The sequence below is a fragment of the Mesoplodon bidens genome (assembly GCF_964165515.1).
Source record: "Mesoplodon bidens genome assembly, chromosome: 7".
Taxonomy (NCBI): Eukaryota; Metazoa; Chordata; class Mammalia; order Artiodactyla; family Ziphiidae; genus Mesoplodon; species Mesoplodon bidens.
In genome coordinates, this window is record NC_138164.1 from 13288151 (window position 1) to 13339816 (window position 51666).

General features: G+C 47.7%; 2 protein-coding genes and 1 pseudogene across 3 annotated transcripts; 2 read left to right on the plus strand and 1 right to left on the minus strand.

Annotated features, from left to right (window-relative positions):
• Positions 1-15854: 15854 nt before the first annotated feature.
• On the minus strand, positions 15855-29401 carry LOC308619831 (protein RRP5 homolog). Its single transcript, XM_081239037.1, has 2 exons — positions 29142-29401; positions 15855-16394 (listed from the first exon to the last, which is right to left on the minus strand). The coding sequence occupies exons 1-2, from the start codon at positions 29185-29187 to the stop codon at positions 16105-16107; spliced, it is 336 nt and encodes a 111-aa protein (XP_081095163.1). The 5' UTR covers positions 29188-29401; the 3' UTR covers positions 15855-16104.
• Positions 20080-20633, plus strand: LOC308619832 (large ribosomal subunit protein uL24-like; annotated as a pseudogene). The gene has a single exon. The product of its transcript is annotated as a large ribosomal subunit protein uL24-like (transcript).
• On the plus strand, positions 23787-28911 carry THY1 (Thy-1 cell surface antigen). The gene is made up of 4 exons (XM_081239036.1): positions 23787-23894; positions 26186-26246; positions 26743-27078; positions 27614-28911. Exons 2-4 carry the CDS (start codon positions 26210-26212, stop codon positions 27724-27726), a joined length of 486 nt encoding a protein of 161 aa, XP_081095162.1. The 5' UTR covers positions 23787-23894; positions 26186-26209; the 3' UTR covers positions 27727-28911.
• Positions 29402-51666: the final 22265 nt, after the last annotated feature.

Here is a 51666-nt window from a genome sequence, read left to right on the forward strand (position 1 = left end):
GAAAGACATGGGCTTCTCCCCTGCATCTCTCGATGTGTGTTAGAGACAGTACAGTTTAACCCAGAAGCAGGGATGACCAGGGTGAGGTCTAATTCCTCTTTTCCCTGAGGCAATGCCTGCCTTCCTTCCTCTCGTTCTTCCTTCACAAAATATGTATTGTGCACCTATTATTTGCCAGGCACTGTGCTAGGTGCTGAGAATACATAGATAAGTGAGACTGTGGAACAACTCCCCAGAGGGGACAGACACCCCCTCAGCTAATCAAAGGCTTAATGGTTAAACCCAATGGGTTAATGAAAGAAACCCAGGGAATGTGAGAGGCCAAGCCTCCTCCCCATCCTGATGCTCATTCCATGTGAAAGTGGTTCCACAACACTACCCTCCTGGCCCCTCTCTACCCTCCACACACTTCACCCCAAGGGAGGTGGAGGAATCTGTCTGGTGATTTTGGAAGGAAAACCTGGCATGTGTGACCCTGACATTTTCTTTTCCTTTTCTTCTCAAATCAAACTGCCTTGGCAGTGGACATCTCTTACCCTGTCCTCCAGGCTGAAAGTTTTACAGAGGACCTGCCCCAGAACTGCCTGGGACGAGGTGGGTAAATGGATCACATTCTAGAGTTTAGTGTCATGAAGCCCACATAAAAAGTCACAGCCTCTTGGTGGGTGAAAGATCGATGTTGTTTAAGGGTACAGACTTGCAACAAGTAGCAATAAGCCATAGCGATCTAATGCACGGTATAATTTAAATAAACAATATTGTACTATAATTATGTAATGTGATAAATATCGCTACAACAGCAATCATATTACAATATATAATATATCAAAGTAACAGTTGTACACCTTACGTTTATACAATGCTGTATGTCAAATTTATTCAATTTTTTTAAAAGTCACAATCACCAACAACAGCTCTTTCATAGCACAATAGCTCATCTCCAACTGCCTGATACCCTGTCACCCTGTCTTCATATTCATTGTTCCAGGATTTAGGCAAGAAAGAGGGCTGCTATTTAGAGGGCCTCCTTACACACCCAGCATCTCCCACAAGTGAATCTTAGCCCTTCCCAATGCACATCCCCATCCTGGCTTCTTCCTGTCTCTTTCTACCCCTCTCACCAGTGTTTTGCTTCTCAAAAACCCAGGAACCAAGTTGGCAAAGACAGCCATCTCCACAACGGGCAGATGCGGGAGAAGATCCTCCAACAAGGACACACGTGTCTTTAGTGAGCAGAGGGGGAAAGAGGCTGTAACACTCACATCCACAGGGTGATCCACAGATCCAACCCTCATCTCGTTCTTAAAGCCCAGATCCAATCACCTTACCCCACTTATAACCTTCCGATGTCTCGGTAACAAAACCTCTTCCCTCCACCGGGAGAGCTAGCCCTCTTCTCCTGTAAGGCAATCCCGAGTCCCCTCCTCTGTAATACTTCCTCTGACTCACATTGCCGCCAAAATATTGGCTCCCTGTACACCCATGCCTAAATGAGATACGGAGACAGAGTTTTGGAGGAGAAAGAAAGGGTGGCTTTATTCTTTGCCAGGCAAAGAGGGGAACACAGCAGGCTAGCACCTCAAGAACTGTGCCCCCCTCCCTGGGGAATAGGGAGAGGTCTTGTAGTCAGGGCTGGTGTTCATGGGTATGTCATAAGGATCAAGGCAGTAACAGTCCTTCATTCTTCTTTCTTCTGCAGAGTTTCAAAAGGGCGGGGTTGCTGACAAGATGAGGGTGTGTGCAGGGTCTCTGGTGGTCTCCTAATCTTGAGGAGCTTCTCTGGTCCCTTTAATCTGGCCTCAGGTGGTTTCCTGGCTGCTCCTCCCTTGATTTGCAACTGTTTGAATCTGCCCTTTGGAACTCAGGGAAGGTCATGGAGGCTGGAGTCTTGCCTACAAGAAATGGAGGAAAAAAGGCCTCCATGTCTGGGAGCCCCATAGGGCCCTGCTCGGTTTCACCCTGGGCAGAGGGATGTGAGCTCGGGAAGCATATTTAACTAGTTTCTGTCACAATGGTTTAATGCAAGTATTGGCTAATGTGCTTTGATTTTTAAGATTCAATGAAATTGGCTAGAATCCCATTCCCACCTCCATCCCCGTCCCTCTGGAATTCTAAAGGGGATATACAGCTAATGGAGTCTCTAGTCACCACTGCTTCAGCCGTATTTTGCCTAATTTGTTCAATAAACAGGTGCATCGTCCTCTCCTAATGCTGCCCCCATTCTGCATTAAAATGATCCAGATGTGAAATTCACACACACACAGAGGCCTTTATATATTTAGTAGATTTGACTAAAGGCTTGTAGGAGTTACATTACAGAACCCAAATGATTTAAAGTGAAATACGAGGCATCCTGTTCTAAGAATTCTAACAAGACACTTTCCACCTCTCCACCTATTACTTGGTCCTCTCTTTTGTCCTCTGGGATGTCCAATTCCTATAGATTTCTTACACAGATTCGTTTGGGTATCACTCTTCTTTCTCAGAATCCAGCCAATCCTCACTCCCAGCTCCTCCCCTTCCACTTCCACATGGCTCATTGGAAAACTTTTCTAAATGGATGTAGTTTCCCCCAAAGAGCAATCGCAGTGCAGGTTGTAATTGTAATAATTTTCACTCCACTGTATATAGTCATGTTTGTTATAACTGTGTACCAGGGAAGAGCCAAATCTGACTACATGTTGGATCTGTTTCTTTTACTTTACCTTTGCTCTCCGCTGCTTTTGTTCACTGTCTATACATAATGGCCTGCCTCCGGCAACCCTGCCCCTCTGCCTGAATGTTAAACCAAAGTGCCTTTTTTCAGGGAAACATCCAGACCCTGTCCACCTGTGGCTGGCTGCAAGAAAGAAGAAATTAACACATCCCCTCCCCCAGGCTGGCCATTCCAGGGGATATTTGCAAAACTTATGGCCTTTTTACTTTATTTCCTCATCTCCTCCCCATCTCTGTTCTCTAAAAGAAACTGGCATCCAAACCCCAATAAGATGTTTTTTTGGAGACATTAGTCTGCCGTCTTCTCGGTCCGCCAACTTTCCAAATAAACTCGTCTTCCTTGCCTCGATACCTCGTATCCGATTTATTGGCCTGTCATGCGGCCAGCAGAGCAAGCTTGGACTCTCGGTAACAACTGCATGTTTTTTTAATATTGTTCTCTAGAAACAGAGAGCATCTGGGAGCAGCTGGAGGGCAGGATCTGCACTGGTCTTCCCGTTCTTTGTGTGGCGGATAATCTTGAAGATATTTATGATTTCCTCCTTGCCATTTCCCTTTTCCCTTTCCTCTATCCAATCAACAATTCCTGTTCTTCCTTGCTTCTGGGAGGGCAAAGACTGCCGGTTGTTATTCTTGTTCTTGTAGTATCTGAAGCCCCACATTTTAGCTGTGCTCATAGACATCCAGAATAAAGACATTTACCGACCTCCCTCATAATTAGATGTGGCCACGTGACCAAATTCAGTCCATCACGCATGAGCAGAAGTGATGTGCACTTAAAGGGAAGGGGCACTTCCTTGCCCCTCCCTTCTTCCTCTTTCTGCTGGCCAGATGTGGGCCCAGGGACATGATGGGGAGCTCTCGGGGACCGTGAAGATAAGAGCAACATCCCAGGGTGTGACAGAGCAGAAGGTCAGAAGTGTGAACCCCCAGCCCCATGTCAGCCCGGATGCCCACGTTCACACTGGTTCATGAGATAAAAATTAAATCCCATCATGTTTAAGCCACTGTATTTTGGGTTCTTTTGTTACAGCAACCAAACACGAATCCTAACTATATTAGTTTCTTAGGGCTGCCATAACAAAATGCCACAGATGGAGCGGCTTAGACAACAGAAATTTACTTTCTCACAGTTCTGGAGGCTGGAAGTCTGAGGTCAAGGTTTCAGCAGGGCTGATTTCCTCTAAGGCCTCTCTCCTTGGCTTGTAGATGGCCGCCTTCTTCTGGTGTTTTCACACGGTCTCCCTGCTGTGCTTGTCTGTGTCCAAACCTTTTCTCATGAGGACACCAGTCATTTTGGGTTAAGGCTCAACCCAAAGACTTCATTTTTAACATAATTACCTCTTTGAAGCCCTTATCTCCAAATGCTGTTACATTCTGAGACACCAGGAGTTAGGACTTCAACATAGGAATTTTGCGGGGACACAATTCAGCCCATAACACTAATGAATACGCTTCTCTTCCTGGCTTCTGACGCTTCTCTTCCTGGCTTCTGTTTTCCTGAGTACATAGGCTAGATGTCCGTGAGGGAGAAGAGAAATGCTTGGAAGCATAGAAAGAGAGAGTCTCCTGGACTAAAAAGAGATTCCCCTGAGCCAGAGAGGCAAAGACGAAGTACTGCCAGCAGTGGGGACCACATCCTGCTCCCCGGTAGCTCCCTAGGGCATGACCAGGCACAGGATTCCTGTACCTCAAGCCTGAGCCCCAGGAGGAAGGGGGGCAGTAGAGCAGGCCTGAGGGAGCCTCAGCAGCATGGAAGGCAAACACAGCTGCCAACAGGCCAGCTTCCTGGTGCCTGGGCTCCACGTGTGACCTGGAATCTTTGCACTGCCTTGGGTCCCAAGGCACCAAGATGACAAAGTTGCATTTCCCACCAACCCAGCAGAAATGGGGCTTGGAGTCTAACTGAAGTTGTTTTACAGAAAATAAAGACATGCATTCTCTCTTGCGTATCTGATTAATTAACTAAAATCAGTGTGTTGTACCTGCCGGGACCTAACCAAGAATACGATAAAGAATAGTATGCATTCGATCCCTGGTCAGGGAACTCGATCCCACATGCATGCTACAACTAAGAGTTTGCATGCAACAACAAAGGAGCCTGCCTGCCACAACTAAGACCCGGCCGTAACTAAGGAGCCCGCCTGCCACAACTAAGACCTGGTGCAACCAAATAAATAAAAAAATTTTTAAACATAAAAAAAATCCTGGGGGCTTCCCTGGTGGCGCAGTGGTTGAGAGTCCGCCTGCCGATGCAGGGGACATGGGTTCGTGCCCCGGTCCAGGAAGATCCCACATGCTGCGGAGCAGCTGGGCCCATGAGCCATGGTCACTGAGCCTGCGCGTCCGGAGCCTGTGCTCCGCAGCGGGAGAAGCCACAACAGTGAGAGGCCCGCGTACTGAAAAAAAAAAAAAAAAAAAAATCCTGGGACTTCCCTGGTGGCACAGTGGTTAAGAATCTGCCTGCCAATGCAGCGGACACGGGTTCAAGCCCTGGTCCGGGAACATCCCACAAGCCACGGAGCAACTAAGCCTGTGAGCCACAACTACTGAGGCTGCACTCTAGAGCCCATGCTCTGCAACAAGAGAAGCCACCGCAATGAGAAGCCCACACACCATAATAAGGAGTAGCCCTCGCTTGCCGCAACTAGAGAAAGCCTGCACACAGCAACGAAGACCCAATGCAGCCAAAAATAAATAAATAAATAAATTTATTTATTTAAAAAAAAAAAATCCCTATACCATCCTGCACCCCAGGCAGGGATTCAGCTCATGTTTTTCTTTTTTTTTCTTTTTGTTTTTGCTTTTCCTCTTTTTTTCTTCTTTTTTATTTTTGATATTTTTCTAATTGAATGAAATGGGCACCGGGTCAAGACACAAAAACAAGAGGAAACATGGAGTCAGTCGGGGTGGAATCACCTGGGGGAAGTTTCCTGAAGGCAGACACTGGGCTGGCTCCACAGAGAGGAGGAGGATGTGGTTTGGAACAGTGTGGCAGGAGGGACGGGGAAGGCCCGGGAGCCGGGCAGTGCCGCCAGCCCTCTCAGGAGCCTGACACAGGGCTGTCCTCCTCCTGGTCACAATTTATTCAACTGCAGCTGTGGCTGAAAATATCCTAGGCAGCTGATTTACTCTCTGAGGACCCAGCATGTGGGAGAACCCTGAGTGTAGCCCTTGGATATAGACCTGAGCTACACAGGATGCTCGGATGGTCAATTACAGGGCACTGGGCAGGGGAAATAGAATTAGAGGATCAACCTCCTTGTGGCTGACAATTGGACATCGACAGGAGGTAATTTCGTTTGGGAGAATGAGACCCCTAACCAGTCCATTCTGGCCTGACAATAACTGCTTATCTAATCCAGTCAGGCCAGGCTGCTTATATGAAAGAAGCCTCTTTCCTATAATCCACAAAATACGTGATGAGAGGGGTTACACCTGGAGCTTCAGAAGGCGCTAATTCCTCTTATCTGAGTGTATATGATATATACAGTGTATTTGAATGTACACAGTATATTTGAGTGTATACAGTGCAGAGTCAGGCTGCCTGGGTTCAAACGAGGGTCAGCCATCGTCCATTTCACAGGGGACCACACTGAGGCCAGCGAGATGACAGACCTTGCCCAGGGTAACCAACGACCAAGAGTTGCTGGAGGAGAAAATAGAGAGACAAGACTGCCCAAGAGGAAAGATGGCATTTGTCCTCAGTCTGAGTGAGACATATGTGTTGCTATGGTTTAAGCCCCCACCTCCACCCCCTGAGGGCATGCCAAGTGCTGGGTAAGGAAATCCAGGCCTGGCTAGAAGGCAGCAGCTGGATGGAATAGAAGAAAGTCCTGGAAGAGCCAAACCTCTGAGGCTCTGTCCTCACCTCTGGCACACTCCAGAGCCAGGAAGCAAAGCTTGACCGTCTGTGCCTCCATGCCCCCATCTCTTAAAGCAGGGCAATAATAGCTCAGCTGTGTTTTTGCTACACAGTCAACATGGTCCGGGGGTTAGAAGAAGTCAGAAGACCTAGGTTCGAATCCCTGCCTCACCCCACGTGACTTAGACAAGGCTGTGGAACTCTTGGAGGCTCAGTTTCCTCATCTGTAAAATGCAGACACCTTATCGACTTAAAGAGCTGCTGAAAGGACCAAACGTGATGCTGCCTAGGAAATGGAGATGGACACAGATGTGAGCAGCCTGGGCTTTTGGAGTTTTGGGAACTTCATTTTTGCCTTGCGCCATGCCACATAGGCCTTCCCATCCTAATCCATGGCTCCCACCCCATTTTGGTCAGCTCAGGCTGCTGTAACAAACTATTACAGATTGGGGCGGGGGTGCTTCAACAATAGGCACTATTTCTTACAGTTCTGGAGGCTGGAAGTCCAAGATCAAGGCACCAGTAGGTCCCATGTCTGGTGAGAGCCCTCTCCCTGGTTCACAGACAGCTGTCTTCTCATTGTATCATCACATGGCCGAGAGAGCAAAGAGAGGAAGAAAGCTCTCACGTCTCTTCTTAAAAAGCACTATGAAAAGAAGTCTCCACCACACACCTATCGTCAATTAATCTTCAACAAAGGAGGCAAGAATATACAACGGAAAAAAGACAGTCTCTTCAGCAAGTGGTGTTGGGAAAGCTGGACAGTCACATGTAAATCAATGAAGTTAGAACCTCCCTCACACCATATACAAAAATAAACTCAAAATGGCTTAAAGACTTAAATACAAGACATGACACCATATAACTCCTAGAAGAGAACATAGGCAAAACATTCTCTGACATAAATCATACCAATGTTTTCTTAGGTCAGTCTCCCAAGGCAATAGAAACAAAAGCAAAAAATAAACAAATGGGACCTAATCAAACTTACAAGCTTTTGTACCGCAAAGGAAACATAAACAAAACAAAAAGAAAACCTACAGACTGGGAGAAAATGCAAATGATGCAACCAACAAGGGCTTAATTTCCAAAATATACAAACAGCTCATACAACTCAAAAACAAACAAACAGACAACTCAATCCAAAAATGGGCAGAAGACCTAAATAGACATTTCCCCAAAGTAGACATACAGATGGCCAATAGGCACCTGAAAAATGCTCAACATCGCTAATTATTAGAGAAATGCAAATCAAAACTACAATGAGGTACCACCTCACACCGGTCAGAATAGCGATCATTAAAAAGTCTACAAATAACAAATGCTGGAGAGGGTGTGGAGCAAAGGGAACCCTCCTACATTGTTGGTGGGAATGTAAATTGGTGCAGCCACTGTGGAAAACAGTATAGATGTTCCTCAAAAAACTATGACCCAACAATCCCACTCCTGGGCACATAACCAGACAAAACTATAATTCAAAAAGATACATGCACCCCTATGTTCATAGCAGCACTATTCACATTAGCCAAGACATGGAAACAACCTAAATGTCCATTGACAGATGAATGGATAAAGATGTGGTACATATGTACAGTGGAATAATACTCAGCCATAAAAAAAGAATGAAATAATGCCACTTGCAGCAACATGGATGGACCTAGAGATTATCATACTAAATGACGTAAGTCAGAAGGAGAGAGACAGGGACTTCCCTGGTGGCACAGTGGTTAAGAATCTGCCTGGCAATACAGGGGACACAGGTTTGATCCCTGGTCCGGGAAGATCCCACATGCTGGGGAGCGACTAAGCCTGTGTGCCACAACTACTGAGCCTGTACTCTAGAGCCCACGAGCCACAACTACTGAGCCTGTGCACCACAACCACAGAGCCTGCACACCACAACTACTGAGCCCACGTGCCACAACTACTGAAGACCATGTGCCTAGGGCCCATGCTCCACAACAAGAGAAGCCACCACACCACGCACCGCAACGAAGAGTAGCTCCCGCTCACCACAACTAGAGAAAGCCCGCACGCAGCAACGAAGACCCAAAGCAGCCAAAATAAATAAATAAGTTTATTTAAATATATATATATATATATATATATATATATATATATATACAAAGAGGACTAGGAGAATCACTACAAGACAAAAAAAAAGAAAGAGACAAATATATGATATCACTTATATGTGGAACCTAAAATATGACACAAATGAACTTATCTACGAAACAGAAACAGACTCACAGACATAGAGAACAGACTTGTGGCTGCCAAGGGGGTGTGGTGGAATGGATTGGGAGTTTGGGATTATCAGATGCAAACTATTATATATAGAATGGATAAACAACAAGGTTCTACTGTATAGTACAGGGAACTATATTCAGTATCCTATGGTAAACCATAATGGAAAAGAATATGAAAAAGAATATAAATGTATGTATAACTGAATCACTTTGCTGTACAGCAGAAATTAACACAACATTGTAAATCAACTATACTTCAGTAAAATAAATAAAACGTAAAAAAGAAAAATTTTAAAAAGAAAAATTGATAATTTTGCAGTGGAGACATGCAGCAGACTCTTCCCTAACCAAGTGATCAAAATTCACTTCACCAGTAATGGCACAACCTGACATGAAGTGCTTTCTGAAATGAGGGGCTGAGGGGGACACAACATCAATTCTGTAGTATTACTGCCTGAAGTGCATAAACCAAATCTAATTATGAAGAAACACCAGAAAACCCCAAGTTGAATGACAGTCTACAAACTAATAGCCCTGTACTCTTAAAAAAAATGAATTGAATAATAGCAGTAGGGATGAAGAGAAAGTAAGCTAATTCATGAAATAATTAGAAAATAAATCTAGTGAAGTGTTCTCCTGTATGTAGCATTTGCTACAAACTCTGTGCGGGGGAGAAAGGTACACGATCAGAGACCTGTTTATGCCTAAAATTTCTCTCCACAGATGCTCGAGAAACTGGTAACATTGGTCATCTCTGGAGAAGGGAGGTGGAGAATTGGATTTGGAGACAGCACTGCTTTTCACTATAACCTTTTCATCCTACTTGAATTTTTAAAATCATTTAAGTATATTATTTGTTTAAAGTCTTATATTTTTAAGTTAATCTTAAGAGATAGCTCCCAAACATAATATTAAATGAAGAAAACAAACACAAAAGAGTACATATTATATGATTCCATCTATACAGATTATAAAACTAGGCAAAATTAATCCATGTAATAAAAGTCAGGCTAGGAGACTCACATTTCCCAATTTCAAATTGTACACAAAGCAACAGTAATCAAAACAGAGTGGTACTGGCATAAGGACAGACATATAGACCAAGAGAATAGAATTGAAAGTCCAGAAATAAACCCATATATCTATGGCTAATTGGGGTTTTTTTTAATTTTTATTGGAGTATAGTTCATTTACAATGTTGTGTTAGTTTCAGGTGTACAGCAAAGTGAATCAGTTATATATATTTACATGTATCCACTCTTTTTTAGATTCTTTTCCCATGGAGACCATTACAGAGTATTGAGTAGAGTTGCCTGTGCTTGGCCAGTTGGTTTTTTTTTCTTTTTTTTTTTTTTTGCGGTACACGGGCCTCTCACTCTTGTGGCCTCTCCCGTTGTGGAGCACAGGCTCCGGACGCGCAGGCTCAGCGGCCATGGCATGTGGCATCTTCCCGGACCAGGGCACGAACCCGTGTCCCTTGCATCGGCAGGCGGACTCTCAACCACTGCGCCACCAGGGAAGCCCCGGCCAGTTGTTTTTTAACAAGGGTGCCCAAACTATTCAAGAGGGAAAAAATATTCTCTTCAATATATGGTGGGACAACTAGATATACATGCAGAAGAATGAAGTTGAACCCACATGTCACGCTATATTCAAAAATTAACTCAAAATGAATCAACAACATAAATGTAAGGGCTAAAACTATAAAACTTTTAGAAGAAAAGGTAAATCTTCACGAACCTTGGATTTGGCAATGGATTCTTAGGTATGATACCAAAAGCACATGCAACCAAAGGAAAATTAGGTAAATTGGAATTCATCAAAATTTAAAACTTTTGTGTATCAGATGACATCATCCAGAAAGCAAAAAGACAACCTAAAGAATGGGAGAAAACATTTGCAAATCACATATCTTTAAAATGTCTAGTATCCAGAATATATAGAGAACTCTTAGAATTCAACAACAGAAAGACAACCCAATTTTAAAATGAGCAAAGGATTTGAATAGACAGTTCTCAAAAGAAAATATACAATCAGTAAACACATAAAAGATATTCAACATCATTAGTTGAATATCTGATAACATACCACTTCACACCCACTATGATGGCTGTAATTATTTTTAAAGGTAAGTGGTAGCGAAGACGTGGAGAAACTGGACCTCTTGTGCACCATGGGTAGGAATGTAAAATAATACAGCCTCTGTGGAACACAGTGTGATGTTCCCTCAAAAAGTGAAACATATAATCATCATATGACCCAGCAATTCTACTTCTAGGTATATATCCAAAAGAATTGAAAACAAGTATTCAAACAAATAGTGTGCACAGAAATGTTCACACTATTCGAAGCACTATTCACAGTAGCCAAAAGGTGGGAACAACTCAGATGTCTATCAATGGATGAGTGGATAAGTGAAATGTGATCTATCCATACAATGGAATATTATTCACCCACAAAGTGAAATGAAGAAGAGATACCTGCTAAACAGGGATAAACCTTGAAAACATTACATTAAGTGAAAGAAGCCAGAAACAAAAGGTCATATATTCTATGAGTCCTTTTATACAAAATATCCAGAATAGGTAAATCCCTAAAGATAGAAAGCAAATTGGTGGTTGCTGGGGACAGCGGGGAGGGGGAATCAGAAATGACTGCCTAATGAAGACAGAGCTTTCCTTTGGGGAGATGAAAATGTTTTAGAACTTGATAGAGGTGGTGGTCTCACAGCATTGTAAGTATATAAAATGCCACTGAATTATACACTTTAAAATGGTTAATTGTATGTTGTGTGAATTTCAACTCAAATTTCTTTTGAGGGGGCAAAAAGGTCAGGCTAGGGGTTAACCTCATCCTGAGCTAGTGCCTGGAAGGGGCACAAGGGTGGCTTCTGGGGGGCTGGTCGGTTTGCTTTCTTGGGCTGGGTTCTGGCTGCACTTGTGTGTGAATTTGTGAAAATTTTCAGCAAGCTCTATACAGGTGATGTGTGCTGTGTCTTCTATGTATTTTATACTCCAATAAAAGGAAGTTTGTTTTGTACTTTTTTATTGTTTTTTGTTTGTTTGTTTGGCCACACATTGTGGCTTGCGGGATCTTAGTTCCCTGACCAGGGATTGAACCTGGGTCCCGGCAGTGAAAGCACAGAGCCCTAACCTGGAACTCTGGAACACTGGAACACCAGAGAATTCTCTGTTTTGTACTTTTTTAAAAAGGAAATTCTTCTTGCTACATTTAAGATGCTGACAACAGTCCTTCTCCTGTGACGGGGCCAGGATAAGGGTAATGCAAGCAATGTGAATCGTGCAAGTGTTGACTCAGATCCAGTCTTTGTTTCAAAGGCTGGTATGTTGTTCATCATGGCTTTTTTTGCATTTGTTTTGGGTTTTGAAATATTGCCAATAAAATATTGTTTATCTCTGTCACTGAGGCTTTGGGCATCCTCTGAAATGTTGCACCCCAGTGTCTTACCTCACCCTAGTCCCCTCCCTAAATTTCAACCCAGCACCATTGGGAACTGAAGGAAATGCAATCTGAATAGTAGGGGGGAGCTCGCCCCAATCTGCCTCTTCCTGTGAGAATAAGGGGCTTCCTGAAGTGCATCCCTCAGCCTCAGGTGGCACAAACAAGACCCCCGCCCTTCTTCCTGACACTCCCCCAAGCCTCCTGACCCCCACAGGTTCCAGGACCCAGAGTGAGGCCACATTGCTCAGGAGGCAGGGACGTGAGGCCCCACACTACCCTGTAAGGAGCTGGATAAAAGGTAGCTGCCAGAGTTTGTACTGGGGAAACCTCAGGGGGACCCTAATAAATGGGCATGTCCCATTCCCGTAATCCTTAACAACATTCATTTCTGGAAGTGTTGCTTTCCCTTCTGTTTTCTGAGTGGGCAAAAGTAAGTGCAGGCATCTTGAGCGTGCATTTAAGGAGATGAGTTGGAGGGCGTGGCCTGGCTTATCCAGTTCTCTCTCTTTCTTACACTTCTGGGGGATTTGCTTATGAAATCGGATCCTGCCATCATGAAGAAAAAGTTTAACTATGTCACTTTCCCTTGAATGAAATGGGAATTTTTTAAGTAGATGTCTACGAAGCAGTATGTATTTTTTAAATGCAGCAAAGTAGAGATTTCTCAAAAAAATGTGGTGATCTTTAAATATTCAACAATTTAGAATATCCTCCCTAGTTAATAATGGTGTATTCTATAAAGAGAAAGATATTTTAAATACATATTATAAAAGACAACCTGTACCACTTATAGATCTACATCTATATGAACATATATGTGATATATATACTTTATTTTTTTTAATTTAATTTTATTTTTTTGGTACGCGGGCCTCTCACTGTTGTGGCCTCTCCCGTTGTGGAGCACAGGCTCCGGATGTGCAGCCTCAGCGGCCATGGCTCACGGGCCCAGCCACTTTGCGGCATGTGGGATCTTCCGGGACCAGGGCACGAACCCGTGTCCCCTGCATCGGCAGGCGGACTCTCAACCACTGCGCCACCAGGGAAGCCCTATACTTTATTTTTAAAGGGGATCAAATTCTAGAACAATGCAGTCCAACAGACATTTCTGCAATGATGGCAATGTTTTATATCTGCACTGTCCAACATGGTAGCCACTAGCCACAGTTGCTACTGAGCACTTGAAATGGAGCTAGTGTGACTGAGGATCAGAATTTCTAATTTTATTTTATTTTAGATAGTTTAAATGTAAATGTATTTAAATAGCCACATGTGCTACTGTACTGTATTAAGCAGCACAGAGCTGTATAGCATTTTGCAAATATTTAATTCACTTAACATTGATTGGCAAGGTCTTTCCAATTCAATAAATATGCTTCTCAAACATCAATGCCTATGTACATGATAACACTAATAGGTTAAAAAGTGTAATGTAAAACTAGGTTAAAAAGTGTAATGTAAAAAAGTGTAATAAAAAAAAGAGATAATTTTTTTTAAGACCATACATGACCCAAATAAAGAAACCTAGAAAATCTCATTAAGGTATTTTTTAAAAGGAAAAGGAAGAAGATTAGTAACAGTGGAAGATGAGGTGGGACAGGACTGAAATATCCAGGGACCAAAAGACAGACTGTCAAGGGTGATGTTGGTGAGGAAGATGATGCTAGGTAAGGCAAAGAGAAATGCAGAGCCTACACATGCAGTCCCGTATAGGAATTTGAGTTTTGTTCTAAAAGAAAAGAGAAAATATTGTCATTGAAGAGTTTTATTTATTTATTTATTTATTTATTTATTTTTAGCAAATGTGGGTTTTTTCTAATATTTATTTTTTTAAACATCTTTATTGGAGAATAATTGCTTTACAATGGCGTGTTAGTTTCTGCTTTATAACAAAGTGAATCAGCTATACATATACATATATCCCCATATCTCTTCCCTTTAATATTTATTTATTTATTTGTTTGTTTGTTTGCTTGGTTGGTTGGTTGCATCAGGTCTTAGTTATGGCAGGCAAGCTCCTTAGTTTTGGCTCGCGGGCTCCTTAGTTGTGGCATGTGAATGCTTAGTTGCGGCATGCATGTGGGATCTAGTTCCCTGACCAGGGGTTGAACCCAGGCCCCCTGCTCCCTCTGGGAGCACAGAGTCCTATCCACTGCGCCACCAGGGAAGTCCCCACTGAAGAGTTTTAAAGAGGAGCAGGACATGATCTGCTCCATGTCTAAAAAGAGCATTGATTTGGAAAATGGCCTGTAAGGGGCACAAGGTGGATTATTTAGGAAATTTAAGGAACAGTTGAGAATAATTTTCAAGAGCTCAGCCTCTTACCTGTTGATGAACTTCTCTGTGCCTCAGTTCCTCATTTGTAAAACGGGGTTAAAAATGGTACACCTACCTTGAGGGTTATTTTGAGATGAAAAGGAACTAGTGTTTGTAATACACTTAGACAGTGCCCAGCACATAGCAAATGCTTTATAAGCCATTTACTCTTATTATGACTGCATTAGTCCAGAGGAAAGATGATGTAAGCTTTGAGTGGTAGCGGTGAAATTATTTTGGTGGAAGACTGCAGCTGTAGGAGGCTGTGGAGTTAAAAGGTTTACTGAAGATGCCAAAGTTTGGAGAGAAGTGGGGAAAAGAGCGCTAAATGGGAGGTAGATGGGAGACGTGAGTGGGCGGTATGGGAAATGAAGTAATCATAGATGACTTCAGAGTTTTTGGCTTAAGCAGTTGTGCTAGTGGGGGTCCCATTTATGCAATGGAAAAGACTGGAGGTCAGTTTAGGACATATCAGATTTGAGATCTCCACGTGGCTATACTAAGTAATAGTTGATCAATAGGCCAGAGCTCAGGGAAGAGTTTGGACTGAAATTATAAACATATTCTTCATTTTTGCAAGAGGGAAAATATTTAGTAATATAATTTGAATTGGACATTTAGTAATAATATTCAAAGGCACTCAAATCCTAAGAAATTTGATAGATCAAACACATGCAAAATTATATTTGTATAAATCATTCATTGAAGCATTGTTTGTAATAGTACAGTTTGTAAATCACCTAAATAGCCACTGATAGGGGACTGGTTAAATAGCCTGTAATATGATCATAAATGGAATATTACACCACTGATAAGAGAATTAGTCAAATCCATATGCCCTGATATATCAATAAAATGATGCTCAAGAGACATTGTTCAGTGAAAAAATAAGATGCACAGCAAAATGTATAAAAGACTACATTTGTGTGTGCTCCATACCTCTCCTCTAAGAAACAGATGTGCAGTGTTATATTCATGGATTATTTCAGGAAGGATACACAATTGCTAACAACTGTAGCAATGGCTAGAGGACAGGAGTTGATCAAGATTTACTTTTTACTCCATGTTCTTTGGTATCATTGAATTTAGAACCACATACATGCATTACAAACATTTTAAGTATGTAAAAAAAATTTTAAACATGGTTTCGGGGGAAAAAATCACTCTGGTAGCACTGTGGAGCAATGTGCAACAAACTGGCATCAGGAGACCAATTAGCAGGCTACTGCAATACTCCAAGCGAGAGAAGATGAGTACTAGGGCTAGGGCTGTGTCAATGAGGGTGGAAGGAAGAGCTGGTTCCAAGAAGCATTTTTTTTTTTAATGAGAAATCTTAAATCCTTTTTTTTTTATCTTGACAGGATTACCCCAGGATGCTGCAGAAAAAGCAACACTTTAAACAGCGTCCTCAGGCAACACAGTTTCTCAACTGCCCAGGCGCCTGAGGGTCGGCCTGGCTGGCCCACTCCCACCAGTGCCCTCGGAGCCAGCTGGCCACTAGTCCTCCCACATGGAGCTCTTAGCCTCCACGTATTCCAGGGCCTTCACCTTTACTGCCTGCACGTCCTTCTCGGTGCCGTGTTGCTTCTCGTAGTCCAGGTAGCACTTGAAGAAGAACTTCATTCGCTTGGGGGCCAGGCTCAGGTGAATGACCCGCTCGAAGATGTCCCGGACTTCCTTCTGGCTGCCACGCTTGATGATCATGTCGATGTAGACCGACCAGACATCCATGCGCTTTGGGTAGGTGCTCAGCGTGTTACAGGTAGAATTCAAACTCAGATGAAAGGCTGGTTATGGGGGTGAAAGCAAGAGGGGATGACTCCCAGGATTTGGGCTAAGAAAGATTTTCTACTTGGAGTCACTCCCCCCCAGGTCTACCCATTCCTCCAATAGCTCCTGGAAGGCTGGATGGACAGAGATCTTTCTGGGAAAGCTGAAGAGAGGGGCTGGGGGGAGTGTCTCAGTGAACAGAGAGCTCCAGCCACCACCACTGCCCGCCACCCCCCCAACACACACAGCATCACACGGACTCCTGGACTGCACCTCATGCTCTCACCAGAGAAGCTGAAACACATGCTTTCCTACTCAGTGCATTCGGAAAAAAGAATACCCATCGACATTCTCCTCCTTTCCTTCCTGCCAGTGAGCAGCAGAAATGCCTCCAACATAAAGAAAAGATTTCTAATTTTTTTTATTTTCCCCATCTAAGAGTTGAATTTCCCCTCTTAGAGGAAATTCCTCCTACTTTGGATTAGCCTGACCTAGAGTAGCTGCAGGATGCTACATTTGCATGCCGCAATTCTATTGGCTGAACCCAGCTGGCAAGGGGTGTTGAGTAATTGTCAGCCTCTTCAGAAGGAGTTAACATATTATGAGCTTGCAAGTCAGGAGGTAACATCTTGCTTACAAGGCAGCTTTGCCCAAGATGTGTCCTGGCTCTGGAAAGTTAAGGTGGAGGTGGCTTCAGACAGCTGTGGGACCTCTGCCCGTATTTTTTTGTTTTCCCCAAAAGCCAGTAAAAAAAAAAAAAAAAAAATGCTAACTCTGCTCACATTCCACAAGGATGAGTCTTGTTTATCCCTAGGCACAGCGGTACCCGCCAAAAAACTGCTAATCCGTTTTCCCTTTACTGGAGAGACTGAGTCAGGACTCAGGGGGGCTATTCTCACCTCTCAGACAGCCCTTTCTGGCCCTCCTCTGACTTTGTGCAGACTGAGAAGAGCTGAGCTCAGCCAAGCCAAAACCCTGAGGTTGAGCCTGAAAAAGCCCAGGCAGCCCCACAGCCCATGCTCTTGAGCATCTTTGCCAGGCGCTGCTGCCCAGGAGATGGGCACGAGCAAGATCTCACCAGCGGGCAGGTCCTGACCTTCATGGGAGACCCCAGTCCTTTGCTTTGGAAACCAGCAAACCGCCCCCCTCACCACCAGCAGGAAACCACCAGCAGCCCCTCACATACAAGGTTCACATCCTCAGTCTTTTCCGACTCACTGCCCAACCCATGACTATATTAACCAGGTAGTTTATTTTCTGTATTCTGATGCTTTGACATCTGGGGTGACCGCCCCTCCCAGGGGCAGCCAATTCCTGGAAGTAGTAAGCCACTCATCCACCAGTGCACCTTTCAAATGCAAACCAACCAGTTCAATCAACCAAACTAATTAACCAATCTAATTCAATTAACCAATCGGATTTGAGGGTGCCCACCCCTCAACCATCTCCTTTATCAGGCTCTCACATTCCAGATCACTAGCCACCTGCCCTAATCATCCCATGGCCAGGTACCAGCCAAATGGAGACACCCTTGTGCCCCAGAGACCACTGAGATTATTCAAACTAGCCAATCCTAAACCTGTTTAACCTGCCTCATCTGTCCGTTCCCACAGAAAGCACAATAATGGCTCTTGCCCACTATTTCCCCTTTGCCTCCACCTCCAACACTAGTGCTTCCCAGTGCAGCCCCACCCCACCCCCCGCAGAGTGGCGTGCGTCCCTCTTGAGATCTATGAATATAACCAACTACCTTTTCAGTGGTAGTCATCTCCTCATCTGCTGGCCCCGCCATACCTAAATAATAATAAAACCTACATTTTTAAACAATGACCTCAGACCTCAGCTCCCACCAGCTTCTGAAACTGTCCTCACCCGGTGACCACCTTGTTGCTAAATCTCATGAATGCATTTTAGTCTTTACTTGACACCACTGACCACTTGCCCATTTCTGGGGTGTGGCTCTCTCCTGGCTCTCCTACCCCTCTGGCACTCTTTCTCACGCTCCTTTGTGGCTTAAACACCAGTGCTCCTTCAGGTCCTGTCCTGGGTTTTGCTTTCTTCTAGGACTACAATGCCCCCTGGGCGCTCATTACCACCTACTTGCCAACACCTACTAGACATTTGCCCTCCACTCAGACCTTGCTCCTCAGCCCCAGCCTGGACCTCTGCACTGCGCGTCCCACAGGACCTCAAACTCAACATGGCTGACATTGAACTCATGATCTTTTGGCCCAAAGCTGCCTCATCTCTTCTCTTCTTTCAGAGCAACCACACCAAAACCCTGGGCATTCTTGCAAGACCTCACAAAACACACCTATGAAGTGCCCGTGTGCTGTGAATTCTCCCACGTGGGTCTCTCCCATCTGTCCCACCTCTTCCATCGCCACTGCTCCTGCCCCATTTCAGGCTCTCATCCCCTTCAACCGAACTCCTGTGGTCCCAGTTGTGCTGCATCCAGTCCTGTGCATCCTTCCGACCCCACACCATCGCATCAGTTTCCACTCATCTCTCCAGAAAGCAAGTCTCATCACACTTCTCCCTGTTTCAGAGCCTGCCATGGCTCCCCGCTGCTTACCGGATAAAGTCTAAAACCTTTATAAATCCAGTCTTCTGTGATCTGGCTTCTTCTCCCTCCCCAGTCACATCTCAGGCACCATCCCTCCACTCCCCCTGCCCACTCCATGTGTGAACCACACAGAACTTCAGAATGTGTTGTTCCCCAGACACAGTTCACGTTTCCATGCCTTTGTTACTGAGACTCCCTCTGTTGGAAACGCCTTTCTTCTTCTTTCCAGAAAAACAACCACGACTTTCTCCCAAACTCTCCTTGGAATTTTCTCCCTTTTTTGCCTGACAAACAGCACCAACAATACTTGATTGCTCTTATTTCTTTATATGTTCATTCAAAAATATTTATTAAGAATCTACTTTGTGCTAGGACCTGGAGGCCTTAGTGATACAACAGTAAATAAGGCAGACACAGACCCTGACCTCAAGGGAGTGTCTATCACACCACCCTGTTCCCCCAGAAGCTGCCTTCTGCCTCTCTACCTCTGCTCTGAACCCACTACAAGACGAAAGGACCAGCTGAGCAGGAGACGCTCCATGTGGCCCTCTGTTAATCCCCTACACTGCCCCAGAGTAATCTTTTGAAAGAATGCATCTCTCTGGCCATTCTGCACCCTTCCGATAAAACTTTGATGATCTCACATTACCCACGTTCCTCAACTGGGTCTTCCCCGTTTCGCCAGTGATCCCTCTCAACATTCATTGCCACAGGCAACCCCAAACCGCCTGTATTTTCCCACATCCGCTTTGCTTTGCTTTGTCTCTATGCCTTTGTTCATGCCCTCTCCTTCACCTTAAATGCCCTTCCTTCTCTTCACCTGGTTTATTATCTACTGCTGTGTAACAAACCACTTGGACAAGTAACTAAAGGCAACGACCATTCTGTGAGTCAGCAGTTTGGTCAGGGGTCAGCTGGGACGGCTCATCTGTACTCCATACGGACTTACAGGGCTCACCCATGCATTTGTGGTCAGTTGACAGGTGGACTGGGGGCTGGATGATCCTAGAACGTCTCACTCAATAACTGGCAATTCGGTGGGGCTGTTAACTGGAGCATTTCAGTTCAGGTCTCTCCACGCGGCTAGCTTGGGCTTCCTCACGTGGCAGCTGGGTTCTAAGAAGCAAGCCCTCTTCCCTTTTACAGCCATCGCTGAAGTGCCAGCGGCCAAAATGAAGTTCAATCCCTTTGTGACTTCTGACTGATGGAAAACCGGAAAAGGAATTTCAGTGCACACCTTCCCACATTCGCAGGAAGATTATGTCTTCCCCTCTTTCTAAAGAGCTGAGACAGAAGTACAATGTCCGATCCATGCCCATCCGAAAGGACGATGAAGTTCAGGTTGTACGAGGGCACGACAAAGGGCAGCAAATTGGCAAAGTAGTCCAGGTGTACAGGAAGAAATATGGCATCTGCAATGAATGAGTGCAGTGGGAGAAGGCTAATGGTACGACTGTCCATGTGGGCATTCACTCTAGCAAGGTGGTTATCACGAGACTAAAACTGGACAAAGACCGCAAAAAGATCCTCGAATGTAAAGCCAAATCTTGCCAAGCAGGAAAGGAAAAGGGCAAATATAAGAAAGAAACAATTGAGAAGATGCAGGAATAAAGTAATCTTGTATACAACTTTCATTAAAAACTGTTAAAATGAAAACAAAAAAAAAGAAGAAGAAGCAAGCCCTAATGCACAAGCATTTAGGAAGTTTCTGCCTGATCACATTTGCTCAAATCCCATTGGCCAAAGTATGTCATATAGCTGAGCCCAGAATCAATATGGAAGAGGTGTGACTCCCTGGGGAGCTATTAAGGTAGCAATCTACCACAGTCTGCCCTCTACCCCTAATGATGCACAGCCTTCCCACATGTGAAATATACACCCCCTACTAAAACACCCAAAGTAGTATCCAATCATGACAGCAGGCTCAAAGTCCTTGATCTCATAACATGCAGCAGGTCTGGATGTGGCTGAATCTCCTGGGGTACAACTCCTTGGGTGTGGCTCCTTTTGATCCAGAAGCCTGTGAGCTAACAAGACAAGAAATCTGCTCCCCATGTGCCCAGCATACAATGGTAAATCACGTACAGGATAACCTCACTAGATGCTCCCCTTAAAAGGGGGAGAAACAGGAGGCACGTAGCAATCATGGAATTCAAAGCCATTCTGGAATCCAGCCAGGCACTATTATCAGGACCCCTACTCCAGAGGCAGGGAATGTTACTTGAATAGAGCTCAGTTCACCTTGGCTTCTAGTTATATCCTCTGGGCTCTTGGTTCTGCCCTCTGAGAGGATTTTCTTTTCCATAAGAAAAGGCCTGTGTGAATATTGGCCAGCTTACTGCCCATAGACAGTTGGGGGGCCCAAGGCCTCGTTTCTTTTTTTTTTTTTTTTGCGGTACGCGGGCCTCTCACTGTTGTGGCCTCTCCCATTGCGGAGCACAGGCTCCAGACGTGCAGGCTCAGCAGCCATGGCTCACGGGCCCAGCCGCTCCACGGCATGTGGGATCTTCCCGGACCGGGGCACGAACCTGTGTCCCCTGCATCGGCAGGCGGACTCTCAACCACTGCGCCACCAGGGAAGCCCAGCAAATGGGAGTTTTAAATCTCCTCCCCATCACCACCCTGTGTTCCATCCCAGCCCCTAAATGTCTCATTTGAGTCATTAACTCCATCCAGCCGGAGACCTTGCTTTAGCAGACACATAATCGCCACACCCTCTAGAGTCCACACTCCCCACCCCTTCCTGAAGTGAAGTGCTTGGGGACCCAGAAAATAGGCTAGGTCCTCATAAACTTATCAAAATAGCACAGCTAGGCCTTCCAACCAGCAACACTCAGAGACTGGGCCATAGAGTGGAAAACAGAGCATGCAGGGTCTTGTCCAGACAGAGCCCAGATATCTCCGGTAGTTAAGGGGCCTCTGGGTATCCTCATGTCTTGCCAAAAAAAGTAACCATCTCCAGCCCCATCTGTGTGTGTGTGTGTGTGTGTGTGTGTGTGTGTGTGTGTTCCGGTGGGGGGGGGGGGTTAGGCTGAAACTAAAGCAACTAAAGCGACTGTGCTCTGATAGGAAAGATCCCTGGACTGAGAACCAGAAAGCTGTTAAGCAGGAAAGAAGACACTGCGTGGAGTGCCAAGGAGGAGGCTAGCACATATGGAATGCAGCAGGAAGATGAAAGGAAAAGATGTGGTGGTGAAGGTCGGCCGCCAGGGGCCAGGACATCCAGGGCCTTAAAAATTACCCTCCAGACAATGAGAAGCCAGGTCACCTGACCTTTGAAGAGGGATGGTCCCAGGCCTGGGAGCTTGTGAAAAGTGCAGACTCAGGCAGGTCTACTACTAGACTAGGGAGATCCCAGGGGGGCAGGGGCAGCTGCATTTCTCATAAAGTACCCCAGGAGCTTCTGTTTTTTACCAGAGCCAAGGGCCCCTGGACTGGACCATCTGCGAGGCTTGTTCCAGTTAGAAAATTCCATCAGTCTAAGCTTTGCGAGGCCACCTAACCTCCAAGGGAGGGAGAGGAAAGTGAATCTCCCACTTGCAAGCCCAGGGATGGCTTCCAACAGTGCCATTACACTAATGGAAACTGCAGTGAAGGAGCCAGGACCAACGTCTATGAAAAAATAGGAGAATGGGTAGGCAGGGGGGCAGGGCCAGCCCACAGGATGTCCCCACCAGAATTCACAAAGAGGCCACAAGGATGCAAACCAATCAAATAAACCTTTGTTCAAAAAAAAATTCACCTCACCGGTGGCTGGGAGAGACAAGTCATCAGCACTGGCTGTTAAAAAAAAAAAAAAATCCAAGGACCTCTGATGACTTCAAATTAATGGGGCAAGGACAGGTGCCCCAGGGGATTAAAAGTGTGGTATTCCTTTCTAGTTGGTCCCGTCTCCTCCCCTTTCCCACAGTTCCACAATTTCCCCTCCCACTGCTCTGGGATGCAGCCGTGGAGTGGCTCAGCACTGAGGACTTGGGGCTCCACACCCCAAGTCGACCGGCCAGCTCTCCCACTTACTAACCATGAAGTGGGATGGAGAGTGGGCTGAGATGAACCCAGCAGATTGTGGCCATGGATGTAATGTGCCCAGCAGAACGCTTGATAGAGGGCGGCACCCTTTCCCTTGTCTGAAGACCAAGCAGACAGTACTCAAGGACTTGGGTGGGAGTGGGGGCAGGAGGGGTACATGAAATTGAGAAGAACCTTCTAGCTGTCTGCACCAGGAAGTGCCAGCCCAGGAGCTGAGGGAGACAGTGCCCAAGAGCAGAAAGCCTCTGAAGGGCTGGGTGTTCTAGGTTGGGTGAGGGGGTGGAGCAGGGCTGGGGACCAGGAAAGACCAGGTGCTGCCTTGCTTCTGAAGGGCTGCTCCAATGTGGAAAAACACCCTACCATCTTCCTTTAGAGAAAACCTGGAATATTCCAACACCAAAAACCTCTCACTGGCGGCTCCTGTGGAGATGGGCTCCAGCTGAAAAGGAAACGAGGAGGCATGGGCGCTGCCTAAGGGGGCCCAGTTGCTGGCCTCCATCATCCATCCCTTACCCCTTGGTTGTCCCACAGGCTTGTGAAGCCTAGGTCAGAAGAAAGGATTAAAGCCTTAAAAGGGGAGCGATCTTGGCGGGGCTCTGGGAGGCGGCTAGCGGTCCCTGAGCGGCCCCACCCTCATCTCCAGGGTCCTGAACCCCTCCATCCCTGGTCAGGTCCGCCAGCCACAGTGAGGGCCCCCTTTGGCTGCGGACGGCCACTCTCCCCACCAATATCGGACCGCCTCCTCCTCCCTCTGCCACCCTTTTTCCGCTACCCACTCAGCCTCTGATTGGCCGAGCCCCCGGGCCCTCCCCGCTCCTCCTCTCCCACCCCTGGTGAAAACTGCGGGCGCCGGGCAGGGTGTAGCAACTGGAGGCGGCAGCGCGTCTGGAGGAGGCTGCTGCGGCCGAGAACCGGAGTCCAGGTAGGAGCCAGAGGCAGGGCGGGACCCGGGGCGCAGGGATAGTAGGCCCCCTGGCGCCCAAGCAAGCCCTCCCGATCCGAGGCTTCGGAAAACGGTCGGAGGGCGCCCTGGGAAGGAGCCGCTCAGTGCTTGAGGAGGGGCCTGCTTGCCAGGCAGGGGCAGGAGCCGGACGCAACTGCTGCAGGCCGGGGGCCGCAGCGAAACTTTCGCCCGCTGGGGAACGTTCGCCTGGGGCTGGGGTGCTGGAGGAGAACCGGGAGGAAGGGCGCCAAGGAAAGCCTTGTGTTCTGCTCTCCAGCCAGACGTCCCCAAAGCCAGCCTGCGAAGGCGGGACCGGGGGTGGGGGGGCGGTGAAACTGGGGCATCGGAGGACCGCAAACTGAAGGATATCTCTGCCCTGCGACCTCGCTGCGGGCTGGGTGCGGGGCATCCAAGGAACGGGAAACCGCAGTGCCGCGGGTGGGGGCTGGGGCGGGGACTGGGAGGAAGGCAGGCAGACGGGGGAGGCGAGAACTGGAGAAGGATGAGAGAGGGGGAAGGAGGACCTCAATTGGGAAAGGAGAGGATTGGAATAGGGACACGGAATAAGGGTGGGGTTAGTCGAACGCGGGCTGGAGAGGAGGGAGCGCAAAGCTTCTCCGGGTTCTGAGCTGCGGGGACGCAAGGCCGAGGAAAGGCAAACAGACTGCACCTCCCCTCCAGCTGTCTACCCCTCCCTTTGGCTCTACATCCCCTTGAGTCCCAGCCCCATTTCTTCCTTTCTAGTTCTAGCCGCTGCTTCCCCCGCTTCCTCTCCTAGATCCCAAGCTCGCCACCCCCTCTGTAACTCAGCGTCTGCTAATCTAAACCAGATGTCGACCCCCCTTTCTTCCCCAACGGCACCTCCGGGTCCCTCTCAGCAGGGGTCTGAGAGGGAATTGACTGCAGCCGCAGGCACCCGGGAGCCCCAGTCTCGCCCCTCCCTCCCCCCTCCCCCCACTGGGCTGAGCGCCGGGGACCCTAGACGCGGCTAGCGGCGCGCCCTGCGCACCAGGGCGCACGCACCGGGGCACGGCCCCGCGCACTCGCAGGCACACGCCCCTGCTGTGGCCTCTCCCTGGCGAGCACTGCTGCGGACTGGCTAGGCTACCCGCTCTGTGTCGCCTAGCCAGGATATAGATTCAGCCTAGGCTGCAAAAAAAAGACAGGGCAGAGAGCCTAGGCAGGGAAGCTACCGAAGCTGGACTGGAAAGCTGCGGGCCCAGGAATCCTGCCCAGAGAGCTGGACAATCGGAAACATCTTGGTTCTGATGCAGAGAACCTATGCAATAGGATGGCACTGTCGCCTTCCCCACACACAGTCGGGAACACCCTTAGCGGTGTGCCAAGTACAGTCCTACCTGGGGCCCCACACATACCTGACCACGCTCGTCTAAGAGGCCGGAGACGAACGCGGTGGATCACTTACGCTCCAGCAGTGCCAGATGTTTGTCATTTTTCTTAATCCTCATCACAACCCTGTGGGTATCTAAAGCCCAGGTTCATTCAGTACCTTTCGGGCATCTGTTGTATGCCAGGAACTGTTTGGGCATTGGGGATTTTCTTCTGAACGAGAAATAGGTAGGCCCTGAATGAGGAGTTTTTGTTTCATAGGTAGAGAGTTCTGATTTTGCAAGATGAAAAGGGTTCTGGAGATTGGAGACTGTACACTTAAAAATGGTTAAGATAGGGCTCCCCTGGTGGCGCAGTGGTTGGGAGTCCGCCTGCCGATGCAGGGGACACGGGTTTGTGCCCCGGTCCGGGAGGATCCCACATGCCACGGAGCGGCTGGGCCCGTGAGCCATGGCCGTTGAGCCTGCGCGTCCGGAGCCTGTGCTCCACAGTGGGAGAGGCCACAACAGTGAGAGGCCCACATACAGCAAAAAAAAAAAAAAAAAAAATTGGTTAAGATAATAAATTGTGTGTTCTGCAAATTTTACGATTAAAAAATTAGGAAGTCCCTGACTTCCTGAAGGAAGAGGAAACGGTCAAGTTAAAGTCACTTACTCAAAGCCACCCAGCTAGTAAGTGTTCAGCACACATACACACCACCGTAGGGTGTGTCCTCCAACCCCCTTGCTTTCCCAGATGGGGAAGAGCTGAGTGGCAGTGTCACATACACCGAGAGGTGGGAGGGGAGAGGGCTGTAGAGAGGGGCTTGGATGCCCACCGTGGCCATTATGGCATGTCTCCCAGGGGCCCCCAGTCCTGGCAGTAAGTGCGGGCACACCTGCCCCAGCTCTTGGCTGATTCCCATCCTGTTGCACCCCCAGATCCAGGACTGAGCTCTCGGCACCATGAACCCTACCATTGGCATCACTCTCTTGCTGACAGGTACTGGGCAAGGGGCAGGGCTGGGATTCTAAGCACCCTGGCTGCCTTCCTTTCAGAGAAGCTAGCTTCTTCCTCATGACCTCAGAAAGTAGAGGTGACTAAGGGAGAGAGAGGGCTCCTTTTATCCCTAAGTCAGCTGAGCAACCTAGTTGATTTTCTGACTGCCTGGGATGGTTTTTGGAAACTCAGTTCACTGAGCCTGCCCCATACTGAGCTGGAATCTCCAAGTGTGAACCAGGATGTTGCATCAACTCCCCCAAGGTCTCCTGCCCCTGGAACATACTGGTGGGACCCACGACTAGAGTAGAGAGAGGTAGGCTGGGGCCTGCAGCAGGGAAGGTAGGCTGGCCCTCAGCGACCTCTGGGCGGGGAGAGGTGCTCAGAGAGCAGACCCTGTACCCTTCCCTGGCCAGGCCTTTCTCTACTGTTAATGTGGATGGGAGGCCCCCTGCTCTACAGGTCCTCACCAACTTGGAGGGGGCACTGCTGGTGCCAGTCTTACAGGTGGCCCGTGGGCAGAAGGTGACCAGCCTGACAGCCTGCCTGGTGGACCAGAACCTTCGTCTAGACTGCCGCCATGAGAATACCACCAACCTGCCCATTCAGTACGAGTTCAGCCTGACCCGTGAGACAAAGAAGCACGTGCTCTTTGGCACCATTGGGGTCCCTGAGCATGCATACCGCTCCCGAACCAACTTCTTCAGCAAGTACAATCTCAAGGTCCTCTACCTGTCCGGCTTCACCACCAAGGATGAGGGGACCTACACATGCGCACTCCACCTCTCTGGCCAGACTCCCATCGTCTCCAGCAGGAATGTCTCTGTGCTCAGAGGTGAGGCAAACCCCCAACAAGACCAAGGAAGCTGGGAGAGGCAGGCTGGGGAGGAACGGGCTGGCTGGGACAGCTGGCAGTCCCCTTGGCTGGGCCACAATAGGGAGTGGCCCCATAACTTCTCTCCCCTTCCCCGCACTGCTGCCTGTGGCCGGGGGAATCGCTACCTTCAGCATGAATGGGGGAAGGGCTAAGGAGACAGTCAGACAGGCAGAGTGGTGTGGCAGACGCTTCCCCCATGACTGCGGGCAAATCACTCGGCCTCCCCAAACCTCCTTGTCCCCACCTGGAAAACCAGATGGCACTAGCTACCTCACCCACAGTTTTCTTGTGATGATATTTGTTCAAGGGCTCAGGAACCTGCAAATGGGAAAGATGGCTGGTTCTGTCAGACCAGGTTGGCCCTGGTTCCAGCCAAGACATCATGGCGCCAGCCTCCCCAAGGGAAAGCAGCCTTGCCCTGGGCCTGTGCCTGCCCGAGTCCTGGCCGCTCTTCATTCCCGCCCTGCCTCTCTACCCCGTCCTCTGTCCACAGATACACTGGTCAAGTGTGGAGGCATAAGCCTGCTGATCCAGAACACCTCGTGGCTGCTGCTGCTCCTGCTCTCCCTGCCCCTCCTGCAGGCCATGGATTTCATCTCCCTGTGACTGGCTGGGCCCATGGAGAATACAGGAAGCCACAAGGCCCAGTCCAGAGACCCTACTTCTCTGAGTCAGTTGACCCCCCTCCCCCCAACCTCTCACACACCTTGGGGAGAAGTGGGGACCCCTCCGCCCCTAAGGAATCCCAGTGCTGCATGCCGCTATCTCCCATTCCCCACTGCCACCCCCTACCCTCTCCGCACGCCACTGCCTATTTGTATTCTTTGTTCCAGAGCTGCTTCTGTCTGGTTTATTTAGGGCTTATCCTACCTTTTCTTTGGCAGTTTGCGAAAAGGGAAGCCAGGGTTGGGGACCTGATGGAGAGTGAGAGGATGGGAGGGGTGGAAGGAGGGAGGGGTATCAGTCCCTCGGGCCGGTCATCCTTGCCCACCGGGACTAGAGGCCTGGGAGAGACCTGGGCAGGGAGGGGGAGGGGTGTGTCTGGCCCTAGCACGTCCCTCAGCAGTAGGGATGGCGCCTGAAGACCCCGGATGCGAGGGCACTGCCAAGCGTTTGTGACCCATCCTGTGAGGAGAGAACCGAGCGTCTCGACGAGCACTTTCCGTCACAGAAAAAAGCTGCCTTCTTACCCTGCAGAAGTCCCCAAGGGGCCTTGGGCCCAGCGTCTGGCCCAGTGAATGAAAATGCATATTCTGCCCGGGAAGCAGTGCCGATGGGTTGTCGAGGCAGGTGGAAGGCAGGGTCCATCATCCCTCCCCCCACTGAGGAAGCTAAAAATGGGAGCCTAGTGTCTCTCACTGGCTCGGCCAGCAGTTGGGAGGTGGCAGAGGAGGACAGGCCCCCTCCCAGGCTATCCCAAGCTCCTAGGAGCTTCCAGAACTCAGACCTGGAGGCAATAAATCAGGCCTGGTGGAGCCCCTGGTTGAGCCACACAGAGTTCGGCCCACGTGTTCCCCCAGGAGGCTCTTCCGTCTTCCCCCAGCAGTGCCCGAGCCTTCAGATAGGCCCCCGCCCCAGAGGCCTGCCTTCTCAGGGACCTCTCGGGGGCCTGGGGCTGGCCGTGGGGTGATAACCATACGTGGACGTGCCTCGAGGGGTGGCTTTTCCCAGCACCCAGCTCTCCACCCGGCGGCTCTTCCCCGTCCTGTGACTGTGTGTAGTGCCACCACAGCTTATGGCATCTCACTGAGGAAAATGAATATACTGTACAATAAAACCAAGCCTCTGGAATCCGTCCTCCTGTCTGTCTCTGCTTTGCACCTCTCTCCCCAGGCCCGCCCCCTTCCCTTAGCCTTGAGGGCCAACCCGCCACCTCCTCCTCTCCCCCATCCCTGCCTTCTGCAGCCCTTCTTCTCCCCCCTGCCCCCCAGGGGTGGACTACTGCATGCCCGGCTTCTCAGAACCACTCTACCACGGCACGTTTGCCCAAATAAACAAATGTTCCCTCTCTGTGGACTCACCTGCCCCATGTGTGGGCCAAGCCACATGGCGCTGGTTCCAGAACATGCTAACAGGCACTAAGGCACGGAGTCTGCCTTCTCAGATCTGGATGTTCTCAGAAATGTCAGCTTACATCTGCTCTAGAGAGGGGCACAGAGAGGAGGCTCGGGAAGCAAGGCGGTACGTGGAAGCTGCCCTCATCATCAAGGTGTAAGGACAAGCATCTCTTCTAACTCCAACATGGCCACATAAAGCACTGGGGGTGGGGAGAGAACACTGAGGCCCGTCCCCAGCTCCCTCCCCTAAAAGTCACTGAGTAGAAAGCGCCCCCTGGTAGTAGGGACTAGAACAGCATCACAGGGTGGTTCCGGGTCTCAGTTGCTGCCAGAGTGAGGCAGCCCCCAGACAACCTTCCCTGCTTTGCCAGGGAATCTGGGGGAGGAGAGTAGTGACTACCCAGAAGCTGACTCATTTGGTATTTAGCGCTGGGTAGGATGGTTTTTCTGAGCATTTACTTTAAGGCCCAGGATCTAAACTCACGCCACTGACTCCCACTCGTGCGACACCTCCCACTGATACCTGAGCTTTGCCAGTGACCCCCGTAGTGGCCAGGCCGGAAGAGGGCAAGAGAAGCCCTCAAGGAAGAGAGGGAGCTGCCCGTGTCACCTACCACGGGGACCCACCCATCCCCACGTGGGCTGTTGGCCACTCAGGACAGTGCAGCCAGCCTGGACACCGGGCCCTTTTGCTCTGCCCTGATTGCAGCCAAAAAATGAAGAGCCTTTGTCGGGGAAGGGAGTTCAAATGCCACCCTCGGGGTAGTAAGAGCTAAAGCTGGAAGGTCTTTCTGGAAGGAACTGGGAAGCCAGGCGTGCAGCCTCAACTGTGAGAAGCCATGAGACCCTGGCACCTGTGTGAGCCTCCTGTGTGGTCTTTGTCACCCTGGCACTGTTTCCTTGAAGAGTTTAGGGGCCCCTCAACAAGGGTCCCTTTGCAGCCACGCCTGTGGGAGGAGAGCCCAAGGCCACGGAGAGTGGGCTTAGCTTCAGAAGACACAGAGGCCTCTGAGGCCCAGGGGCTATCGGAAGGCAGGGACAGAGAAGAAAGGAACAGGCCTGGGCCTGGGAAGGCGCTCGACGGTTTAAAGGCAGGGCCTTCGGGCCTCACAGCACAAGCCAACCCAGAAAGACTGCGGGCTGGGGCTGCGGTGGGCTCCCGGGGCCAGTCCACGACGGCAGCCGGTTCCTCCCCCGTCACATCAGGAGAGCTGAAGGGGGCTGCGGCACGTCTGCAGGGACTTGGCTAGTTACAAAGAGGGCTGGGGCCGGCCCTGGTTCCTGCACACATGCCCAGAGCCCACCCCACCAAGCCCCTTCCCATTCCTCCTCACCCCTCCCCCACATCCCCCTTGGCCATCTTGGTCCTTAGGGCGTGGAATCCTTGCTCAGTAGAAAGAGAAAGAAGCCCCTCTCCACACATCCGTCCACTGAGACAGAGGAACATCTGCACACGGAGGGTGCAGCGTGAGGGTCTTCCCAACACCTAGGGGCTCCCTCGGGAAGGACAAGGGGGGTCACCGTGGGGAGACGCAGGGACTTTCTCTGGCCAACCAATAAATGTACCCAGCGTCCAGGGGACCCGTGACACACATCCTCCAGCCCCTGCCCCCCCAGCATGATGTCCCTGTCCTCACTGTGTCTGCAGCTCCCGTGTTGTGATGGGCAGGTTTGTCTTTACATGTGAAAGAAGCAAGTCCCAGGTTAGGAGTAAACCACTTCCTCATCTACCACTGAGGAATCAGTGGGCCTGGAGTCCTTCAGAGTTCTGGCAAAGCGTGAGGGTCGTCAGCTGCCTCCTGCTAACCCTGAAGCAGGGCTTCAGGACAAAGGTGGGATTGCCTCCTGCCCAGGGCTCTCAGGCCCCGAATGTCTCCCACCCCTCGGGAGTATCATGTCATGTGAAGACTCCCGGGAGGCGTCTTTGTCTGGCAAAGGGAAGACCTGGGGGCAGGGAAGCTATGGAAGTGGGCACATGCTGTAGAGGGCAGCGTAGGACCAATGGGAGAGTTCTGTGGAGGCCAAGTGTGGCTCTACACCAGAGGGGGCCTTTGATGGCTGGAGCTGCCCAGCTGCAGAGGCAGGAGTGCCTGGCGGTGGGCATGGTCAGTGGAGGCCACCTGTCCAGCCTGCAGGAAAGCAACTTCCTGAATTCAGTGGGAACCTGGGCTAGATGACCCTAGTCACTTCACCCTTCAGTGCCTCATTTTTCTGATTTCTAAAATATGATGGGGGGCGGGAGGCGCATCTGGTGGTGCAGTGGTTTAAGGACCCGCCTGCCAATGCAGGGGACACTGGTTCAATCCCTGGTCTGGGAAGATCCCACATTCTACGGAGCAACTAAGCCCGTGTGCCACAACTACTGAGCCTGCACTCTAGAGCCTGTGCTCCGCAACAATAGACGGCACCACAACGAGAAGCCCGCGCACCGCAACGAAGAGTAGCCCCCGCTCGCTGCAGCTAGAGAAAGCCTGCGTCCAACAACGAAGACCCAACGCAGCCAAAAATAAAATAAATAAATAAAAATAAGATGGGGGAATTCCCTGGCGGTCCAGTGGTTAGGACTCCACACCCCCACTGCAAGGAACTAAGACGCCGCAAGCCGTGTGGTGCAGCCAAAATTAAAATAAAATAAAATAAAAAATAAAATAAGATAGTAGCGCTGGAATGATTTATTTGTACAACAAACGTTAAGTACCTGGCTGTGCTAAGAGGTAAAAGACATAGCCCCTGGCTGAAGGAATCTACAGCCCAATAAGAAGTGAGGAATTGATTTCAGTGCAGTGATTGGTGCTAGGAGGCAGAGAAGCTGTGGCAGACACTGCTTGAGGGTTTTCCAACATGTATTCTCTTTCTTTCTCAGCAATAAGACCCACAAATTAGAATTAGATGATATGGTCCAGAATAAAGACTACATTTCCCAGCTCCCTTGCAGCAAGATGTGCACATGTGGCTAAATTCCGTCCAATGGAACATTAGCACAAAATAATGTGTACAATTTTTATGAAGTGCTCTTAAAGGGAGAATGTGTGCTTTTCAACCCCTTTCACCTTCATGCTGGCTGGAATGTGGAGTCAATGGCTGGAACTGGAGCAGCCATCTTGGACTATGAGATAGAAGTTGTATGTTACACATCACAAAGTACAACAGCCTGGATTCCTAGTGATGTTAGAACTGTCAGAGTAGCCATGGAATACCATGTTGGAGCTACTCTTATTTGGAGTTTCTGCACTCACAGTTGAACCTAAATGTACCTTAAAAAGAAGCTGTTATTTAACACAACTAAACTGTACACTTAAAAATGGTTAAGATAGTAAATGTTATATATATTTTTTACCACACACACACACACACACACACACACACAAAGCCAAAAGTCAAATTTAGAGAGACAGAAAGTAGAATGGTGGTTGCCAGGGGGTACAGGGAGGGGACATGGGGAGTTATTATTTAGTGGGTACAGAGTTTCAGTTTTGCAAGATGAAGAGAGTTCTGGAGATGGATGGTGGTAGTAGTGGCACAACAATGTGAGTGTGTTTAATGCCACCAAATGGTTATATGTATTTTACCACAATTTTTTTTTAAAAAAGGAAACAGCCAAGGCACAAGGGAACTTTTTGGTGTGCTTACACGAGCACTTACATTTGTCAAAACTCATCAAACTGTACACTAAAAATGGGTGAATTTCCTCAAATGTAAATTTTACCTCAGTAAAGTGCTATGAGAATACATATGTAGGGCCCCTAGCCAGGCTAGAGGGCTTCCCAGAGGAGGGGTCATGGTAGGAGTTAGCACAAAAAGCAGGCTCTACTATTTCATAAGCTGATTACAAAGAAAGAAATGTTATTTTATTTCTTCTATATCCTGAAAGACATGGGGAGGGGGAGTAGAAGCCATTGTGGGTTTAGTCCGAGGACAGGCCTCAGCCCCTCTCTCAGGCAACACAACTGCTGGCTGATACAACAGCCCTCAGAGCACATGGGCCCTTCATCAGGGTCCCTGCCCCAGTCATATCCATTCAAACATTTACTAAGTGTGCACCCCATGCCAGGGAGTGTAACTATCTGTGCAGGGTAATGAGAAGAGACCTGTGAATGGTACAGACAAGTTCCTTCCCCATAAAACTTATATTGTGGTACAGGAGATGGACATGAAGCAAGTAAACCAATAAGTAAGTCATTATTATAGACTGGGATTGTTTACACATGAGAGGCAATAAGAGAATGACGGGCTCACTTTAGTTGGGATGATCAGGGAGAGCCTGAGGAGGGGGCCGTTGAGCTATGACGGGAAGGGTGAGAAAAGGCCAGACATTTGAAGGGCTGCAGGAGCACAACCAGACGGAGGGAACACGAAGGGTTCAAGGTGTCCAGGCGAGGAGGGGTACAAGACGTCACTGAAGGCGAATTCTCTGGAGATCCAGTGGTTAGGACTTGGCGCTCTCACTGCGGGAGCCCTGGGTTCGATGGTCAGGGAACTAAGCTCCCTCAAGCCACGCAGAGCAGCCAAAAAAAAAAAAAGTCACTGAAGAGGTAGGCGCAAGCCAGGTCCCACAGGGCCTTGGAGGTCATGGCGAAGAGTTCGAATTTTATTCTAAGGGCAATAGGGAAGTGATAAAGGACTTGTTCTAATAATGTTTTTAGAAGATCCCTCTTGCTGCTTTGTTGAAGATGAACTGGAGAAGAATAACAGCAGAAGCAAGAAATCAGAAGGATACTGCCATAATCCTAAAAGAGATGATGGTAGCTTGGACAAAAATTGCATGGCAAAAACAGAAGTGGTGACTTTGAGATACATACAGAGTTAAAACAGGGAGGACTGGTGCATCTGAGTAAGGTCTGTGGATTTTACCAATATCGATTTTCCCAGTGTTGATACTGTACTACAGTTGTATTAGATGTTACCACTGGGGACTTCCCTGGTGGTCCAGTGGGTGAGACTCCACGCTCCCAATTCGGGGGGCCCGGGTTTGATCCCTGATGGGGGAACTAGATCCCCGCATGCATGCCGCAACTAAAACAAAAAAGATCCCACATGCTGCAACAAAGATCCTGCATGCCACAACTAAGACCCTGTGCAAACAAAATAAATATGTGTATATATATATATATTTTTTTTTAATGTTACCACTGGGGGAAATTGGATGAAGGGTACACAGGACCTCGTCATACTATTTTTGTAACTGTTGTAAATTTTTAATTATTTCTAAATAAGGGGTTTTTTAAAATTCTCAACAACCAAAAAAAAAAAAAAAGATGGCAAGTACTAACTCCAGAAATGCCAGAGGGAGGAAAAAAAGAATTCTAATCATATAGCACATTACACAGTTTAGATGTGAAATATTTACAGAATCATACTAATATAAACACTAAACAGGGATTTTAACCAAAAATTGTGATAAAGCTATATTGGAGGATGGGAGAAGGCTAAGTATATGTGTTTAGTGGGGGAGGAAATGGGCATTAAGAGAGCGAAACCTCATTTTCCAGAGGTGAAAGTCAACAGATAAGACTTAAAATTGAAAAATCAAGAAATAGCTAGCTATATGAGAAAATTTTAAATATAAAAGTAAAGTAAATAGCAGAAAAACTAGCTGAAATAGTCGAGAGTAGCTGCTTTGGGGAATGAGAATGTAGGATGGGGTAACAGACTGCTTTTACATTATAAACCTAGTAATACTTTTAGTCTCTATTAGTTTACTAAGCAATATAAATCAAATGTATTTAAAGAAATATATTAATGCCCAACCCCCAAAAAACAGAGAGGACTTGCTTACTAGTGGTTTAGATGGAGGTGGAGTGTTGAAAGGAAAGGAGACGAAATCCTGGATGACCCTTGGGTGTTTGCTTGAACAATTAGTGGATGGTGATGTCATGTGTTGAGACAGAGAAGGATGGGGAATACTGGGGTGGAGAAGTGGATTTGTTAAATCTGCGATGCCCATTAGATATCCAAATGGAGTATCGAGAAGACAGCTGGCTCTCCCGGTCCTGAGCACAGGTGAGAGATGGGGGTTAGAGAAAATTCGACAGACATCAGCATGTGGGTGGTAGGCACTGACCACGGGACAAGTAAGATCATGCAGGGAGGTGTTATAGAGAAATAATTGAGCCCAGGCCTAGAATCTGAGGTGGTCCAATATTTAGAGTTTAGGGGGACACAACGGAGACTAAAGAGCAGCCAGTGAGGAAAGAGGAAAGCCAGGGGTTAGCGGAGCCAGAGAAGGAAAAGTTTTGAAAAAGAGCAATCAACTAGGTCAACTTCTGTTAAGAAGTCAAGTAAGACAAGGACCAAGTTGTTGGTGACTATGGTAGCTAGTCTCCAAAGATGACCCACTAAATAAAATATGCCCTTGTGTAATCCCATTCCCTTGGGCCTGGCATGGCCTTGTGTCTTGCTTATGACCAATAGCATATGATAGACATCATGCTACATGACTTCCAAAGTTAGGTCCTAAGAAGCCTTGCAGCTTCCACCTGGTTCTCCAGGAATGCTCACTCCTGGGACACACCCTCCTGGAACCCAGCTACCATTCTGAGAGCTCAAGTCACATAGTGGCTACATGTAGTCACTCCAGTCACCAGCCCCAGCTACGCTCCCAGCCAACAGCCAACATCCACTGCCGGGCGAGTCACTACGCCATCTTGGACATCCAGCTCAGGTGAGCCTTTGGATGACTCCCGGCCCAGCGGTTGCTGACCGCAACCTCGTGAGAAAGAAACCCCAAGTGAGAAGTTCCCAGGTAAGCTCATCAACCACAGCAGCATGAAACACATTAATAAATTTTTAAAATAAATTTATTTCTTTATTTATTTTTGGCTGCGTTGGGTCTTTGTTTCCGTGTGCGGGCTTTCTCTAGCTGCAGCGAGCAGGGGCTACTCTTTGTTGCAGTGCATGGGCTTCTCATTGCAGTGGCTTCTCCTGTTGCGGAGCACGGGTTCTAGGGCACGAAAATACTGAGCGTGGGCTTCAGTAGGTGTGGCACGCAAGCTCAGTGGTTGTGGCTTACGGGCTCTAGAGTGCAGGCTCAGTAGTTGTGGCACACAGGCTTAGCTGCTCCGCGGCATGTGGGATCTTCCTGGACCGGGGCTTGAACCCATGTCCCCTGCATTGGCAGGTGAATTCTTAACCACTGTACCACCAGGGAAGCCCATCAATAATTTTTTTTGACACTTAAAAAAAAATCTTAGGGCTTCCCTGGTGGCGCAGTGGTTGAGAGTCCGCCTGCCGATGCAGGGGACACAGGTTCATGCCCCGGTCCGGGAAGATCCCACATGCCGCGGAGCGGCTGGGCCCGGGAGCCATGGCCGCTGAGCCTGCGTGTCCGGAGCCTGTGCTCCACAACAGGAGAGGCCACAGCAGTGAGAGGCCTGCGTAACGCAAAAAAAAAAAAAAAAAAAAAAAATCTTATTGAAGTATAGTTGATTTACAATGTTGTGTTAGTTTCAGGTGTACAGCAAAGTGATTCAGTTATACATATACATACATCCACTCTTTTTTAGATTCTTTTCCCATATAGGTCATTAGAGAGTATTGAGTAGAGTTCCCTGTGCTAGACAGTAGGTCCTTATTAGTTATCGATTTTCTACATAGTAGTATCTATATGTCAATCAAGTTAATAAATTGTTTAAAGCCGCTAAATGTTGGAGCAGTTTGTGATGCAGCAATAGTCACTTTAACAAGAGCAGTTCAGTGGAGCAGGGGTAACAGAGGCCAGTTTGGAGGGGGTGAGCGAGTGAATGGGAGGAAAGCTCAGGAAGCTGAGCTGTGACTGGTGTGGGAAGCAGAGTCAAGGGGAGTTGTTTATCTTTAAGACGGGAGAGACTAGAGCATGGTGTACATTGATGGCGATTACTTATGAAGACAGGGAAAGACTGCTGAACAAGGGGCAGAAGAAAATGAGGAAACAGAGTCCTTGGGGAGGTGAGAAAGGCGGGATCTAGATGAGAAATAAAGGCAAAGGAGATGGGTGTGGAAGAGGGGAGGTTTGTGAACTTGAGGGTAGAAGTTCAGGGGTTTCCACACGAGTAGCAAGGCCATCAGCTAAATAAGAGGGTGAGGAGATGAAGGGAAGATGCAACAGGTTTGAAAAAAGTAGATAATAGAAAATAGGCATATCAAAAAGTAGGAGGGGTTCGATATTTTGTAATAACCTATAATGGAAAAGAATCTGAAAAAGAATAGATACAGGGGCTTCCCTGGTGGCGCAGTGGTTGAGAGTCCGCCTGCCAATGCAGGGGATACGGGTTCGTGCCCCGGTCTGGGAAGATCCCACAGGCCACGGAGCGGCTGGGCCCGTGAGCCATGGCCGCTGAGCCTGCGCGTCCGGAGCCTGTGCTCCGCAACGGGAGAGGCCACAACAGTGAGAGGCCTGCATACCGCCAAAAAAAAAAAAAAAAAAAAAAGATACAGGGGCTTCCCTGGTGGCGCAGTGGTTGAGAGTCCACCTGCCGATGCAGGGGACACGGGTTCGTGCCCCGGTCCGGGAAGATCCCACATGCCGCGGAGCGGCTGGACCCGTGAGCCATGGCCGCTGAGCCTGCGCCTCCGGAGCCTGTGCTCCGCAATGGGAGAGGCCACAATAGTGAGAGGCGCGTGTACCGCAAAAAAAAAAAAAAAAAAAAAGATACAGACATAGACATATGTGTAACTGAATCACTTTGTTCTACATCTGAAACTAACACAACATTGTGAATCAACTATACGTCAATAAAAATTTTTTTAATTAAAAAACCCATATGAAAAGATGTAGACATAGAGAATGGACTTGAGGACACGGGATGGGAGGGGGAAGCTGGGGCGAAGTGAGAGTGGCATCGACATACATACACGATCGAATGTACAAGAGTTGGCTGGTGGGGAGCAGCAGCATAGCACAGGGAGATCAGCTCGGTGCTCTGTGTCCACCTAGAGGGGTGGGATAGGGAGGGTGGGAGGGAGGCTCAAGAGGGAGGGGGTATGGGGACACATGTATGCACATGGCTGATTCGCTTTGTTGTACAACAGAAACTAACACAGTATTGTGAAGGAATTATACTCTAATAGACATCTATTAAAAAAGAAAAGACTAGGGCTTCCCTGGTGGAACAGTGGTTAAGAATCTGCCTGCCAATGCAGGGGACACGGGTCCGAGCCCTGGTCTGGGAAGATCCCACATGCCGCGGAGCAACTAGGCCCGTGAGCCACAACTACTGAGCCTGCGCGTCTAGAGCCTGTGTCGAGAGGCAGCGACAGTGAAAGGCCCACGCACCGCGATGAAGAGTGGTCCCCATTTGCCCCAACTAGAGAAAGCCCTCACACAGAAACGAAGACCCAATACAGCCAAAAATAAATAAATTTTTAAAAAGACTATAAGGGACCTGCAAAGACCAAAATATTTACTATCCATCTCTTTATAGAAAGAGTTCGCCAACCCCATTTTTAGTGGATTCTTTTTATTTCTTTTTATTTTTTATTTATTTATTTTATTTATTATCATTTAGTTTTGGCTGCATTGGGTCTTCGTTGCTGTGCACGGGCTTTCTCTAGTTGCAGCAAGCGGGGGCTACTCTTCGTTGTGGTGCATGGGCTTCTCATTGCGGTGGCTTCTCTTGTTGTGGAGCACAGGCTCTAGGCACGCGGTTTCAGTAGTCGTGGTGCACGGGCTCAGCAGTTGTAGCTTGTGGGATCTACAGCGCAGGCTCAGTAGTTGTGGCACACAGGCTTAGTTGCCCCACGGCATGTGGGATCTTCCCGGACCAGGGCTCAAACCCGTGTCCCCTGCATTGGCAGGCGGATTCTTAATCACCGCGCCACCAGGGAAGCCCCAGGGGATTCTTTTTAAAATGCAATATGCACATTTAACCTATCAAATTCTTAAATTAATCAAAACCTTTATCCTCTTTATGGATAAATCAAAGACCTTAGGATATTATAACTCTACTTACCCCTTCCCACATATATGTTACTGTAGTCAGAAATTTTAATTTTATTTTTTTAAAAACTTTATTTTGAAAGCTACCATATGATCCAGCAATCCAACTCCCAGGCATATATCCAGAGAAAAACATGGAAGCAGAGTCCTTGGGGGACTCTGTTCATTGCAGTGCTCTTTACAATAGCCAAGACATGGAAGCAACCTAAATGTCCATCAACAAAGGAATGGATAAAGACGTGGGGTACATATATACAATGGAATATTACTCAGCCATTAAAAAGAATGAAATAATGCCATTTACAGCAACATGGATGGACCTGGAGATTATCATACTAAGTGAAGTAACTCAGACAGAGAAAGACAAATATCATATGATATCACTTCTATGTAGAATCTAAAAAAAAAAAAACTGATACAAATGAACTTATTTACAAAACAGAAACAGACTCACAGACCTAGGGAATGAACTTGTGGTTACCAGGCGGGGAAGGGTTGTGGGGAGGGATAGATGGGGAGTTTGGGATTGACATGTACACACTGCTATATTTAAAATAGATAACCAATAAGGAAAAAAATAATAATGTATTATGAATAACTTTATGACAATAAATTTGACCTTAAAAGAAAAAAAAAACATATGAGATTCACACTGAAAAAAAAAAAGGTGGGAGTGTAAGCAGAATTCTAAAAATAGCCTCCCAAGATTCTATACCCCTAATCCCTGGAATCTGTGACTGAGATGAGATGTCACTCCCATGACGGTGTTATGTTAAATGGCACAGTTGATCTTAAAAGAGAAATACTGTCCAGGTAGGCCTATGAAATCACGTGAGTCCTTAAAAGCAGAGAACTTTCTCTGGCTAGTGGCAGAAGAGGAAGACAGAGATTGAGTCACAGGGGTGACTCAACATGCCACCACTGGCCACGTGAGAAGGACTGTGGGCAGCCTCTAGGAGCAGAAAGCAGAGCCCAGACAGCAGCCAGCAAGGAAACAGGGACCTCACACCCATAGCCATAAGGAACTGGACTCTGGCAACAACCTAAATGAGCTTGGAAGTGGAATCTTGCCCGGAGCCTCCAGATAACAGCCAGCCTGGCCAGCACCTTGATTTTGGCCTTGTAAGACCCTGACCAGAGAACCAGCTGAGCCCACCAGAACTTCTGGCCTACAGACTGTGAGATAATACATGGGTGTCTTAAGCCATTAGGTTTCTGGGAATGCGTTACACAGCAGCAGAAAACTAATACGGTGGGAAAATAAACATACCATGGAAACATAATAGAAGTGCTGGGCAGTGCTGAGTGTGACCCACCTGAGGTGTGTGGCCATGAATATAAAGGGGACTTAATTGGGTGAACTTCTCCAGGATCATTCACCTGCAAGGGTGCAGGCATACCAAGGAAGGGAAGATGGCCTCAGGGAGGGTCCAGGTTTTTCCAGGCACGAGCAGCAGAGGGAAGGAGGGGCAAAGGAATAGAGGAAGTTAGCAAAGGAGTGATTAAGATGATCCATTTTAGGGACTTCCCTGGTGGTCCAGTGGTTAAGACTCCATGCTTCTAATGCAGTGGGCGTGGGTTCAATCCCTGGTCGGGGAACTAAGATCCCACAAGCTGCACGGGGCAGCCAAAAAATAAAAAAGAGGCTTAACTGGGTCAGGATGTGAAGAGGTCAGAGGTGGGCAGATTACACATACAGAGAGGAGGTAAAGGGGGCCAAAAGCTGACAGGCCAGAGGGTTGCAAGGAGCGTCCACAGGGCTGCTGAAATCATGGAGGATGATGAAAGAGAAGGGGTAGAATGGAAGACAGTGAGCCAGGAGACAAGTGACCTGCAGCCAGCACGTGACAGCAGTGAAGAAGGGTGGCAGTAGGGTAACTGCCACCACTGTAATTCAGTACACCGCCCCCTCCTGCTGCGGGGCCTTCTGGGGCAGCTCCAGATGCCTGGAGATCCAGCAGGGGTGCCTGAAGCAGAAAGCAAGGGAGGAAGAACACTTACCCGACCTGTTGTGGGTTGGACTGTGGCCCACCCCCCAAAACAAAGGTACGTTCAAGTCCCAATCCCCGGTACCTAAGAATGTGACCTTATCTGGAAATAGGGTCTCTGCAGATGTAATCAAGCTAAAATGGAGTCATAGGACTAGAGTGGACCCTAAACCAAAGACTGGTGTCCTCATAAGACAAGGGAAATTTGAACACAGAGAAACAGGAGACACAGAGAGAAGACAGCCATGTGAAGACAGAGGAAAAACTGGAGTGATGATGCCACCAGCCAAGGATCACCTGGGGCCACCAGAAGCTGGAAGAAGCCAGGAAGGATCCACCCCTAGCGGCTTCAGAGGGAGCCTGGCCCCAGCAACACCTTGATTTTAGACTTCTGGCCCAAAGTGTAAGAAAACAAATTTGTGTTGCTTGAAGCCACCCAGTCATGGCAGCCCTAGGAAGCCCAAACCCCACTTCCTGACCCTGAGGTGTGTGAGGGTCAGAGTAAAAGCAGACTCCACTGAAGGAGGCTTCAGCGGAACTGGTGTCCTCAGGGAACTGTGAGTTTCATTTAAGGCCAGAGCTCAAGAGAACCTCTGAAGAAGAGGCTGAGGATGAAGCAGAGCTTGCCCACCCCAGAGCAGTATCTGGGCACAAGAGGGTTTAGGGGGTGGGGCGGGACCTGGCCCAGGCGAGGAGATGCTACAGGAGAGGTGTGCTGATAATGGATGCGCTGGACTCTCTGGACCTCTGGGGACTGAGCCAGACAGGTAGGACTGGCCTGACGCAGTCCCTGGGGGACGGTAGGCAAACAGCTTAACTATGGCTTGATGCCCGGTCCCACCGTTCTAGCCTCCCGGTGTGTCAGCAGCAGGAGGGGCCCACTCTCTGGCAGCCTGAGCCCTGGCACATTCAGTACACCACCCCCTCCTGCTGCGGGGCCTTCTGGGGCAGCTCCACCCCTCACACAGGGTGACACAGCCTCTTGGAGCCTCCGTGTCCTCTGATGGCCACAGCCAGAGTCATAGCTCTGGGCTCAGGCTTCAGGCTTTACAGCTTCATGGTTTCCTGCCATCTAGACCCGAGCTGTCCAATATGGTAGCCACTAGTCACATGTGAGTATTTAGACTTAAACAAATTGCATTGAAGTAAACTAAAATTTCAGTTCCTCGGCCACGCCAGCCACATTTCAAGTGCTCAGTAGCACATGTGGCTGGTGGCGTCCCGTCCTCACAGAAAGTTCTATTGGACAGAGCTGGACCAGACCATGGGCGGGAACCATGGTTGTTTGAACCGCTGAGCTATCCCACCTCAGGCAAACTCATGAAGGGGAGGCAGGGTAAGGACAGGAGGGCCCTGAAGGGAACACTTCTCAGCCTCGCTCCCTGAGGCAAGGGTCAGCTCCAGGAACGCTCTGAGCACACCAACACCTCAGAGCCCAGAACACAGTGTCAGGAGGCCCGGAGAGGGGAAAGCCTCTCACTGTGAGTCTAAGGTCCACCCCCCCCCATTCTTTACTGCCTGTCTCAGCACAACTGACAGTGGAAACTCCACTTCCTTCAGAGGCACAGGCTGGGGTACGCCTCTAACCCTAACAGCCACTCACCCAGACTCACAACACACGCCAACTCATTTCATTCCAAAATGTCCACGTTAGCCAGCCGTGTGCGCCGTGAGTAGGCCTGTAGGACGTCCGCCATCCACCCCGCTCCCTCTCACCTTCCATCACCTCCAGCCCTCCGTGCCCCTGTCTCACACCTCGGCCCCTGTACACACCCGCTGGGCCCAGACCCAGCAAGAGTACTCGAAACTCAGATCCAAGAAACGCTTTCTCCCCACTGCCTTCTAAAAAGCAGGAAGGGCTGAAGACAATTCCCATCCGTCAAATCTAACCTTCCTCTCAGCTCAGGGCTGGATTCTTGCTCTACATCTAGGAAACTACAAGCCCTTTGTGGTGATTTTCCCAAAGTAAAGAGTCAGCCACAAGGTGAAGTCTCTCCCTCTCTAGAAACTGAAAACTTGGAGCTTTTAAAGGATGGTTTTGGGTTTCCCTGGTGGCGCAGTGGTTAAGAATCCGCCTGCCAATGCAGGCGACACAGGTTTGAGCCCTGGTCCAGGAAGATCCCACGTGCCGCAGAGCAACTAAGCCCGTGTGCCACAACTACTGAGCCCGTGCACCACAACTACTGAGCCCGTGTGCCACAACTACTGAGCCCATGCGCCTACAGCCTATGCTCTGCAACAAGAGAAGCCACTGCAGTGAGAAGCCTATGTGCCGCAACTAGAGAAAGCCTGCGCGCAGCAACGAAGAAAGCCTGCACAGTGCAGTCAAAAATAAATTAATTAATTAAAAAGAAAAAATTACTATAGGATGGTTTTTCCTGCTCTCCTTACCAAGCTGTCAAAAATCATACGATCCAATCTCAGATAGGCACCCTTTATAGAAGCTTCCCCCAATTGGCTCAAAGACCATGATGGGACCAGTGGGGGCCATAGCATCTGGAAATCCCAAAGCTCAGAAGGCATCACTTGCCTGCAGAAGGTACCTGGCGTGAGGAGAACTAACTATACATCACCTGCATCAAAACAAACTAGACTTACCACCCTCTTGTTGAAACTGCAGGGAAAGCCTAAAAAGATGAAATCACCCAGGGATGATAAGTAGAAATTACAATATACATATTACTGCTAACTTCAAATCTGTAAAATGTTACTGATATTTCCTTTACTACACATGCTAAATGTTAGTGTTGATTTTAGCCAGGATAAAGTATTTACTGGGCATTAAATAGGTCACTCAGTCTTCCTAATCTTATTCTTTATCAGAGGTCTTCAAGCGTAAAAACCTCCTACTTGTTCCAGCAACTTGACCCTCGGGGTTGGGGAGAAAATTTTGCCAAACGAGGAGATTTATAAGCATGAAACTCCGAACTAAGACAGAAGCAATGGAGAGAGGAGAACCTTAGCGGAACAAAAGAAAGAAAATCAAAAAGCTATGATCCCTGGGGACTTCCCTGGTGGTCCAGTGGTAAAGAATCCGCTTTCCAATGCAGGGTACGCAGGTTCCCACATGCCACGGGGCAACTGAGCCCACGCACCACAACAACTGAGCTCGCACGCCTCAACTGGAGAAGCTGCGTGCCGCAACGAGGAGTCCACGCACCCTGGAACCGCGCGCCACAACTAGAGAGAAGCCCGCACACCACAACGAAGAGCCCAAAGATCCCACGTGTGGCAACCACTACCCGACGCAGCCAAAATGAATAAATAAATAAATATTTTTAAAAATAAAAGATATGATCCCCATGAGATGTAGTGAATACGGTGATATTTTAAAATATTATTTTTGTTGGCTTCCCTTTACCCCATAGCCCCACTTTAACCAGCCAAGCTTTTGTGTTTATGCTTCAGTGGAAGGATGTGACCGCAAAAACCAGGGGACAAAAATGGGAAGCCACTTCTGGCTTTTACATCTCATTTGCCTAGAAGACCCTTAATAAGACAGAAAGGAGCCACAGCCTGGACAGAAGATGTGGAGAAAATATCTTGGGTAGAGCCAGGCCTCCCATTAGCACGCCTACCAGTAGACACAAGCCAGAGGGAAAGCACAGAGACAGCAAAGAACCCAGAGAGGGTTTTGAGATATGATCACTGTGGGTCCCTACCGCCCCATGCTGAGTAGGTCCTCAGATAGGGGACAGGTCCCCAGAAAGAGGAAATGACTGCAGAGGGCAGCCTATTTTGGACACAGCTGGAACCCTGGACAGCATCATATCTTCTCATGCTACTCTGGGGCCTGGAAGCTGCAGAATAATTCTCAAGTGTCCCAGAATGACCCAGAGGTAGCAGAGACACATCAAACCTAAAGAGGCCACACAAGCAGCAACCAGGAAGCAGACATCCCAGTGGACACTTGGATGGCCACTTAATAACAAGGGCCACTTCCTCCAGGGCTTTAGCAAATACGGATGGGACACCCCCTGGAGTTCAGGCAATCCCTGGAGAAAGGAGGGGCAATTCCATCAAGTGACTGAAACTCAGTGTCCACCACTGCAGTAGAATAGGGGCTGGCTCCAAATAGAAATGTAGTTATATTACAGAAAAACAATGTTATGTCTCCTGAGTTGGTAGACTAAGAGAATACCTCTGTTTGAGAACTATGGGAGGAGAGAACTTGGAAACTAGCAAATTTCTGGTAGCAAACTGGATAGATGATGCCACCATTCAAAGATGTGGGAATTAAAGGAAGGGGAACAAACAGTTGGAAAATGATTAAGTTTAAGGTTTGGACGTGCTGAAATTGAGATACTGTGTGATGTCCAAGGGTATGTCAGGAGGCATCTGGATAATTATGACTGGTACTCAGGAGTGAGGTCCACCTGAAAATACAGATTTGGGCGTCGTCAGCCCATACAAGTAGTAACTGATGGATGAGTAGCAGATCACAGTGCTCTTAGGCACTCACTACATGCCAGGCACTATTGAGAGCTTTTCATGTATATGAACTCTTTTTTTTTTATTTTTTTTGCCTGCCCCACACAGCTTACAGGATCTTAATTCCTCAACCAGGGATTGAACCCACGCCCTCGCAGTGAAAGCATAGAGTCCTAACCACTGTGGACCGCCAGGGAATTAGCGAGATTTTCATGCTTTTAAGGGGAAGAATTGGGAGACTTATATGTCAAAGGGAAAGTTGGCAGAAAATGAAAGTTTTAAAGACAGGACTCTACCCAGGGACAGTGACTGAATGTGATGGGAAAGAATACTGAGTGGAGACACTTCCAATCCATGATTTCTAACCTCAGATGGGCCCTTGATGCTGCCTGACAATCCCACTGTATGTCTACAATTCATTCGTTCACTCTCCCACTCACTGGCACGTGCTAGCTAGCTCTCAAAGGGCCGACCTCAGACCAGCAGCCTCAGCATCACCCAGAAACATGTTAGAAATGCAAATTCTCAGGCCCACCTCAGACCTCCAGAATCAGAAACTCTGGACGGGGCTTTAACAGACTCTCTAGGTGATTCTGATACACACTCAAAGTTAAGTGCCCCGAGATGACTAGTTTATTAACCACCACCCCCGCCCCCCACGCACACCTCTCTAAATTTCCAGCCCTTCCTCCATCCTCACTCTCAGCTGGCCTTGCTTCCTAATTCACTGAGAGAAAAGAGGCCATCCGAGAGAATGTCCACTAGCTCCCACCCCATCCATCCACCTCCCTACATCGGTGCCCAAATACTGTGCCTTCTCTCTTCTTACTCTGGATGCAGCCTTTGTGCCCTGGCCAAAGCCAAGCCCTCACTTCTGTACTAGATCCCATCCACTCTCACCTCATCAAGGATGTTGCTCCACTGATCTCTCTCCTGCATCGTCTATTCTGACTCTACTGGCTTTTTCTCATCAACATACAAACATATAATCTCATCAACTTAAAAATTTTTCTTTGTAGCTGAGCAGGACCCTATGGGGCCCTCCCGGGACAGACTTCCCATGTCCTCTGCCTGCCTCTTGTTTGTAGAAAAACTTTAGCCTCCTAGGGCTTCCCTGAGTTCCAAAGAACAAATGTAATCAGAGAAGTGAGAAAATGCAGAAACAAAGGAAAACAGTCAAACAAGACAAAATAATAAGAGTTTAGCCATTAAACCAAGTCAAGTACCTTTAGTTCCTCCTCAAGGGCTATAGATAGCATTCTGGGCCATGTCCTTTGAGCTGTTTTGCAGATACTGAAACCCCCAGATGGAAGAAGTTAACTGCATGCTGACCACAAACACTTAGACCCCAGACAGTTGGAACGAGAAGATTGATGATAGTAACTCCTGATTACCTCACCACCAACCAATCAGAAGAATGTTTACCAGCTGATCACACACCCCCACAACCCTCTCCCTCATCCCATCTTTAAATCCTTTTCCTGAAAGTCATCAGGGAGTTCGAGTTTTTTTGAGCATTAGCTGCCTGTGCCCCTTGTCTGGTGTCTTCAGTAAACATTGCACTTTCCTTCAATACAGCCCAGTGTCAGTAGATTGGCTTTACTGTGCACAGGAGAGCAGACCCCAGGTTGTTCAGGTAACATCTTACCCTCACTTCTCCTTTTAGCTCCCACCCAATCTCTCTCCTTCCTTTACCACAATATTCCTCCACAGAATTGTCTAGGGGACTTCCCTGGTGGTCCAGTGATTAAGACTCCGCCGTCCCAATGCAGGGGGCCCAGGTTCGATCCGTGGTCAGGGAACTAGATCCTGCATGCTGCAACGAAGATGCCACACGTGGCAACGAAGATCCCATGTGCAGCAACTAAGACCCAGGGCAGCCAAATAAATAAATAAATATTTTTTAAAAAGAGTTGTCTATACCTTGTCCCTCCCTCTCCTCCCATTCTTTCTTGAACCACCCACAATCCAACTTTCACTCCACCACTACCAAAATCATTCTTGTCAAGGTCACCAACAACCTCATCTTTTAACCCACATGCAGCATTTGACACAAGTGATCTTTCCTCCTTGATATGTTTTCTTCTCTTGGCTTTCAGCATACCATCACCTCCTGCGGTTTTTTCCCCTACTTCACTGGCCATTCCTTTCATGTCCTTTGATGGTTCCTACTCTCTTCTAAAACCATTTAATGTTAGAGAGCTCCAGGATTCAGTCTTTGCACATCTTTTCTTCTCTATTTATATTTGCTCCCTTGGTGATCTCTTCTAATCTCATGACTTTAAATAACATCCGTATGCTGAAGACTCTCAATTTTATATCTCCAACACAGACTTTGCCAAACGTGCAAATCCAAACTCTTTCTTGGCATCTTGACATGCCTAATAGACATCTCAAACTTAATATGTGTTAAATCAAGTTCCTGACCTCCCCGCCACTCCCAAATCTGCTCCTTCCACAGCCTATACATCCTCAGTTAATGTTCAGACCAAAAAATCCTTTTTTCTCACACCACCTAATCCATCAGGAAAGCCTGTTGGCTCTACATTCAAAATACATCCAGAATCCAACCATTTCTCACTTCCTCTCCTGCTACCACATTAACCTGAGCCACCATCACCTCTTACCAGATGATTGCAGTCTCCTCCTTCTACTCTGTCTCTCTTCAGGTCTGTCCTCCATACAGTAGCTAAAGGGATTCTGTTAAAGCAAAAATGACATCCATGTCCCTCTTCTGCTCAAAATCCTCCAATGGCTCCTATCTCAGAGTAAAAGTTAAAGTCATTGAAATGGCCTAGGGCCCTGCAAGGTGAGGTCTGTCCCTTATCTCTTTGACTTCATCCTCCACTCTCTGCACTCCAGCCACACTGACCTTCTTGCTCTTCCTCGAAGGTAGCAAGCGCATGCCTATCTCAGCACATTTGCATTTACTGTTCCCTCTACTTAGAATATTCTTTGCCCAGATTTCTAGATGGCTCACTCCTTCACCTCTTTCAGGTCATTCAAATGTCACCTTCTCATTGAGACCTCTGATGACACGTTACACACTCTGTATCATCCCCCCTGCTTTATTTGCCTCCATAGCTCTTACGGCCATCCAATACTATATATTTTACTTATTTCCTTATTTGGTTACTGTCTTCTTCTTCTACTAGAATGTAAGCCCCTTAACTTACTTTGCCTGTTTTATTCACTGTTACATCCTCAGCTCCTAGAAGACTACCTGGCGTGTCCAGTAGCTGTCCGTAAAATGCGGTGGAATGAGGGTCCGAAGGTAAGCAGATGGGATAGAAGGTCCCTGGAGAAAGAGAACTAGGCATGGCTTTCTTGACGGAAGAGAAGTCATTTTTGGCCTAAGCTATTTTGTGATCTAAGCCTGGCCACAATGCCAGCCCTTGAACAAGTCTCAGTAATTAATGAGATTAAGAGAAGGGAGGGAATGCAGGAAAAAGGAAAAGCAGTCAAGAAACAATAGTTCAAACAATGAAAAATCAAAAAGAGAAATTAAGGAAACACTCCCATTTACCATTGCAACAAAAAGAATAAAATACCTAGGAATAAACCTACCTAAGGAGGCAAAAGACCTGTATGGAGAAAACTATAAGACACTGATGAAAGAAATCAAAGATGACACAAACAGATGGAGAGATATACCATGTTCTTGGATGGGAAGAATCAACATTGTGAAAATGACTATACTACCCAAAGCAATCTACAGATTCAATGCAATGCCTATCAAATTACCAATGGCATTTTTCACAGAACTAGAACAAGAAATTTTACAATTTGTATGGAAACCCAAAAGACTCCGAATAGCCAAAGCAACCTTGAGAGAGAAAAATGGAGCTGGAGGAATCAGGCTCCCTGACTTCAGAATATACTACAAAGCTACAGTAATCAAGACAGTATGGTACTGACACAAAAACAGAAATATGGATCAATGGAACAGGATAGAAAGCCCAGAGATAAACCCATACACATATGGTCACCTTATCTTTGACAAAGGAGGCAAGAATATACAATGGAGGAAAGACAGCCTCTTCAATAAGTGGTGCTGGGAAAACTGGACAGCTACATGTAAATGAATGAAATTAGAACACTCCCGAACACCATACACAAAAATAAACTTAAAATGGATTAAAGACCTAAATGTAAGGCTAGACACTATAAAACTCTTAGAGGAAAACAGAGGCAGAACACTCTATGACATAAATCACAGCAACATCCTTTTTGACCCACCTCCAAGAGAAATGGAAATAAAAACTAAAATAAACAAATGGGACCTAATGAAACTTCAAAGCTTTTGCACAGCAAAGGAAACCATAAACAAGACGAAAAGACAGCCCTCAGAATGGGAGAAAACATTTGCAAACAAAGCAACTGACAAAGGATTAATCTCGAAAATATATGAGCAGCTCATGCAGCTCAATATCAAAAAAACCAAACAACCCAATCCAAAAATGGGTGGAAGACCTAAAAGACATTTCTCCAAAGAAGACATACAGATTGCCAACAACACATGAAAAGATGCTCAACATCACTAACCATTAGAGAAATGCAAATCAAAACCACAATGAGGTATCACCTCACACCGGTCAGAATGGCCATCACAAAAAAATCTAGAAACAATAAATGCTGGAGAGGGTGTGGAGAAAAGGGAACCCTCCTGCACTGTTGGTGGGAACGTAAATTGATACAGCCACTATGGAGACCAGTATGGAGGTTCCTTAAAAAACTAAAAGTAGAACTACCATATGACCCAGCAATCCCACTACTGGGCATATACCCTGAGAAAACCATAATTCAAAAAGATACATGTACCACAATGTTCACTGCAGCACTATTTACAATAGCCAGGACATGGAAGCAACCTAAATGTCCATCAACAGATAAATGGATAAAGAAGATGTGGCACATATATACAATGGAATATTGCTCAGCCATAAAAAGGAACGAAACTGAGTTATTTGTAGTGAGGTGGATGGACCTAGAGTCTGTCATACAGAGTGAAGTAAGTCAGAAAGAGAAAAACAAATACCATATGTTAACGCATATATATGGAATCTAAAAAAAATGGTACTGATGAACCTAGTGGCAGGGCAGGAATAAAGATGCAGACATAGAGAATGACTTGAGGACATGGGGGAAAAAAAAGAAACAATAGTCCAGTAAGCAATAGTGAACAATAGTTTAATAAAACAGAGTCCTAGTTCCTCCTCAAGGGATATACATAACAATCTGATGCAAATCTTTGAGTTGGGCTGGAACTAAGGCCCCCAACCAGGTGGAGGATGGTAACTATCTGCTGAGACCCTAGACTGGTATGAACCTAAGGAATGATGTTGACTTTTTCTGACACTCTAATTTCAATCAACTAAAGCTCTCTGTTAAACTTTGACCCAATTCTTTTTTTAATTTTATTTATTTATTTTTGGCTGCATTGGGTCTTTGTTGCTGCTTGCGGGCTTTCTCTAGTTGCAGCGAGCGGGGGCTACTCTTCGTTGCGGTGCGTGGGCTTCTCATTGTGGTGGCTTCTCTTGTTGCAGAGCATGGGCTCTAGGCACACGGGCTTCAGTAGTTGCAGCACACGGGCTCAGCAGTTGTGGCTCACAGGCTCTAGAGCACAGGCTCAGTAGTTGTGGCACGGGCTTAGTTGCTCCGCAGCATGTGGGATCTTCCTGGACCAGGGCTCGAACCCGTGTCCCCTGCATTGGCAGGCGGATTCTTAACCACTGCGCCACCAGGGAAGCCCAACTTTGACCCAATTCTATGCTGAATTCCGCTCAAGCCCTGTCACGAATATGCAAGCACTCTTAGCTTAAAACTTCCCCAGTTTTGCTGTTCAGGGAGACACTGCTTTGGGGAAGATCCCTTGTATTCTCCGTACTTGCTGCAAGTAAAACATTCTTCCTTCTCCTGATCTTTGGCCTGGTTGTGTCTTTTGGCTCAACACCCACCAAGAGGCGAACCCAGTTTTTGGGTAACATTAAGGAAACAAAAGAGTTGAGATCCAGAAGGGATTTGTCTTGGACAAGAAAGAGGGACACCTCTTTCACTGCTTCTGGAGCAGAGGTAAGAATGGATTCGGCTATGTTTGTACACAGAACTTTAAGTGCTTCCCTCCTGATTGCCTCTAGTTTCTCTAGGAAATAGAAGA

What these genes read in the sequence shown, in the direction of transcription:
- THY1 (XM_081239036.1), top strand. Translation starts at nt 26,210, where the DNA reads ATGAACCCTACCATTGGCATCACTCTCTTGCTGACAG. An exon ending in CATCACTCTCTTGCTGACAG is followed by an intron (nt 26,247 to 26,742) that starts GTACTGGGCAAG and finishes TGCTGGTGCCAG; the next exon opens with TCTTACAGGTGGCCCGTGGG. An exon ending in GAATGTCTCTGTGCTCAGAG is followed by an intron (nt 27,079 to 27,613) that starts GTGAGGCAAACC and finishes CTCTGTCCACAG; the next exon opens with ATACACTGGTCAAGTGTGGA.
- LOC308619831 (XM_081239037.1), bottom strand. Translation starts at nt 29,187, where the DNA reads ATGTTCTGGAACCAGCGCCATGTGGCTTGGCCCACACATGGGGCAG. An exon ending in TTGGCCCACACATGGGGCAG is followed by an intron (nt 16,395 to 29,141) that starts GTGAGTCCACAG and finishes CCCCATAACCAG; the next exon opens with CCTTTCATCTGAGTTTGAAT.